We start from the raw sequence: 72089 nt of genomic DNA, 5'->3' as shown, positions 1-72089 counted from the left end.
TGTTCACAACTCACTGCTCTCCTGCACCTGACCTCGCCACCAGTACACACATGACACATGCTCTTCAACCGATTGCTTCCCGCATCCGCCCGCCTAGCATCACTACTCTGGACGGTTCGGACTTAGAATACGTGGACAACTATAAATACCTAGATGTCTGGTTGGACCGTAAACTCTCCTTCCAGACTTCTATTAAGCATCTCCAATCCAAAATTAAATCTAGAATCGGCTTCCTATTTCGCAACAAAGTCTCTCACTCATGCTGCTAAACATACCCTCGTAAAACTGACTATCCTGCCAATCCTTGACTTCGGCGAGGTCGTTTACAAAATAGCTTCCAACACTCTTCTCAGCAAATTGGATGCAGTCTATCACAGTGCCATGTGTTTTGTCACCAAAGCCCCATACACTACCCACAAATGCAACCTGTATGCTCTCGTTGGCTGGTCCTTCCTACATATTTGCCGCCAAACCCACTGGCTCCAGGTCATCTATAAGTCTTTGCTAGATAAAGCTCCGACTTATCTCAGCTCACTGGTCACCATAGCAACATCCACCCGTAACACGCGCTCCAGCAGGTATATCTCACAAGTCACCCCCAAAGCCAATTGCTCCTTTGGCTGCCTTTCCTTCCATTTCTCTGCTGCCAATGACTGCAACGAATTGCAAAAATCACTCAAGTTGGAGACTTATATCTCCCTCACTAACTTCAAGCATCGGCTGTCAGAGCAGCTTATCGATTGCTGCAGCTGTACACAGCCCATCTGTAAATAGCCCATCCAACCTACTACCTCATCCCCATATTTGTTTTTTTGTATTTTCTGCTCTTTTGCACACCAGTATTTCTACTTGCACATCCTCATCTACACACCTATCACTCCAGTGTTAATTGCTAAATTGTAATTACTTCAGCACTATGGCCTATTTATTGCCTTACCTCCTTACTTAATTTGCACACACTGTATACAGATTTTCTATTGTGAAATTGACTGTACGTTTGTTTATCCCATGTGTAACTCTGTGTTGTTGTTTTTGTCGCACTGCTTTGCTTTATCTTGGCCACGTCCCAGTTGTAAATGTGAACTTGTTCTCAACTGGCCTGCCTGGTTAAATAAAGGTGAAAAAAACCATCTATACAGACATGAGATTCGCCAAACCTGTCACACCCTGATCTGTTTCATCTGTCTTGTGCTTGTCTCCAACCACCTCCAGGTGGGTGGAGATATTTTCCTATTATCCCCTGTGCATTTATACCTGTGTTTTCTGTTGTCTGTTGCCAGTTAGTTCGTCTTGTCTCGTCAAGCCTACCAGCGTGTTTTTCCCGTATTCCTGTTTCTCTCTAGCCCTTGTTTTTCAAGTTTTGCCAGTGTTACCTACTCCAAGGAGATAAGGATATGAATGAGGTTATAAGTTAGTACATATTTTAAAAACGGTTGAGGTTTTCACTCAGTCGGACAACTCTGAGGCACACAGCGGTCCTTTTAATTTGAGTTCTTCACTAGACTATTACTTTCATTTCGGAAGAGTCTCTCAGTTTTGCTGGGGAAAAACATTTGCTCTGTGTACTAGAAATATCAGGAGACCATCCTGATGTTAGTGTGCTATATGACCCCAGCCATTATCACCATGGCTGCTGTAGGTCAATTCACCTCAGTCGATCTACAAGCACATAGCCTATTAGCTATTCAATTGCAACGTTGTAGGCTACCCCTGAAAGGGGGGGATACGAGAAATGATTCAGACCGAATGTAACATCAGCGACGAAACAAAAACATATGACGTTTTTAGAATTGTATTGTTTGCATTTTGATTGCATATTGAAACATATCTTGAAACATTGCCTTTTGTCCAGCATCTCGCAAACACACCGTCAGCAGCGCGTCTAGACTAGTTGCCGACTGCGAGCTGGGGTAGTTAGAGCTGGGGTAGTTAGTTTCATGTCGAGATGGAGGAGTTAGTCGTTTGAGAGAGTGGTGAATGTGCTGCTAAAATGGAAAATCCGGGGAAGCAAATCCGGGGGACGCAGGCAAACATAACGAACAAACCACTGTTCATTATTCCACTCCTTTGCAAAGAGGCAGGCGTTATTAGAACTCAGTCAGATCAAGAATATAAGCATTCTGAGCTTTGATCAAAGCTGGGAGCAATATTTAGATGTTGACCATTAACAGTTTTTTTCTTTATTGTATACGTATATACACTACCATTCAAAAGTTTGTGGTCAGATAGTAATTTTCCTTGTTTTTGAAAGAAAAGCTCATTTTGTTGTCCATTAAAATAACATAAAATAGATGACATTTCTAAGTGAACCCAAACTTTTGAAAGGTGGTGTACAGCACCAGTCAAAGGTTTGGACACACTTACTCATTCAAGGGTTTTTCTTTGTGTTTACTATTTTCTACATTGTAGAATAATAGTGAAGACGTCAAAACTATGAAACAACACATATGGAATCATGTGGTAACCAAAAAAAAGTGTTAAACAAATCAAAATATATTTTTTGGAGATATTATATAAATATATTATATTATATATATTAATATATTATATTATACAAATATATTTTTCGATATATTTGAGATTCTTCAAAGTAGCCACCCTTTTCCTTGATGACAGCTGTGCACACTCTTGGCATTCTCCCACATATGCTGAGCACTTATTGGCTGCTTTTCCTTCACTCTGCGGTCCAACTCATCCAAAACCATCTCAATTGGGGAGAGGTAGGGTGATTGTGGAGGCCAGGTCATCCGATGCAGCACTCCATCACTCTCCTTCTTGGTCAAATAGCCCTTACACAGCCTGGAGGGTCATTGTCCTGTTGGGTCATTGTCCTGTTGAAAATCAAATGATAGTCCCACCAAGCTCAAACCAGATGGGATGGCGTATCGCTGCAGAATGCTGTGGTAGCCATGCTGGTTAAGTGTGCCTTGAATTTAAATAAATCACATAACGTGTCACCAGCAAAGCACCCCCATACCATCACACTTCCTCCTCCAAGCTTCATGGTGGGAACCACACATGCGGAGATCATCCATTTACCTACTCTGCGTCTCACAAAGATGGTTTGAAGCAAAAATCTCAAATTTGCACTCATCAGACCAAAGGCCAGATTTCCACCTGTCTAATGTACATTGCTTGTGTTTCTTGGCCCAAGTAAGTATCTTATTATTATTGGTGTCCTTTAGTAGTGGTTTCTTTGCAGCAATTCGACCATGAAGGCCTCATTCATGCAGTATCCTCTGAACAGTTGATGTTGAGATGTCTGTTACTTGAACTCTGTGAAGCATTTATTTGGGCTGCAATCTGAGGCTGGTAACTCTAATGAATATTCTCTGCAACAGAGGTAACTCTGGGTCTTCTTATCCTGTGGCGGTCCTCATGAATGCCAGTTTCATCATAGCGCTTGATGGTTTTTGCGACTGCACTTGAAGAAACGTTCAAAGTTCTTGACATTTTCCAGATTGACTGACCTTCATGTCTTAAAGTAATGCTGTACTGTCATTTCTCTTTGCTTATATGAGCTGTTCTTGCCATAATATGGACTTGGTCTTTTACCAAATAGGGCTATCTTCTGTATACCACCCCTACCTTGTTACAACACAACTGATTGGCTCAAATGCATTAAGAAGGAAAGAAATGACACAAATGAACGTTTAACAAGGCACACCTGTTAATTGAAATGCATTCCAGGTGAATGCCAAGAGTGTGTAAAGCTGTCATCAAGGCAAAGGGTGGCTACATTGAAGAATCTCAAATATAAAACATATTTTGATTATTTGAACACTTTTTTGGTTACCACATGATTCCATATGTGTTATTTCATTGTTTTGATGTCTTATTCCACAGTGTAGAAAATAGTGAAAAATAAAGAAAACCCTTGAACGGGTAGGTGTGTCCTAACTATTGACTGGTACTGTATATATGCTGTATATCAGGACCTCGGAGTCCTCATTATGTAGTTACGGCCATGATAGAGAATTAAAAATAAATGTATTGTCATACCCGTGGTATACGGTCTGATATACCAAAGCTGTCAGCCAAACAGCATTCAGGGCTCGAACCACCCAGTTTATAATGCAGTACACAGCAGGATCATGGAGTTAGATAGCTAACTTGCCTTTTTATTTTGTAGAAAGATAAGCTTGAAATAGGCATGGTCTAATTGATTTAACAAATGAAAAGACATATGCAAGCTTTTTTATCCATATCAGTCCCGAGGTCCAAGCAAAAATCGACTTTTCATTTAATTTATCTGCATGACCAGCCCTTGTATTTAGTCGCACAATGAAGTGTTTCAGCATGTTCTTTTCGGGACAACCAGGCTACAAGTACAACACAAAACAGCTTGACATAAACAGTTGCTTGCATGAGTGTTAATTGACAAATGTCAATAAAAGAAGGTTTGCCAAAGCAAAAGCCAGGTAAAAATGAATTTATATGAATGTCTTTTTTTAATAATATTAAAAAATTTTTTTTTACACCAGATACAAACATACACGTACAAACATCAACTTACGGACGTACACAAACAACGACTACATCTCATCTGCCCCAGACATGCTCATTCTGTACCCCCATCCCTAGTTGCAACATAGTTTTTTTGTCACATCGCCTTAAATTGTACCAATTCGTTTTTCTCTGTCGCCCATGCGATTTCAATAGTTCAATAATATTTATAAGAACGCTGTAAGTACAGAAAATGTTTGCTCAGTGGGAAAGTAATGTCCAACTCGTCAGTGACAACTCTGTGGCGATTGGCGTTTGTGACAGCAACATTTTGAGGGTATTACAATATTATAGACACTATGTCCTGGGATTTCCTATGATCTTCTATGTAGACGGCTCTTGTGTAGCTTGTGAGTGTCATAGAGCAAAACAGGCGTTTTTGGAAGAAAAAAAAGACCCGGCCCCGGTCCCCTTCCAGACCGCCCTTATCTCACAAGCACCGCTAAATCTCGGCCCCCTCTAATCACGCTAAAACACACCATGTTTAAAAGAGGTTAGAAGTCCTAAATCACACCGGCTTGGGTTAATGAACCATAAAATCAATAGTTATTTCTGGTTGCTTATCAAAGTTAGCTGGCTATCTCATTGATCCTGCTTTGTGGTACTGTATACCCCTCTGATGTGTCAGGTACGAATTGACTTAGACAGGTTACGTAAAAGTCTGGGTGTGTTCCGTCCTGTGTGTGAGTTTGTGTGTGTTTCGGTTTGTGTGTTTATACAAGCGTGTGTGCGTTAATACGAGCGCGTGCTGTGTGTGAACTGTGAGCTGTGTGTTTAAGATACAGTATCAGTCCCGAGTCTGTACATATTGTGGTTATAACCACCACAACCTCTCCCAATAACTTACCAGAACGACACCAACATGCAGGCTCACACTAGCCAGGCAGACACCAAATACAACATTTTCTTTCACTAAATAAAAACCTGAATTGTTGCCAGTTGTGGTCAATTACCAAAGACACACCCCACGGGGTGTGTCACGCAGTCTCCAGAAGTGGAAACAAAAGCATGACGTTTACATTGATGCTGGTTTGTGTTTGTAGAACTGGTAACCCAGCAGTATTGTTGGCTAGAGGCCAAATATGACAAAGGAAGTTACAATAAATGTTGACCCTACCAGTTAGAGCTTTGTCTCTACTCTCTTCAATTGTTCCTCCATTTTGACTGCACCTACACTTGAAGTGGCGATATGACCAGGAAAAACTCAGGGCCCTACTTACAACCTGTAATATAAACTAAAATAGTTATAAAAAATTTCCCTGGAGTGGAAAAACTCAGGGCTCAAGCTACTATTACTCTAAAATTGGGCAATCGCACATAGACCAGGTTGAAATTACTCCAGTCATTGGCATGGCACTTTCTTTAAGAGTGAGTGGGTATGTCAGACTAGTCTAGCCAAATTCTTTACACGTTAGGCTCTGTCGGCCAGCCGCACTTATCAGTGTCAAAACAATGCCTTCCCTCCTCTGTATCACCATTGTTTGTGTCCCAAATGACACCCTATTCCCTATATAGGGCACTGGGTCCTGGTCAAAAGTAGAGCACTATATAGGGAAAAGGGTCCCATTTGGGAAGTAGCCATTGATCAGAAAATCTTCCACTTTTCCATTCAAAACCCAAGCACTTTCCCTTCCAGTAGGGCTGACACATCATTTCTTGGAATCTTCAACAGACAACGGTGTCCAACTGGAGAATTTGACCGCTCATACTTTGTTGACCCTCCAGTAGAATTCCACTAATTTCTAGCTATCTAGAAATGTGTGAGGACGTGTGTGCATTGCCATTTCATGCTCTTCCTTGTGTGTGTGTGCATGCATGTCCTTATTACTAACCACTGACAGCATAGCTATTCTCTCTCTGGGGAGGGTTCAGGAAATGTTATTTTCCCCATGACAATTTCACCTCCTTATTCACTTCCTGTTGTTGAGTCTGGTTTGCTGGGCAAGCAACCACCGTTATCAGACAAAAATGAATACTAACGTCAGAAAAACGTGAATATTCCTGTAAGGGTCATCGGGCAATGTCATTATTACAAAGCAGAATTACTGTAGGAAAAGTTTTTTGTTCAAACAGCAATTTCACAACTTTCATTGAAAAGTCCTGTTTTTCACAATAATTTGTAACATACTTCGTAGCTAACTCTTAGTCACTTTCAATTTTCACATTTTTCATTGGGTAATTCATTTTCATTGGGTAATTCACTTTCATTGGGTAATTCATTGTAATCTTTATTTCTAAGTATGCCTGCTTGAACATTATTAGTGAATACTATGATATTACTGATTACTACTACTGCAACTTTCTGTCACATCTTCGCTGCTTATGGATATCTGTTACTCAACGAGAGTCAGAGGATGAGTAGGAGTCAGGGAGACAGGGTCAGCATTTCTGACAGGATTGGCCTTTTTGAGGGAATACCCATTCCTCCTGTTCGTCATGTGTCTCCCTCTAATCACCCTTTCCTCTAACTTCCCCTCCTTTCATTGTTCATCTAGTCATTCCTCCCCCGCACATCACATCCCTCCATTTCCCCGTCCCCCATCCCTCGCTCCCAGACCATCTGTCCTTAGACCTATGCCCACGATCTCTCTCTTCCTCGCTTCTTTTCTCAGTTGTTTATTTATTTGCCATCACGACCACAACAATAATAATATCCAGATTTCCTCTTGGTTACATAACAGTGTAGGCTACTTTATGTGTAATCTTGACAACTAGCCAAAATAAGCACAGACCAATAGATAAGTCTATTTTAGTCTTCATTTGGATGAACTATTGTCTAGTCATTGTCGTTTTCTTCTATGCTTTTAGAAAAAAGGGTTCTGAAAGGGTTCTCCGGCTGTCCCCATAGGAGAACCCTTTTTGGGTTCTATGTAAAACCGTCAATAGAAAGGGTTCTACATGGAACCCAAAAGGGTTCTACCTGCAACCAAAAATGGTTCTTCAAAGGGTCTCCTATGGGGACAGCCGTAGAACCCTTTAAGGTTCTAGATAGCACCTTTTTTTCCTAAGAGTATACTACACCCATAAAGTAAGAGTTCAGGAAAGGGATTTAACAGTGAATTATGATAGAAGAACAAATAAAGAAATAACTTTTTTCAATTTTCATTCAGAATAGGTTGGCCTGTTGCGCAATATATTTTTTGGGCCTTGCCCAAGCTGTTCTCTTCGTTCTTGAGTCATTGTGTTTTTCTCATACCACTGTCATTGCTTAATTTATCCTTCTTTACTTATTTAAGAGATCATATTGTTAGAGTTCAGAAGCTGATTTATTGAAATACATTAAATAGCTGTTCCATTGTAGTAGCAAAGTCAAGTGGATTGATTGGAAAAGGTTGAGCATAGAAGTTCTTAAGAATAGTAGCCTTTGCCTTAAACACAATGATATGCCTGACAAGCAATCGTAGCAGATGTCTAGGAGTTGTTATACAGTACAATGTACTTATGGAATTTGATAGTGACTGCGCTCTTCAAGTCATTCCACAGGTTCTCGATGGGATTTTAGTCGGGGCTCTGACTAGGCCACTCAAGGACATTCACCTTCTTGTCCTTCAGCCACTGTTCGGTTGTTTTTGGTCATTGTCATGTTGAAATGTGAACCATCTTCCCATTTTCAACTTCTTGGCAGAGGGCTGCAGGTTCTCCTCAAGAAAATGTTGGTATTTTGCACTGTCCATTTTCCCTTCTTTCCTGACAAGTGCTCCTGTCCCTGCTGAAGAAAAACACCCCCACAACAGGATGCTGCCACCGCCGTTGTCACGACTTCCGCCGAAGTCGGGTCCTCTCCTTGTTCGGGCGGCACTCTGCGGTCGGCGTCGCCGGTCTTCTAGCCATCATCGATCCACTTTTCATTATCCATTTGTTTTGTCTTGTGTTTCCACACACCTGGTTTCAATTCCCTCATTTACTTGTTGCGTATTTAACCCTCTGTTCCCCCCATGTCTTTGTGTGGGATTGTTTATTGTATTGCTTGTGCATGTTCCCTGTGAGTGCACAACAGGTTATTTTGTGCCCATTTATCTTGTTGTTCTGGATGCCGTTGGTTTTGCTTAATACGTCTCTGGTTATTACCCAGTTCTGCTCTCCTGCTCCTGACTTCTCTGCCGCCAATTACGCACCCCGCTACAGCCGTGCTTTACTGTAGACATGGTGTTCTTTGGGTGGAAGATGTATTCAGTTTTTGCCAGACATATCGTTTTGCGTTCAGCCCAAAAAGTTCCATTTTGGTCTCATCTGACCACAGCACCCTTTGCCACTTGGTCTCAGAATCTACAATGTGCTTTTTGGCAAAGCTCAAATGAGACTTGATGTGACTTTTTTTGAGGAGTGTTTTTTTTCTTGCCACCCTCCCATAGAGGCCAGATTTGTGGAGCGCTTCTGATATTGTGGTCACATGCACACATTGACCAGTCTTTGCCATAAAGACCCGAAGCTCCTTCAAAGTTGCCATTGGCTTCTTGGTAGCCTCTCTGATCAGTCTCCTCCTTACCCGGTCATCCAGTTTGGAGGGAGGCCTGATCTATGCAGGGTTTGGGTGGAGGCATACGCCTTCCACTTCTTAATAATGGTCTTAATTGTGCTCAGAGGGATAGACGAAGCCTTTGAAATCTTTTTACATCCATCCCCTGACTTGTGCCTTTCCACAACTGTTTCTCATAGAGATTTTGAAAGTACCTTTCCGCACATAGTGGATTTTTTGCTTTGAATTACACTACTAAGCAGTGGAGTCCTCTATGAACAACTGCTTTTATTCTAATCAAAGTCACTATAATTGATCACAGATGGAAGCCAATTAGCTTGATTTGTGATCTGGAAGGTAATTGGTTATACCACAGCAAGTTTGCAATTGCAATTCTAAAGGGGAGGGGGGATGTTCACATGTCCAAATAGGATATTTGTTTTATTTTTTTGAATTTGACCCCTTTTTTCCCCCAATTTCGTGGTTTCCAATTGTTTTAGTAGCTACTATCTTGTCTCATCTCTACAACTCCCGTACAGGCTCGGGAGAGACAAAGGTTGAAAGTCATGCGTCCTCCGATACACTACCCAACCAAGCCACACTGCTTCTTAACACAGCGCCATCCAACCCGGAAGCCAGCCGCACCAATGTGTCGGAGGAAACACCGTGCACCTGGCAACCTTGGTTAGCGCGCACCGTGCCCGGCCTGCCACAGAAGTCGCTGGTGCACGATGAGACAAGGATGGCCAAACCCTCCCTAACCCCGGCCGGTTACAACCGAGCCTGGGCGCGAACCCTTAACCACTGCGCCACCCGGGAGGTCCAAATAGAATATTTTACTGTTTTAATCTTAATACATTTTCAGATCATCTTTTATATATTTTTTACTTTGATATTGTCGGTTACGGTGTATAAATAAAGCCTGAAAAAGTCACATTTTATGTGTTTTCATTTCAGGCTGTAAGGCAACAAAAGGTGAACATTTTAAAAGGGTTTGGTGACTTTCTATGCTTGTCATAATGTGTGAGTGTATTTTGTACTGACGCTTAATGATTTTTCTATGCAATTTACAGCATATCATGACAACTTTTTTTTCTCTTTCCACATTACTCTATGACTATCCCTAAAACTTTTCCTTAAAACCACAGAAGCTTAGCAGTTTCTCTTTCTCTGTGTTATAGTAGAAACAAAACACATTTTCACAGATTCTTTCTCAATGCATATTTCAAATGTAGGACGGTTTTAGATCTATTTTCTTACTACATAACTCTATGACTAAAACTTTCCTTCAAACTGCAGCTTTTTGGTTTCACTTTAGATCTGAGTAGCCTTGGGCCTGAACAGCCTGAGTGGAAATGTTGAATTAATTTATCTGAGAAAGTGGAAGGGAAGTTTTAATATTGCATAAAAGCTGTTTGTCTTTCATCCAAAATGTATTTTGGGTTCATTCCTTTTCCAGTGTACCCCTAGTCTGTTTCCCGTAGTAACAGAACAGTGAGTTCCCATTCCCATGCTCATTTTATCTCACCTCAGAGAAAATGGAGTGGGCAGGTCAAACCAGATTTCCATTGACAAACTAATAAGGAATGTACCAAAAGAAGGGGTCTGGGGGTTTGTGGGTGGGATGATATTTTTAGATTTTTTAAAATGTTTACATTTGATTAATTTAGCAGATGCACTTATCCAGAACATTTTATAGGAGCAATTAGGGTTAAGTGCTTTGCTCAAGGGCACATCGACAGATGTTTAACCTAGACGGCTCAGGGATTTGAACCAGCAAGCTTTCAGCCCAACACTCTTAAACACTAGGCAACCTGCCGCCACTTAGCGTCATTATACAAACAAATATGACAGTAGCTAGGTTTCCATCCAATTGCCAACAGATTTTCGTTCAAATACTCTGAAATCCGCATGAAGAAAATGCGAATTTCCCCACCAGTGGTGTGTTTCCACCAAAGAGACTTGTTGCCAATCAAAATAAGTGAATTCATCAGTTATTCTGCGCTCTGTCACACTCAGAGAGAGTGCTCTGAAATCGGAGAAGGTAGCCAGAGATACATTTGCCAACGCCAGAGATATGCTAACAAGTCGTTCAAAATCTTGCTAGCTAACCAAGTGACACCCGCATCTCTAGCTGTGTTGACAACCGAAAAATGATATGAGGGGGAAAAAGTAAATAATTCACCTCATCCAATGACGTCAGTTTACTAGCGGCTACCTAGCTAGTTAACGGTAGGCTCCGTGCTTTTAGCTTGCCACATAAATAGATGCGCTAGCCTATTAGCCACGTTATGGCTGACTTGTGATCATTGCCCTTGCTAGTTTGAGTGTAATGACATTCCCAGCCTTATTTACATTTGTCTGTTTTTGTCATTGAAACTGAACCGGTGCATCCCGAAATAAGGCATCAAACAATGTACCAGGCCAGATGTGATTTACAACCTGATAGCAATATTTTTTGGACATCCACTGAAGTAGATAGCAAGTTTACAAGAGAGCTACAGCAGTTGCTATGGTAACCAAACAAACATATTTGCTTGTTTAGCTAACCAAACCATCAGTCATAGCTTGCTATTATGAAAATCGAATTCAACAATTGCAATACTGTTTTCAAAAGCAGCTCAAAGAAAATTTCTAAAAATAAACTATAGCAATGGAATTTTCCAGTGCAAATATATCGTGCCTTATAGGGAAGTAATGCACGCTCTAGAATGCCCTTCAAGACAATCAGAAAGGAGTATTAAAAAATGCCATGGTATAAATCTACAATACACTATCAACATGCTGTGTGCAACTAGGCAGTTAAGCTCATGTGAACAAGCAGCAACAGCAACTATAACACATGTAGGTTCAAAAACAACAATAAAACGTTAACAGCCTATGACATCACAGAGTCAAAGGGACCCCAAATTTACTACCATGTTGCCTCAAGTTCAACCCCCCTCCTTCTCAGTTACCGTGGAAACCATGGAGTTACAGTAAGATGCTTGAGGGAGAGTGGAAAGGAACAAGAATTCTGGGAGACCATCCAGCTTGACCAAACCAGTTTTCCGTTTTGTTATGTTTTGGCCTCAAAGGCTTCAATTGCAGTGGCGGTTCATTTCAGTTTTCACACCTCTTAAACACACATAGCTGTTGGAGAAAAGGAAATACATACAGTGCCTCTCAGCAAAATGAATACGCACACATGCATGCACACACCTTAATCTATAGGATGGGTGTCCCTATTCCCGGGACGGTTGAGCTAACGTGCACTAATGTGATTAGCATGACAGCTTTAAGTAACAGCAAACTTTCCAGGACATAGACATATGGGCAGAAAGCTTAAATTTGTGTTAATCTAACTGCACTGTCCAATTTACAGTAGCTATTACAGTGAAATAATACCATGCTATTGCTTGAGGGGAGTGCACAGCAACAAAACCCTTTTATCATGGCAACTGGTTTGATACATTCACCTCTGAAGGTAAATAATGTAAGCACAAGGACTATAGACAGCAGGTGCGATGGGGTAATGGTGTGTGTGTGTGAACATTTTGTGAATACGCGGCCATGGAATACTGGCAGCTACAGAACCAAATGTGGAATTCTGATGTGTCAGATCTGTGTTTATGTGTCACCCCTCTCTGACAGGAGAGTGAGAGAGAGGAAGGGAGAGAAAGAGGAATAGAGAGAGAACTACATGGGAAGAGTGGGGATGGACGAGTAGGCACAGAGACAGGTAGAATTGGAACCACCTGACCTTTGCCAGACAATGGGAGCTACAAACTCCCCTGAGTAAACAGCATGACTGAACCTACCCCCCCCTCTCTCTCTCCCCAAGTGCAAAAAGAAACAAAGAGAAAAATGTGCCTGAGTCTCTGTGTGAGGTAGAGAGTGATAAAGAGGACATAAGTGAGTGTGTGTGTGCCAGAGTGAGAAAGAGAGCGAAAGCATGTGTTTGTGTGTGTGTGTGTGTGTGTGTGTGTGTGTGTGTGTAACAGCCTCGCTAGGGAGTAGAAGCCTGTCTAGGCAGTAAGGGATGTCGACCTCATAGTCACAAGTAACTTCCTCTCTGCACATGTCTACTGGAATGGGGCCTAGAGGGAAGAGGGAGGGGCCTAGGGAGCCATGCCGCTAGTCTACGCTATATAAAGCAGTAGAACTCTTACACACACACTCACACTCAAATGATGCTTCTCTAATAACTCACAGGGAAAACACTGAAAGACTGAGCTATTACTATTCCAGCAACTCTCAAGCAACTCAAGAGCTACATCAAGCTAATCTTCATCAAGTTCGTCTACATCTTTCAACACTTCAACTTCAAGGTAAGAGTGCATTTATGATTATATTCTTTAGAGCAAATGTTAAAGTTCTTGGAAATATGCTCATAAGGCAAACTTAGTCTTGTTTTCCATTTGTTGTTATTATTATGAAACAAATCATCAAATGGATACATAATATTGTCTGTGTGCATCACTAAACAAACTCAGAGGTTGTAACAATTGCACTGCAAGTTGCATACAGACAACATGTTGTATGAGTCAATATTTGAACCCTGAACTTCTGGGGGAAATAACACTGTATATTTTCAAATTCTACAACAGAAATGTGTGTTTAAAGATGTATGAACTCAAATGACCACCGCTGCACTAAAAGCCTTGAGGGCAAAATTAACCATTCTGTTTCAAATATGTTTTATTATGAAGCATTATGGTCCAAGTATACAATTAAACAGTCTGATGAAAAAATTAAGATGCATATTTTTTTTTACATATATGAAAACAAATATAGGACAACAACAAATGACAATAGCATGCAAAGTTGCACCCCAATAAACACTTGTTCAATTCTGTTTTTATTTCTCTCCCACACACTCACTTTCTGTCTGTCTCTCTCACTATCTCTTTCTGTCTCTCTGTGTGTGTGTGTGTGTGTGTTACGCCAACATGTCCAAGGTTGGCACCTGGGTCTTGTCTCTTGTTTTGTCTCACCCATGTCTGTACCACAGTAAACCAATGCCAGGGTCACTTGTTTTCCATTGAGAACCAGGGTCATATTCATTAGTAGACACCATAGCTAAATGTTTTGCTACAGAAAACAAAGATGTTTCTTATTGGTCAATTTGCTGCATAGAACCTCCCTGTTTGAGTCAGTTTTCTTCCATTTGCTGCCTGGTGAATATAACCATATAAACTATTTTGATTTACTATCCTCCATCCAGAAGTGTGGTTACATACCTCTGTCTGTGATGTCTATACTGGTCCGGTGGAATAGAAAATATCTTTGAAGGTTGCCCAACAAGAAACAGATTTATAAACACACTGTGGAATGCTTTTTAAAATGAATCTAAATTAGAATGGCTAGTAAGCAGAAACTGTGCCAAATAATTTATGCAACTGAGACCGAAACGGACCTGTGTATTTGTAGAGAACATACGATTTTAACAACTATGGTTTTAAGTAACCCCTCAAGTAACACTCTTGTATGTACCGCAGCAATGCATCTGAAGGATCTTTTCATCTTTCATCTTCTTGTTCAGTCTTTCTTTGATCCTTCTATCATTTGACTCATCTTTCTCCCCTGTCCTCTCCCGATTTTTGAATATTGTTGAATCTCTATAATTTCACAAATCTCTCTCTCCTCGCTTCCCTCTCTCCTAGGATTCTTTATCTTTATTCTTGTTCAATCTTCCCCATCTCCCTAGAATGCTTTACCTGTATACAATGTTGTTAGATTCCTTTAACCCTCTCTCCTCCTCCTTTGCCCAGGCTGCTTTGCCATTAGATAATGTTGTTAGAGGTGTCTACCATTCCACTCATCCCTCCTTCCTCTCCCCAGGATGCTGTGCCTGTACGTGTGCTTCCTCCTCAGCCTCTCTGGAGCGGCCCTCTCTAACCTCCAGGAGAAACAGACAGACTTTGGGATGCGGGTCTTCTGTCATGTGGCCCAGACCTCCAGGGGCTCTAACTTGGCCTTCTCACCCTACGGCGTGGCCACCATCCTGGGCATGGCTCAGCTGGGCGCTGGGGGCAACACCCGGAAGACACTCAACGCCAAATTGGGCTTCTCTCTACAAGGTAAGGGTGGGCTGTTTTGTAGCCTCTTACCACAGCTGTGATGTATAATGACATCAAATCAAACTTAATTTGCCACGTGACAAAAACAACAAGTGTAGACTTTACTGTGGAAATGCTTACTTACAAGCCCTTAACTAACAGTGCAGTTCAAAAAGAAGAAAATATTTACCAAGTATGCTATATAAAATTTTACAATAAAATGTAACACAATAAGAATAACAATAACGAGGATATATACAGGGTGCACTGGTACCGAATGAGTGTGCAGGGGTACAGGCTAGTTGAGGGGGGAGGGGGTCAATGTAAATTGTCCGGTGGTGAATTTTATGAATTGTTCAGCAGTCTAATGGCTTGGGGGTAGAAGCTGTTGAGGAGCCTTTTGGTCCTAGACATGGCACTCTGGTACCGCTTGCCGTGTGTTGGCAGAGAAAACAGTCTATCACTTGGGTGACTGGAGTCTCTGACAATTTTATGGGCTTTCCTCTGACACCACCTATTATATAGGTCCTGGATGGCAAGCAGCTTGGCCGCAGTGATGTACTGGGACATTCACACTACCCTCTGTAGCGCCTTACGGTCAGATGCCGAGCAGTTGCCATACCAGGCGGTGATGCAACCAGTCAGGATGCTCTCGATGGTGCAGCTGTAGAACCTTTTGAGGTTCTGGGGGATCATGCTAAATCTTTTCAGTCTCCTGAGGGGGAAAAGGTTTTGTTGTGCCCTCTTCACGACTTTCTTGATATGTTTGGACCATGATAGTTCGTTGGTGATGTGGACACCAAGGAACTTGAAACTCTCGACCCGCTCCACTACAGCCCCATCAATGTTAATGGGGGCCTGTTCGGCCCGCCTTTTTCTGTAGTCCACGATCAGCTCCTTTGTCTTGCTCACATTGAGGGAGAGGTTGTTGTCCTGGCACCACACTGCCAGTTCTCTGACCTCCTCCCTATCGTTGTTGGTGATCAGGCCTACCACTGTTGTGTCATCAGTAAACTTAATGATGGTGTTGGAGTCGTGTTTGGCCACACAGTCATGGATGAACAGGGAATACAGGAGGGGACTAAGTACACACCCCTGAGGGGCCCCTGTGTTAAGGATCAGCGTGGCAGACATGTTGTTGCCTACTCTTACCACCTGGGGGCGGCCTGTCAGGAAGTCCAGGATCCAGTTGCAGAGGGCGGTGTTTAGTCCCAGAGTCCTTAGCTTAGTGGTGAGCTTCGTAGGCACTATGGTGTTGAACACTGAGCTGTAGTCGATTAACAGCATTCTCACATAGGTGTTCCTTTTGTCCAGGTGAGAAAGGGCAGTGTGGAGTGCGATTGAGATTGCATCATCTGTGGATCTGTTGGTGACGAGTGTCAGAGCCGGTGTAGTAGGAGTCAATCTTAATCCTGTATTGATGCTTTTCTTGTTTGATGGTTTGTCTGAGGGCATAATGGGATTTCTTATAGGTGTCCGGATTAGTGTCCCGCTCCTTGAAACTGTCAGCTCTAGCCTTTATCTCAATGTGGATGTTGCCTTTAATCCATGGCTTCTGGTTGGGATATGTACGTACGGTCACTGTGGGGACGACGTCGTCGATGCACTTATTGATGAAGCCGATGACTGAGGTCATATACGCCTCAATGACATTGGATGAATCCCGGAACATATTCCAGTCTGTGCTAGCAAAACAGTCCTTTGGTGTAGCATCTGCGTCATCTCATGCAACTACATAGGGTAGTTGAATGAGTTTTGCAAAGTGAGACAGATGGTAGACTTGGTTTTGTCTACACAATGAGGCCTTGACAATAACATAACTCCAGGCTGACATAATCAAAACAAAAAGAGCCATCCTAGCCGGTGACGAGCAACATCCACACTTTCTCACCATCTCTATATGCAATCGTGACTCATTCATTCTCTCATTCTTTCCATTCCACTTCTCCTCCTGCTCTTCCTCTCCAGCCTTTTTGTACTTTTAATCATAAATTAAAATCAATGATTCCTCTCCTCCAGAGCGAGGGATGTCACGTCAGCAGCGTCTGCTACAGCAGAACCTCTCCAGTGAGGAGGGAGTGGAGCTGGCCAGTGGCATCATGGTAGAGAAGAAGATGGCTCTGGAGAAAGGCTTCAGGAGGGGGCTGGTGAAAGCCTTCCAGGTCTCCCCTCACCAATTGGACTTCTCCAGGCCAGACCAGGCCCTGGAATTCATCAATGCCTGGGTCTCTGACCACACCGCAGGTGAGATACAGTAGTGTAGTATTGGCTCATACCTTCAATGTCATGCACATCACCACATATTGCAAGTGTGCACTTTGTTAAAATCGATGAAGTTGTAGTAGCTATAGCAACAACAATGCATACAACACAACCAGTGACAGACAGAGAGGATACAACTTGCTTGTTTTCTCCAGAAAATCTAATTCTTTGTGGGATGAGACAGATTTATAATCAAAACAAACCTCCCCAAACACTCTCTTTCCTCTCTTCTCTCTGCTCCAGGTACCATCCCTTCATTCCTGTCGTCCGGTGCTCTGACTGACGAGACTCGCATAGTCCTACTGAACGCTCTGCACTTCCAGGGGTTATGGAAGGTGCCCTTTGACCCCAAGATGACCGAGGAGAGGCTGTTCCATTGTGCCAATGGCAGCTCTGTGCCCGTACCTATGATGAGGCTCACACACCACTTCAACTACGGTGGGTACCTCAGGATGTTTTTCAAGTGTAGAATTTTCCCATGAGACATTTTTACATCCCCTTGACATGAGTACATCCTCTCTTCTTTTTAAATACTTTAGAAGTTAACTTAGAATACCTCATTTTGGCAGAATCCTAACATGTGATCTGTAAATGTAACTCAAGTTTTCGTGTCTTCCATCGATATTATTTACACACATGTAGTTAGGACTTGGTCCTTAAGGCATGCATTCTTCAAAAGTGATTCAAACGAGTCCGCCGCAGCCCAGCAGCCAGCAGCCAAAACAGACATGACTACAAGTACTACCTCCACCAATCAAACTGAAACTAATCCAACCTCTCCTCTCTTCTCCTCTACAGGTGAGTTCGTGACCCCCGATGGTGTGGACTATGATGTCATCGAGGTTCCGTACGAGGGAGAATCCCTGAGCATGCTGCTGGTCACCCCCTTCGAGTCCGAGAGGCCAGTGAGCGTGCTCAGTAGCGAGCTGACCACCAGACGCCTGCAACAGTGGAGAGAGGAGCTGAGGAGCGTCAAGCGTCAACTGGCTCTGCCCAAGTTTACCCTGGACACTGAGGTGGATCTGAAGTCTACACTGACCAGCATGGGGTTGGGGGACATGTTCAACCTGGCCAAAGCAGACTTCACTCGCATCACCAGTGAGTACCCTACCATTCATCACTTAGGAACTGGTGTCTGAAGTGGCACCCTATTCTTTATTTAGTGCACTACCTTTGACCAGGGCCCAGGCCTCTGGTCAAATGTAGGGCACTATGTAGGGGATAGGATTGGCTCTGTTGCAATATCCACACTACTAGCATTTCACTTTAGAATGAAGGAATGTATTGGGCATACATTCTGTGGTATGAAAGTGTGGACATTGGAAAGTGACAGACTTGGTATGATCAGTTTGTGTGTTTAGCAAATACAGAATACTGCATGCTTCTCATTCTTTTTAGACAGCTAATTTAAACTCCCTCTCTTTATTTCTCTGCCAGCTGAGGAAAGGCTGTGTGTGTCCAAGGTTCTGCAGAAAGTCAAGATTGAGGTGAACGAGAAGGGAACCAAGGGATCATCTGCCACAGGTACATTACAAGACCAATACTTATTCCTGATGATTTAACCAATAGTATAAAGAAGTGTTTTGACTTGTCTTTTATACAGATGTACATAAAGACAATACATTTATGATGAATTGATGATAGCATAGGCTACAGAGTTGTGTTTTGACAGTGCTTGTTATACGGATGTACATAACAATAATTAATTGATGTTAAAGTGATGTTACTGTACAGAGTTGTGCTTTGACTGTATTGTCTCCTCTCTTTGCCCCTTACAGCTGCCATTATGTTCTCTCGTATGGCTATAGAGGAGATCACCCTGGACAGGCCCTTCCTTTTCCTCATCCAACACAAGTCCACAGGTGAGTTTCCTCTAATGTGCCTACACCACCATCTATGTTAAAAACTACATAATGTTAGCCTTGGTTATCCAATGTCTCAAATCACCACAAGTCTAGCTAGCTGTGTCCTTTTTATATAAGTGCATACACTTTCAAGTAGGTTCAGGGGAAGTCCTGCTATTTTATCCCTGCATATACTGTATGATCTTGTATGGAATTCTCTTTGTCCCTCAGACACTTTGACATACTTCCTACCTTGTTCGTCCTCTAATATAAAATATGTTTGTTTTCCCCTCCCAGGTGCTGTACTGTTCATGGGTCAAGTCAACCAACCCTAGCAACACTAACAGACCAATACACCAGAGAGGAAGAAGCGAAGCGAGAGGAATAACGGCCCAAAATCTGTCTTCTCCAGCGAGGAGTTTTTGTATGGAGGTCAATGAGAGTGTCAAATTTGGTGAACAAAAAAAATGAATGGCTTATCTTCTACATGTGGCTTATTTTATCTAATACATGTTTCTTGATGCTTAGGTTGTTACGAGTGTATTGATATAAATATGACAGATGACATCCCGGCAACTTTGAGAAAAAACACTTTATATCGGAGTTGTGACTGTTTTTCACACGCATATCTGCCCTCCCATTGGCTAGCTAGAATGGTCCCACCTGATCTTGCCTCCTCCCGACTGCCTTCCATTTTTGAAGAGATTGACTTGAGTATCTGTTCAATATCATGGATTATCTGTGCTGATATACAACAACCATGAACATTCCTTTCGTTCCATTGACAGGGACACCTGTCAATCAACTTGCTACTGAAACTGACCATAGTTAAATCTATGACCTGGACAATAACTGTAACTTAAATGATCCTTAATCTGTATATTACCAAATTGGCAAAATGCATATATTTTGATAAGTGAAAGTTTATATATCTATTATTTGCGCTGATGGGATATGTTTTTTTTTTTTTGTGAGCAATGGGTATGGTTGTTAATGCCTGATACTGATATGAAGGGAAAATTATTGAATGGGTAAGAAATATTTTTATTTTGCTGTTGAATTTTATTGTCTGTAATGCTCTGTTTGTTCCGACAAGTCTTATTTTTGCAGTATTTATATATTTATTAAAATGAAAACCTTTTTAAAAACCTTACATGTTGTGGACTACAATTTATTAGTTTTGACCTCTGGTGTTCATAACATGAATAGTGACTTAGAAAAACAATAATTTAGTGGTTGGACTAGTTGGATCCAGAAATATAGGTTTTAATTCAGATAAATATACAATAAAATATGCCCCACTAGGTGACATAAGCTGTCTGTAACCTACCTGTTGTGGTTGCAGTCACTTTAGGCAACAGAGTAGGCTTAAATGTAATATTTCAAGCAATTATTTGTAGAGCCTATGATAAAACTGGCATGCTAAATTGTGTAGAAATCTCTAAAATCTCTATCTATTGCTGACTGAACGCACACTTTTTGGCCATCACCTCGTAAGAACTCAGTTTCCATGGAAACCACATCGACCGTCTTGTCATGGCAACAACATCCGAACATACTGTACTGATACGAGAGACACATGCCCCCCCACCCCACCCCCCATCCTCCAAGAATCTTAGAGCACCACGAATCAGATTTCAAATGTAATATAATCAACTCCTAAACTCAAACGAAACAGCGTTGTGGCTACATACATGTTTAGTTTTAGTTATGAAATTGTTTGAAATAGACCTAGTAGATCTAGCGAGTTCGCCTCGGTTGGCTTGGTTACGAAACTGACTTGACCGGTTGCCTCAAAATGCGCAATGCGCATGTTCACTGAGGAGGGGAACAGCTGACGTCTGTCACCGGAATCGCTCCTACTAGCTAGCTGGTTGAATGAGTTGCTCGCTCGAGCCGTAGTATTCTGAAACAGACATGGAATGTTGACGTTTGCTGTGTTTAAAACGAAAAGAAAAATCAAGTAATTCATATACGAAGATCCAAGTTAATATTTGCGTTGTGAGCCTGATAAAATGGTAAGTAATTTCGCCATAAAAAGAGCTGAATAGCTCAAACCAGCCGGTTAGCTCATTACCTTAGCTGCAAGCAAGGTGTATGGTTTCAGGAAGCAGAGTGAAGCAAGCTGGTTGGCCACCTGTGTTGGCTAGCAAGGTACAGTGGCTAATGCTAACATAGCTACAGGTACAGTAGCCAACTTGTTTGCTAGTGGACAGGCCGCACATTAGAGTTTTGCCTAGTCTAAATTCTAACTTCGCTAGGAAGATGTATGTTGAGCTCACTGGCTAACAAGTTATCTTCGAAGGTAACCTTACATAACTAAGCCTTTTGACACTTGTTTAGCTAGCCAGATGTCGTGATTAGCCAAATAGCTGGCTTGCTAGCTGGTTTTGTTTGCTTTCAACGAAATGTACACTTGAACTAGGTAGTTTGACATGTTCCTCTGGTTACTGTCATTGTTAGTGTGTGTACATAGTTGGTGTTAACAGCTGTAAAGTTGGCTGTTGACTGCCTACACGTTGCAGATACTCTGTGACCCTCAACACTGACCCTGCACTAGCTACAATGATCGATGTGTATTGATAAAATGGTGTTAAACTATTCAGACACCCCTTTCTCTTTTGCTGATCTGGTTGTCAGTTAGGCTGCCTCTAGTATTGCTGCCTGTTTACTGCACCTTTACTGTGGGCAAAATGATAAACCGTTGACTATTAGACAATTGCCACCTTTGTCAACTTGAAGGGTGTCCAATCAAAACGCATATTTTGACCAATGGGTAAAATAATATTTTAAGTGTGTGGATAATCCTTTAAGAAAACCATTGGTCCAAAACTCATGTCTCGATCACAATATGTTAAAAAGCTATTGATTGGCGTTTTTGCTGTCCTACAAGGGTCAGAATTAGGGTGACTAAATCAATGGAGGTGACTAAAAGTGTTCAAATATCAGAAAAATTGCATCGAGTCAACTGGGCTGGATTCTGGGCAAGAATTAAGGCTACTGGTTACCCGACAGGCTAACTTTACCATTGAACTCATCTTTCTTCTCGAATCTGCAGTTAAGATGGATATCAATTTTGATACGACATGCAGTATGATTTTAATACGAAATTCCTCTTTTTCAAGATTTCTCACATAAACAAGCGTATCTCTTGTGAAATGTCAACGAAGCACTGAGCGTATACCAAGCTTTTTATTTTCTTAGCCTATTACATTTAATTCCGTTTGTCATGCAAATGTTTTTTTTTTTTGACCCGCAGTAACAACTTGGAAGACCACAAAATGTAAAATCCTCAGAAGTTGTTACAAGAAACCTGACCGCTATGTCAACAGAGCGCGGTGCTAATTATCAGATGTATTAAGTTACGAAATCCAACTTTTTGCAGATAGTGTTAATGATATGTTAGAGAAAGACCTCACTGAACAATTCAGAACACAAATCTTCATATTTATCTTGGTAAAATGTATTTTAGAACATAAGGATCTGAAATGTCATCACCAAATCACTTTTCACTCTGGACAATGTTTGGACACCCTGCAACTTGGTAAATACTACCTACACTCCCTTCCTTCACCACTACTCTCCATTATAGGGTATTGCTGTCCTCACCAGTGTCCTTCTACAGAACATAAAACCCCTTCCATGTCTTCTCCTCTCTGTCAGATTAACACTAGAGAGAAAGCACTGAGCGGGTTCGACTGTAAGTAAAGTGGAACTAGCAAAGCAGTTGACTGTAAATTGATTGGTGTCAGTAGAGTTTGTACGGTCTGTCCAGTTCTGTGTTTTTAACCTAAAATAATGTGTAGCTCATCTTTGCATCTATGTTTCGTGGTCACCAACTAACTAGCTAACTAGCCTGGAGTGACAATCTGTTTGTACTATCATGTCAACTTCTTGTTTGGCATGACAAGGAGTTGGCATGATTACACAAATAGACTCCCACTTGCTGTCAGTCATATTTGATTACCAGTACTATACTAATATTTGTGGTTGGCTGGCCATTGCTTCTTGAAGAGGGATGGTTTGTACCAATATTTGTGTTTTAGATATAATGTACATAGTCCTGTATACTGTGTTGGCTAAGTTGAATAGTGTTAGCCTGGTCTCAGATCTGTTTGTGCAGTGTGACAATGACCATAGGAGTTGGCAAGACAGCACAAACAGAGCTTGGCCCAGGCTAGAATATGGTGGGTCCTTTGACCATAGGAGTGAGGCAAGACTGCACAAACGGATTCTAGCACAGGCTAGAATATGGTTGGTCTTTTGACTGCTTTATAACTAAGTAGGACTGCTGCTGCTAAATCACATCACATTGTAGGATCTGACACAGATGAGCTTAAGCATAATCTCCCAAAAGGAAGCTAGTCTATTCTTATGCACATCATGGCCTTCTTTACTTCACACTCCCTTGTCACATGTCCCCCTCTCCTCTCTTCTCTCAATTCCAGTTCAGAGGGGCTTTATTGGCATGGGAAACATGTTTACATTGCCAATTCAAGTTAAATAGATAATAAAAAATGTACAGTAAACATTACACTTACAAAAGTTCCAAAATAATAAAGACATTTAAAATGTCATTATGTATATATACAGTGTTGTAATGATGTGCAAATGAACATAAATATAGGTTGTATTTACAGTGGTGTTTTTTCTTCCTTGGTTGCCCTTTTCTTATGGCAACAGGTCACAAATCTTGCTGCTGTGATTGCACACTAGTATTTCACCCAGTAGATATGTGACTTTATCAAAATTGGATCTGTTTTCAAAGTCTTTGTGGGTCTGTGTAATTTGAGGGAAAGGTGTCTAATATGGTCATACATTTGACAGGAGGTTAGGAAGTGCAGCTCAGTTTCCACCTCATTTTGTGTTCAGTGTGCGCATAGCCTATCTTCTCTTGAGAGCCAGGTCTGCCCACGGCGGCCTTTCTCAATGGCAAGGCTATGCTCACTGAGTCTGTACATAGTTGAAGATGTCCTTCATTTTGTATCAGTCACAGTTAGGTTTGCATAGTGTCGGAAACTTTCCGGTAAATTTCTGGTAATTTTCCATGGGAAGTTAAGCCCGGATATTTTGGGAATTTTGCTTAAATTCATCAAAAAAGTTAGCTTATAACAGTGAACCTTTTTTTGTGGGATACACAAGGCATTTCTAGGTCTTGTGGCATATTTTGGTTAAACTATCCCCAATTCAATGGAATTGCAGCCCTTTGCATGCGCAGTGCATTCTTCCATCACATGTACAGCTGATTCTCAAGATCTTGCACACTAATGAGATGCTATTGAGCCCACGCTACTACACTGTCTGAGCTAAGGACTACATGCTTTCTGGTAAGCTTTGATTACAATACTGGGTGGGGTGAATATATTTTATATGACTTACATGATTTTGTGTTAACTAGTAAATGGTAGCCTACAGCAAAGTGTGTTTAAATAATTTCTAACTTGTTAACAATTTCTGCTAGTTAGTTTTTGCTACCATATGGGATTTAGCTTGCTTGAGCCTGCTAACTTTGGAGTGTTAATTCACCTGTTCCCATACATGTTTCATTTTAAAACATTTATCTTGCAAAGGAGTTGTTTAATCTAACTGCTTAACTATTTGTCTGTACATGGAATTGTATACTTTTTTAAAACTCATTTTTGTTCTAATCCTTCTCAGGAAAATTCCACAGGCACTAGCTGATGTGTGGAGACATTTCACTGCACCTAATGTAGAAGGAAAAGCTGTGTACATTTGCAAATACTGTGCCAAATCATATGTGAAAAGTGCAGCAAAGATGCAGAATCATCTGGCCAAGTGCATAAAGTTCCCTCAGCGCTCACAACAAGCAACCTCTGACAAAAGCCCCTGTACTTCTATTCGAGTGGAAAATTAGGAATCTGACACCTTATCGATAGCAATAGCTCATGGTCCTCCTGGAATCAGAAGGTTTTTTTCACTCAATGAAGGAATGTAGTCAGAGAAATGCGGATGAATGTCTTGCTTGAGCTGTGTATGCAACTGGTTCACCTCTGATGCTCACAGGCAATGTGTATTGGAAGAGATTTCTGGATGTTCTTCGCAAAGCATACACCCCTCCAACTAGACATGCTTTATCTACTAATTTGCTGGATGCAGAGTTCAACAGAGTTCAAGTGAAGGTCAAGCAAATCATAGAGAAAGCAGACTGTATTTCAATCATCTCTGATGGGTGGTGGAATGTTCGTAAGCAAGGAATAATTAACTACATCTCCACCCCTCAACCAGTATTCTACAAGAGCACAGGACACACTGGTCTCTACATTGCAGATGAGCTGAAGGCAGTCATCAATGGCCTTGGACCACAGAAGGTATTTGCACTGGTGACAGACAATGCTGTGAACACGAAGGCTGCTTGGTCTAAAGTGGAGGAGTCCTGCCCTCACATCACACCTTTGGCTGTGCTGCTCATGCATTGAATCTGCTCTTCAAGGACATCATGGCATTGAAAACAATCGATACACTCTACAAGAGAGCCAAGGAAATGATTAGGTATGTGAAGGGTCATCAAGTTATAGCAGCAATCTACCTCACCAAGCAAAGAATAAGATCACCACATTGAAGCTGCCCAGCAACACCTGTTGGGGTGGTGTTGTTATCATGTTTGTCAGTCCCCTGGAGGGGAAGGAGCCTCTCCAAGAAATTGCCTTATCATTGCCTTATTGCCGATATGGACATCTCCCCTCAAGGGGATCCTCCTGGATGATGTATTTTGGGAGACTGCTATGCAGCGTGAAACTCCTGAAACCTGTAGCAGTAGTCATTGCACGGATCGAGGGAGACAATGCCAGTCTGGCTTTGGGGTGGAGATGCAATATGGCAGTCGTGCCAACATATCTCATCAGCCACCCGATGGAAGGAACTTTGTGGATCTGAGGCTCTTTCCATTGTTGCCTCCATCATCCTCCAAATCCCCCCAACATCAGCCGCCTCAGAGCGCAACTGGTTCTTGTTTGGGAAAACACACACCAAAGCTCGTAACAGACTGACCAATACAAGGGTTGAAAAATTGGTGGTCATCCGGGCAAATTTGAGGCTTTTTGAGCCTGACAATGAGCCATCCTGAACAAGGTTGGAAAGTGACAGTGAAGATGAGGCCTCAGAGTCAATGTTCAAGAGGTGGACATTTGAGGAGGTCCAGGGAGAAGACATGGAAGCCTGAGAGGAAGAAAGTCTAGAAAGTAAAGCTTTGGTTATCATTGTACAGATGTATGTTGAAAATGGTTTTGGGAGATGCAATGGATCATTGGGGATCATTCAATATTCCCTTTTGTTGTTCAGTGAAATCATCCCATGTGAAGAGTCAACTCATTTCATTAAAGTTCAATTTGTAACTAAATTGTTTTTTACATTTCTTTTGGAAGGATTTCATCATTTGTAATTATGTCTACTTATGATAAGGTAAAAGGTTTAAGTTTCTGTCTCCATATGATATGGTAAATATATCCAATGTAAAAAACATCTACATTTAAATGGCATTAATATTAATTTGCATATATTCCCGTTAATTCCCACGGAAAGTTTCCACCTCTGGATATTCCCCAAAATGTGCAACCCTAGTCACAGTGGTCAGGTATTCTGCCACTGTGTACTCTGTTTAGGGCCAAATAGCATTCTAGTTTGGTCTGTTTTTTTGTCAATTCCTTGACACATTGGAAAGAATTATCATTTTGTTTTTTCATGATTTGGCTGGGTCTAATTGTGTTGCTGTCCTGGGTCTCTGTTGGGGTCTGTTTGTGTTTGTGAAGAGCTCTAGGACCAGCTTGCTTAGGGGGCTCTTCTCCAGGTTAATTTCTCTGTAGGTGGTTTTGTTATGGAATGTTTGAGAATCACTTCCTTTTAGGTGGTTGTATATTTGACGTCTCTTTTCTGGATTTTGATAATTAGCGGGTTTCGGCCTAATTCTGCTATGCATGCATTATTTGGTGTTTTACATTGCACACTGAGGATATTTTTGCAGAGTCTCAAATTGTTTATTGTCCCAATTTGTGAATTCTTGGTTGGTGAGCGGACCTCAAACATAAAGGGCAAAGGGTTCTATAACTGATTCAAGTATTTTTACCCAGATCCTAATTGGTATGTTGAATTTTATGTTCCTTTTGATGGCATAGAAGGCCCTTCTTGCCTTGTCTCAGATCGTTCACAGCTTTTTTTTTACCTGTGGAGCTGATGTTTAGGCCAAGGTATGTATAGCTTTTTGTGTGCTCTAGGACAACGATGTCAAGATGGAATCTGTATTCGTTGTCCTGGCAACTGGACCTTTTTTGGAACAGTTATTTTTGTCTTACTGAGATTTACAGTCAGAGCCCAGGTCTGACAGAATCCGTGCAGAAGATCTAGGTGTTTCTGTAGGCCCTCCTTGGTTAGGGACAGAAGAACCAGATAATCAGTAGATATTTGACTTCAGATTCTAGTAGGGTGAGGTGCTGCAGACTGTTCTAGTGCCCATGCCAATTCGTTGATATACACTGCTCAAAAAAATAAAGGGAACACTTAAACAACACAATGTAACTCCAAGTCCAATCACACTTCTGTGAAATCAAACTGTCCACTTAGGAAGCAACACTGATTGACAATAAATTTCACATGCTGTTGTGCAAATGGAATAGACAACAGGTGGAAATTATAGGCAATTAGCAAGACACCCCCAATAAAGGAGTGGTTCTGCAGGCAGTGACCACGGACCACTTTTCAGTTCCTATGCTTCCTGGCTGATGATTTGGTCACTTTTGAATGCTGGCAGTGCTTTCACTCTAGTGGTAGCACAAGACGGAGTCTACAACCCACACAAGTGGCTCAGGTAGTGCCGCTCATCCAGGATGGAACACCAATGCGAGCTGTGGCAAGAAGGTTTGCTGTGTCTGTCAGCGTAGTGTCCAGAGCATGGAGGCGCTACCAGGAGACAGGCCAGTACATCAGGAGACGTGGAGGAGGCCGTAGGAGGGCAACAACCCAGCAGCACGACCGCTACCTCCGCCTTTGTGCAAGGAGGAGCAGGAGGAGCACTGCCCAGAGCCCTGCAAAATGACCTCCAGCAGGCCACAAATGTGCATATGTCTGCTCAAACGGTCAGAAAGAGACTCCATGAGGGTGGTATGAGGGCCCAACGTCCTCAGGTGGGGGTTGTGCTTACAGCCCAACACCGTGCAGGACGTTTGGCATTTGCCAGAGAACACCAAGATTGGCAAATTCGCCACTGGCGCCCTGTGCTCTTCACAGATGAAAGCAGGTTCACACTGAGCACATGTGACAGAGTCTGGAGATGCCGTGGAGAATGTTCTGCTGCCTGCAACATCCTCCAGCATGACCGGTTTGGCGGTGGGTCAGTCATGGCGTGGGGTGGCATTTCTTTGGGGGGCTGCACAGCCCTCCATGTGCTCGCCAGAGGTAGCCTGACTGCCATTAGGTACCGAGATGAGATCCTCATACCCCTTGTGAGACCATATGCTGGTGCGGTTGGCCCTGGGTTCCTCCTAATGCAAGACAATGCTAGACCTCATGTGGCTGGAGTGTGTCAGCAGTTCCTGCAAGAGGAAGGCATTGATGCTATGGACTGGCCCGCCCGTTCCCCAGACCTGAATCCAATTGAGCACATCTGGGACATCATGTCTCGCTCCATCCACCAACGCCACCTTGCACCACAGACTGTCCAGGAGTTGGCGGATGATTTAGTCCAGGTCTGGGAGGAGATCCCTCAGGAGACCATCCACCACCTCATCAGGAGCATGCCCAGGCGTTGTAAGGAGGTCATACAGGCACGTGGAGGCCACACACACTACTGAGCCTCATTTTGACTTGTTTTAAGGACATTACATCAAAGTTGGATCAGCCTGTAGTGTGGTTTTCCACTTTAATTTAGAGTGTGACTCCAAATCCAGACCTCCATGGGTTGATGAATTTGATTTCCATGGATCATTTTTGTGTGATTTTATGTGAAAGTATTTAATAAGAATATTTCATTCATTCAGTTCTAGGATGTGTTATTTTAGTGTTCCCTTTATTATTTTGAGCAGTGTATATGTTGAAGAGGGTGGGGCTTAACCTCTCTGGGATCATTCGGGACGCTAGCGTTCCACCTCGCCAACAGCCAGTGAAAGTGCAGGGCGCCAAATTCAAAACAACAAATCTCATAATTAAATTTCCTCAACCATACAAGTATTTTACACCATCTTAAAGATACACTTATCGTTAATCCAACCACAGTGTCCGATTTCAAAAAGGCTTTTCGGCCAAAGCAGAACATATCATTATGTTAGGTCAGCAACTAGTCACAGAAAGCATTCAGCCATTTTCCAACCAAAGAGAGGTGTCACAAAAAGCAGAAATATAGATAAAATTAATCACTAACCTTTGACGATGTTCATCAGATGACACTCCCAGGACTCAATGTTACACAATGCATGTATGTTTTGTTCGATCAAGTTCATATTTATATCCAAAAACCTCAGTTTACATTGGCGCCATGTTCAGAAATGCCTCCAAAACATCCGGAGAAATTGCAGAGAGCCACATCAAATAACAGAAATACTCATCATAAACTTTGATGAAAGATGCATGTTTTACATAGAATTAAAGATAAACTTGTTCTTAATGCAACCGCTGTGTCAGATTTCAAAAAAGCTTTACGGCAAAAGCACAATATTCAATCATCTGAGAACAGCGTTCAGCCACAAAAGCAAGCCATACAGTTACCCGCCAAATTGTGGAGTCTACAAAAGTCATAAATAGCATTATTAATCTTCACTTACCTTTGCTGATCTTCATCGGAATGCACTCCCAGGACTCCCACTTCCACAAGAAATGTTTGTTTTGTTTGATTACGTCCATATTTGTCGAAATACCTCCGTTTTGTTCGCGTTTAGTTCACTATTCCAAAGACACAATGCGCGAGTGCAAAATATAGACTAAATGTCAAGAGTTCCATTACAGTTTGTAGAAACATGTCAAACAATGTTTACAGTCAATCCTTAGGGTATTTTTATAATAAATCTTAAATAATATTCCAACTGGACAATAGCGTATTCATTACAGAGGAAAAAGAAGGAACGGCGTGACCGCGCAGTAAACAACTTATTGGCCACAACCTAGTCCACTTGTTGAAACGGCTCTTATTCGACCTCCTTCCACAATAGAAGCCTCAAACAACTTTCTAAAGACTGTTGACATCTGCTGGAAGCCTTGGGAAGTGCAATCTGGCCCCATAGACACAGCATATTGGATAGGCAATCACTTAAATGAAACTACAAACCTCAGATTTCCCACTACCTGGTTGGATTTGTCTCAGGTTTTCTCCTGCCATATTAGTTCTGTTATACTCAGACATCATTCAAGCAGTTTTAGAAACTTCAGTGTTTTCTATCCAATACTACTAATAACATGCATATATTAGCATCTGAGACAGAGTAGCAGGCAGTTTACTCTGGGCACCTTATTCATCCAAGCTACTCAATACTGCCCCCCAGTCCCAAAGAAGTTAAGGAGCTTTTTTTGTACTTATTCCATGCAGTGTTATTTTTTATATCCATGGGGTACTGTATTGTAATGACCTCTGCATAGGGATAAGCAATGGGGCTTCAATGGCCTCTGCATTTGGGTAGGGAATCTCTCCTGCCATTGTCAGGCTCAAGAGTTTTCAGACCTCTCACTTCACACTTAAGTGCTAATTGAAGTTGCAGCCAGGTCATTTCTGTCCTAGCAGCTTGGTAGCCTTATTTATTAAACTTTGTATAACAAAATTACCTAGAGATTCTTTTTTTTTGTAGGTTCAGACTCAACATTACTCACTCAGTTTTGTGTTGGATTGTATTTTTAGGTTGCGCCGTGTTTCTTCTGCAGGTTTTGGTTTGTTAGTTTTTTTTTCTTGATAGTCATTGGTAGTAATAGACCATTCAGGTAATTTTGTCCAAAATCAATGTTTTAGGTATGGAAATTGGATTCAAGGTTTTGATGTTGAGGTTAGTATACTGTATAAACTAGAATTTATACAGGTTTATCGGGCTTATCTACATTTATCCAACTCTAATTCTATATTTTTTTGCAGAAGAACCCAGGAGCCCATGAGCTCACTACCCCCTCTCGCCCTCTGAAGTGTTTTTGAGAACACACACACTGAATGCAAGTAGAATGGTACTCCTTTCAAAAGGTGACTTTCACAGATGATTTTGTAGGAGGGCACTGATGTTAGTAGTCTAGTTTAACATTAGAGTATGTGCTACATTCGTGGCCAGGCAGTCTCTAGGAGATTGACTCTCCACCACACCACGTGGTGCCAGGGAGTTTAAAAGCAGAGATTGGAGATTGTGTTCCAGGGAGGGTCTCGATAACTAGGACAAGTCCGGTGGGAGATGTAGTCTGTTACTGTACTTTTTCCACCATGTCAATATTAACACGGTTGATATGTAGATCTAGACACACATGTAGGCCCAACTAAACTTGTGACATAGAAAGTATGGTCTGTCTTGTCCTCCCCTCTCTCTCTCCCACTGACTCTCTCTCGCTCATAATCTTTCTCTCTCTTTATGCAGATCTGATGGTCGTTTTTTTTTTTTTTGTCTTTGTACATGGAGCAATATCTCTTTCCCCATCATACTTATAATCCCCCTTTTCCTGTTTTGTGACCCAGTCCAGGTTGCTAATATATGAGACTTGCTGCGTCGGCGCGAAAGCTCAAATCAAATCAAATCAAATCAAATTTTATTTGTCACATACACATGGTTAGCAGATGTTAATGCGAGTGTAGCGAAATGCTTGTGCTTCTAGTTCCGACAATGCAGTAATAACGAGCAAGTAATCTAACTAACAATTCCAAAAAAAAACTACTGTCTTATACACAGTGTAAGGGGATAAAGAATATGTACATAAGGATATATGAATGAGTGATGGTACAGAGCAGCATAGGCAAGATACAGTAGATGATATCGAGTACAGTATATACATATGAGATAAGTATGTAAACCAAGTGGCATAGTTAAAGTGGCTAGTGATACATGTATTACATAAGGATGCAGTCGATGATATAGAGTACAGTATCAACGTATGCATATGAGATGAACAATGTAGGGTAAGTAACATTATATAAGGTAGCATTGTTTAAAGTGGCTAGTGATATATTTACATAATTTCCCATCAATTCCCATGATTAAAGTGGCTGGAGTAGAGTCAGTGTCATTGACAGTGTGTTGGCAGTAGCCACTCAATGTTGGTGGTGGCTGTTTAACAGTCTGATGGCCTTGAGATAGAAGCTGTTTTTCAGTCTCTCGGTCCCAGCTTTGATGCACCTGTACTGACCTCGCCTTCTGGATGACAGCGGGGTGAACAGGCAGTGGCTCGGGTGGTTGATGTCCTTGATGATCTTTATGGCCTTCCTGTAGCATCGGGTTGTGTAGGTGTCCTGGAGGGCAGGTAGTTTGCCCCCGGTGATGCGTTGTGCAGACCTCACTACCCTCTGGAGAGCCTTACGGTTGAGGGCGGTGCAGTTGCCATACCAGGCGGTGATACAGCCCGCCAGGATGCTCTCGATTGTGCATCTGTAGAAGTTTGTGAGTGCTTTTGGTGACAAGCCGAATTTCTTCAGCCTCCTGAGGTTGAAGAGGCGCTGCTGCGCCTTCCTCACGATGCTGTCTGTGTGAGTGGACCAATTCAGTTTGTCTGTGATGTGTATGCCGAGGAACTTAAAACTTGCTACCCTCTCCACTACTGTTCCATCGATGTGGATGGGGCTTAACCCCGTGTGGCGTGTCCAGAATTAGGTCTTACTGCTTACTCTCTGTTAGCCTGTGCCTGCCTAATATGTGTAGGCCTACATATCACGACCTCTCTGCCCTGTCTGCTGTCCCACCTCCTCCTCTCTAGATGCGTTTCATGTTGCTGTTCAGTCGACAGGGGAAGCTGCGTCTCCAAAAGTCCTCCCGCTTTATGCCGAACTGTCTATTTCAGTCTCTTTGTTTTACCCTCTATGTTCTGTCTGTTGTACACACTAGTTCATCCTGAAGTTACCTGGTACTAACGTCTCCTTTCTGTATGCTATTGATCCTGTCTTTCTCCCCACCTGTTTCCTCCCCCTGTAAACTGACATTAACTCTCCCTGGTCTCCCTCCTTTCTAGATGCGTTTCATGTTGCTGTTCAGTCGGCAGGGGAAGCTGCGTCTCCAGAAGTGGTACACGGCCACGGCCGAGAGGGACAAGAAGAAGATGGTGAGGGAGCTCATGCAGGTGGTGCTGGCCCGCAAGCCCAAGATGTGCAGCTTCCTGGAGTGGAGGGACCTCAAGATTGTCTACAAGAGGTACTGGAATACACGCACACACCAGGGATTTTTCTGCCATTGAAATCCTTGAAAAGTGTTTTTTTTTTCATGGTTGTGTGAGACAGCATGTAGCTGCTACACACTCTGTTCACACAAACACACACTTGAAAAAGTGCAACAAAGGGTACTGCGTGCTTTACATAAGTGTCTGGAATTGTAGTCACACACACATACTCTCTCTCCCACTGTCTCTCACTCACACAATAATTGAATGACTTCTTTTTTTTCAGAAAGAACTTCAGTTGTGGCAGGTCGAATAAGATAAAGATGTATAGTAGACATATAAATGGCAACGTTCACACGTGACCTTACCAATGTTTACAAGGTTTAGGCCTATACAAGATACACGTAAACCACACAACTGTTTTCATTTAAAAGCCATACGGATGCCGGTACAAAGCTGTTAGTGGCTCTCTTGGTTTTAAGAGGTCCTGAGTCTGTTCCCTAATGGCAGAACTGGCTCTTCAGTGGCGGTGTAAGATCCAAAATGATTTATTTGCCCCTTATGTTTGCGCTCTTTGTAAATGTCTCGGACAGCCTTTTGCTTTCTCCATTCAACCTTACCACAGACCTGCACAACTCTCACAATGGTATTCAGACTTGCCCATGTGAGGGAGCCAAACCAGGCAACTACACTAAATGTTAAGATGCCCCCCTCCTTCCCTCTACTGGTAATAATTGTTCTTCAAAAGTGGCTCCAGGGGGCATTAAAAGAAACAGACCTGTCACACACACACACTTACTTGACATTACTGTGTGTGTGTGTCCTGACCTGTCTCCTGGCATTATCACCCAGGCTGTCTCTGAGGGGTGTTTGGTATTGTTTCCCCAAAACACAGATTTGACTTTCCATTCCCACTGATGCTCAGTGACTCACCATTTGAACACTCATTCCACCTCCCACATCTCATACAGAAGCCATCCACACACAGCACTCGGTGTAGAAGTTGCCCAGAGGATCCTACAGTAACCTACACCACAGTGAATCTGTGCAAGCTTATCATATGCTGCACTTCCACCTAAGACTGTGTGTCGCCACTGTTCTTATGTTAATTAGGCTCGGGCTGTATACCGGGGTATTTGGAAATATCACGGGATGGTTTTTAATACCTTTGAAACTATTTATTGAACGTTTTAAAAAGAAATATGTGAATATATATATATGTGAATATTTTTTGGTACTTTTAAAGTAAATACCTGCAGTCAACTTGTGCAATACGTTAGGGGATAAAGGAGATTGCATTCTTCATTTCAATATGACACTTACTGGTAGTCCCCTATCATGTTGTATTTGTTTACAAGCACACAACAACCAGAGAACGGAGCCTTGTGAGTCACTACTGTGCAGCATGTGCCAGGTGATTGAGTTACAGTATGGAATTCACAATGAAATGTTTGCCAGCTAGATATAATTTAACTGTCTAAAATCTGCTAAAGGCTCTGCAGTTGCACATTTGGTTTGCTAACTTAGTAGCTAGTTAGCTACCTAGCTAAGTGGTTACCTTCTTCCCAAGTCCAGCCTCGCTTTGTAACAGCAGAGAATCCCTTCCTGGATAAAGATCCTTGCTGTCTAACATTTTGTTTTGTGAGTAGCATTTTTTTAAAGTTACTTTGATCTGGGATGTCCGTCCTGAAAATGGTTTAGGTCAGAGCCTGTATAAAATGTTCGCAATGTTAGCATTCTCTATGGGATTTTACATGTACTTGTTAGCATTGCTAACCTTCATATTACAGAGGCGGTGGGGTTAGAAAATAGTACCCCTGGTGTTCTGTGTCGGTATTACAGAATATCCCAATATGGCACACGGTCTGTATGACAATATGGATACCGCCCAAGCCTAGAGCTAATGTTTTGCTCTAGTGTAATTGTTTCCACCAGGAGTGTGACACTAAAGACTTGGGGTGTGCCGAATCAACAACCTCTGTATCAAGTTGCTTTGTGAGAAGGTTTTAAAGTTCACAGTTAGCCATTCTTATGTAAATGCAAGCTGAAAAGTACCAGTGGCTTGGCCTTGGCCCCAAGTCAGAGCATGTTTGCAAAAAATGTGACAAAGCAATTAACTATTTGTCCTGAATGCAAATTATGTTTTTGTGCAAATCCAATACAACACCTTACTGAGTACCACTCTACATATTTTCAAGCATAGTGTTGGCTGCATCATGTTATGGGTACTGTATGCTTGCAATCATTAAGGCCTGGGGGGTTTTGAGGATAAAATAAACGGAATGGATCTAAGCACAGGCAAAATCCTAGTGTTGGTTCAGTCTGCTTTCCACTAGACACTGGGAGATGAATTAACCTTTCAGCAGGACAATAACCTAAAACACTAAGCCAAATCTACACTGGCATTGCTTAACAAGAAAACATTTAATGTTTCCGATTGGCCGAGTTAGTGTTGACTCAAATCTGCTTGGCAAGATTTATTGCAAGACTTGAATAAGCCAAGACTTGAAAATGGTTGTCTAGCAATGATCAACAATCAATTGGACAGAGCTTATTTAATAGAATTGAATAGAATAGTGGGCAAATATTGTACAGTCCAGGTGTGCAAAGCTCTTAGACTTACCCAGAAAGACTCACAGCAGTGAGCGCTGCAAAAAAGGTGATTCTAACATGTATTGACTCAGGATTGTGAATACATATGTAAATTAGATATGTATTTTATGTTCAAAACATTTGCTAAAATGTCTAAACAGGTTTTCAATTTGTCATTATGGGGTATTGAGTGTAGATGGGTGAGGAAAAACAATTTAATCCATTTTGAATTCAGGCTGTAGCACAAGAAAATGTGCATTAAGTCCAGGGCTATGAATACTTTCTGAAGGCAATGTAGATGGAAATAGGAAGAACTGAGGTAAATCTGATGGAAACTCAACAGTGCTCTCTGCGGTGTAGTGCAGTACCTGTTTCTGGCCAGGTGAGTGAGCCAAAGAGCTGACTTCGCTAATGCTCTAATACAGTGTTTCCCAACTCTGGTCCTCAAGTACCCTCGACAGCATACATTTTTGTTGTAGCCCCAGACAAAAAACACCTGATTCAACTTGTCAAGGGCTAGGTGACAAGTAGAATCAGGTGTGCTTGTCCAGGGCCACAGTTGGGAAACAACACACACAACCTTACACATGGTATAGTGCACAACCCTTGAGTTGCCAAGCACTCTGCATAGACTGGCATCATACACATCAGCATAACAAGCTTGTCTGTCAGTAGTTATTAGTTGTCTAAGGGTGCGTTCAGTAGGACGCAACGTTTTGGAACATTCAGATTGAAATATGCTTTGTAGAAGAAGCATGCCCTCTATTCGTGGCATTCTATCTACGTTTGGCTACAGAACATGGCCCTGGGTTACTGACTGGCAGGAGCTCCGTGGATTCCCCCTTTTTAGTTCTGAGCTGAACCTCAATGAAGAAGGTGTGGGTGTGTTGAACCTCAATAACCCAAAGACAGTGTGGGGGTTTTCTAGGTTCCTTCCTTCCATTCCGCCTCTGCATGCTGTTTGCACTAATAGTGTGTGTGTGTGTGTGTGTGTGTGTGTGTGTGTGTGTGTGTGTGTGTGTGTGTGTGTGCGCGCTATAGGTATGCCAGTCTGTATTTTTGCTGTGCGGTGGAGGAGCAGGACAACGAACTCATCACTCTAGAGGTCATCCACCGCTTCGTAGAGCTGCTGGATAAGTACTTCGGCAGCGTGAGTCTCTCGCGCTCTCTCTCTCATTCCGACTTCTCCAGCCAACTCTTTCATTATCTCTTCTTTAGCCAACTGCATTCTCTCTCTCCAACTGCTTATTTCTCACCTCCACTCGTTGGCTTATCATATATTTTCCATTTCATCCTCCCTGCCTCTCTTCCATTTCATCCTCCCTGCCTCTCTTCTATTTTACTACCGGACAATCAAAGGATTTTCATGTAAGTCGATGACTCGCATCATATGCTGTTTATTCTCCCTCACGGTCCCTCTATTGATCTATTGAACTCTCCATAGTCTTCTCTCCCTCCCCCAGTATTGTCCACTAGTGCTGTCTGCTGGCTTTGTAGACCATTTTGAGACACATTTTCAGCCGGCTACTTTTCCCACTTTAATTAACTAGGCTACTTTTCAATTCGTTAGTCAGAAAAAGTCTGCCGAGCCCTCTCCCATTAGAATGAACGACATGCATCTTCCAGCCATCTATTGATAGGACAGGCTCCTGTCAGTCACAAAGTGAGCGATGACAGGTAATTGTGTGTGTGTGTGTGTGTTGTGTGCGCTGTGGTTGCAGTCAAATGTATTTACACGGAGAAAGAGCGCATGAATTTGCACGTCCCATAATAATGTTATAACCATGACTCAAAATCCACTTAGCCTATTACACATACATTTTTTTTGGCGTGCAGGGCCCGAACATTAACCAATCAAGTCAATCACATGTATTTATAAAGCCATTTTTACATCAGCCGATGCCACCAAGTACTTCTACAGAAACCCAGCCTAAAACCCCAAACAGCAAGCAATGCAAATGTAGAAGCACGGTGGCTAGGGAAAACTCCCTAGAAAGGCAGGAACCTAGGAAGAAACCTTGAGGAACCAGGCTCTGAAGGGTGTCCAGTCCTCTTCAGGCTGTGCCGGGTGGAGATTATAACAGTACATGGCAATTAAGGACAGATAATTCGTTCAAGATGTTCAAACGTTCATTTTAATGAACAAAAATATAAACGCAACATGCAAAGTGTTGGTCTCATTTTTCATGAGCCGAAATAAAAGATCCCAAATATGTTCCATACGCACAAAAAGCTTATTTCTCTAATTTTGTTCACAAATTTGTTTATCCCTTTTAGTTAATATTTCTCTAGGTGTGGCATATCTATAAGCTGATTAAACAGGATGATCATTACACAGGTGCACCTGGTGCTGGGGACAATAAAAGGCCACTCAAATGTAAAGTTCTGTTACACAACACAATGCCGTAGATGTCTCAAGTTGAGGGTGCGTGCAGTTGACATGCTGTCTGCAGGAATGTCTACCAAAGCTGTTGCCAGATAATTGAATGTTAATTTTTCTACCGTAAGCCACCTCTGTTAATTTTTCTACCGTAAGCCACCTCCAACGTTGTTTTAGAGCCATTCAAACGGCCTCACAACCGCAGACCACGTGTAACCACACCAGCCCAGGACCTCCACATCCGGCTTCTTCACCTGCGGGATTATCTGAGACCAGCCACCCGGGAAAACAGAGTATTTATGTCTGTAATAAAGCCCTTTTGTGGGGAAATACTCATTCTGATTGGCTGGACCTGGCTCCCCAGTGGGGGGCGCCTGTGCCCTCCCAGGCGCACCCATGGCTGGGCCCCTGCCCAATCATGTGAAATCTGTAGATTAGGGCCTAATGAATTTATTTCAATTGACTGATTTCTTTATATGAACTGTAACTCAGTAAAATCGTTCATTGTTGCATTTTATATTTTTGTTCAGTAGGGATGACCATCAGGGTCAAATAATAATCACAGTGGTTATAGATGGTGCAACAGGTCAGCACCTCAGGAGTAGGGGCTCAGGGCTCAGGTAGTCCTGAGGCATGGTCCCAGGGCTCAGGTAGTCCTGAGGCATGGTCCCAGGGCTCAGGTAGTCCTGAGAGGGTGAGAAGATGGGAGAATTAGAGGGAGCATACTTAAGATCACACAGTACACCAGATAAGACTGGAGAATTACACCAGATAAGACTGGAGAATTACACCAGATATGACAGACTGGCCCTAGAGCCACTCACATAGACTATTAAAGCATAGATACTGGAGACTATTGTTGGGGACACTGTGGCCCCGTTCGACGATACCTCCGGACTGGATATAACCCCACCCACTTTGCCAAAGCACAGCCCCCAGATCACCAGAGGGAAATGAACAGACTACCAACTTACTACCCTGAGACAAAGCGGTGTATGTCCCACTAAGATCTCCCCCCACCGCATGAGCCCGAGGGGGCGCAAAACCAGACAGGAAAATCACATTAGTGACTCGACCCACTCAAGTCAAGTAGAACTATCCAGCTCCACTCTACATTTAATTCTAAATGCCTAATGCTTGCAAAATATAATAAAAAATATACATTTAAAAAACATTTCTTTGCAGGACAAGGATTGTCCTGAATGTCTGAATTTCTTCACCTTGCTTTTCTGGTTGGCTGGCAATTTTCACCATCCAATTATTTCAGATCTACAGGAGTGTACGTTTCATCATGGCACAGACCGTGGAGATATGTTGGCACATCAAATTATTAGAATATGGAAAATATTAGTCAATCATTGCATTTTATCCATGCTGGCTTTTGCAGGCTACCTGAGACAACTGATACCTGTCATACCTGTATTGTAGATAGCTGAGAAAATGCCTCTTAAAAGGAAGCTGAAAGCCTGTGAATGTCAGCGGACTCTTACAGGGTTCTTTAAAGGCCCAATGCAGTCAAAATGTTGTTTTCCTATGTTTTATATCATATTATACAACAGCTGATGAAACTAACACTGTAAAAGTGCAAATAAAATTAGATCAGTGTTATTACCTGATTGGTGCAGGTTGAAAATACAATCTAGCGTTAGAATGTACCAGAAGCCGCCAAAATAGGGCTTGTTCGGCAAAAATGTCTTAACCCGGGAGAACCCCCCCCCGGCCCAGGGGAACTTGGCTGGCTCCTTTGTCTATATGGCTGGCTCCTCCATGTACTTGTGGAAAACACTGCTCTCCTCTCGCTCAAGCTTCTCTCCTTGTATATCCTCAACTATAAATGTGCTTATACTCTTCTATCGTGTAATTGGTGTAGGCTCCCTGTATATACTGTACATAGACTGTGTCAATTCCTCTGTCTATTGCTGTTGGCACCGTTTCACCAAGTCACATTCCTGATATATGTCAATGTAATTGGCAAATAAAGGTGATTCTGATTGCTCCCTGTCTGTGTGCGTGTGTGTGTGTGTGTGTGCCCTGGCAGGTATGTGAGCTGGATATCATCTTTAACTTTGAGAAGGCCTACTTTATACTGGATGAGTTTCTGATGGGGGGGGAGATCCAAGACACGTCCAAGAAGAGTGTTCTCAAGGCCATCGAACAGGCCGACCTACTACAGGAGGTAGGATTCAGATTGAAAAAACATTGTCCTCAGTGAGGCAATTCATCTAGCAGCAAACATAATACATACAGACAAAAATCACATTTAAAAACGGATGGCAAAGGATAAGTACTGAATAGGTGGTTTAAAGTTTTTTTTTTTTTTTTAAATGTCAAAATTAGGCTGCATGTATATGATAGGAGTGATCTCTCTAATTAAAAAGGAAAATCTCCAGCACACCAGTCTGGCGACCTCCATCGGGTGTCTCTACCTCACTATGGGCCCTATTCAGGCTTGAGATAAATGTATTTAACACGGACTTAAGTAAAACCATTTTTTTAACTTAAGTCCATATTTTATTGACTTAAGTCCATGTTGAGTCTGTTATATAAAAGTCTGAATCGGGCCTTATGACTTAATACCTAACCATTATTAATGTAGTTTAATTTGTCACCATGTAGTCTGAGCCATCTGTTCCCCGTCTCCCCCTTACAGGAGGACGAGTCTCCGAGAAGTGTTCTAGAGGAGATGGGTCTGGCGTAGTGACAGCAGGGTACTGATCGCAGCACTTTTTAATCAGGCAACAGACAGACGAAGAGACGGAGGACTTTGGGTTCCATGTGCAACAGGGTGGAGGAAAGGGGGTTTGATGTGGAGGGGGTTTTGGGGGAGGCTGGGAAGGGGGTAAGGGCTGGGGTGGAATCTGTTATCTAAGGTGTGTCTCAAGTGGCACCCTATTCCCTACATAGTACTCTAGGGCACTGGCCAAAAGAAGTGCACCTTTTTTTAAGTAAAAATAGGGTGTCAATTGAAATTCACACATTGACGTTCGGGTACTGAATTCCAGACATTGCTGACATTGTTGTGTATTATGATGATGATGATCCACACCCTATTTATATTAGCTCTGTGAAAATGGTGCCACTTTTGGCCGAAGGATTTAGCTACTACTACTGTTGTATGACCCAGACTTGGGATCAAATACAATCTGAAATTGTTCAAGTACTTCTAGCGTTTTGCTTTAGCCTGCACGGAGGCCATTCTATTGGTTCCGTTCTACCAGGACGCTCAATCAAGCTCAGTTTGAAGTATTTGAAATAGTATTTGGTCCCCGCTCTGATTTGACCTTGGAACTTTATTTTTTTAGCAGGTGATGAAATAAAACAAACATTTTCCCCAACAGATGACGTTTTATCAGATTAGAATGTGTCCCAAATTGCACCCTATTCCCTATATAGTGCACTACTTTTGACCAGGACCCATAGTGCGTTAACTTTCACCAGAGCCTTATGTAGGGAATAGGGTGCAATTTGAAGGGGACAGGGATTTGCTTTTAAATTAATGGTCGTCCAATATTTTGTATATGTACCACACGTTATGAGAATAATATAATACGTTTGCTGTTTTTAAGGGACCACATTGATTGTCTGCATTGGTGAGTTCTGTTGAACCCGTAGGATATGTTGTAGGGGTACAAACAAAGAACACATTCTTGCCCTTCCCATTTATGTCAATCTGAAGAATGATTCTTTCCAAGTTCTGGTTCCATCCAGAATTCCATAGAATTTAGAATTCTATTTCTGTGTTCTATTCTGCAACTGTTTTTCTCTCTCTCTCGATTTCCTCCATCTCTCAACCCCCTCGCTCTCTCTCGCGTATCGAGCAAGTATGTTTGAGGGGAAGTTTGATGTGATCTTTTAGCCTGTGTGTGGCTGTGCTAGCATGAATGTGTTTTATGTGGAAAGGGCTCAATGTCATAGTATGCAATGTAGTGATGATGATTCAGATGAGACTAACCCAGGGCACAAAAATATAGGCAGAGAGGGAGAGTTGTTTTTGAGCAGCAGCGTAGAACAAAAGGCAAACCAACTACTTTGACATACACGTGACTTTTTAAATAATGGACCTAGCTACCTACCATTCCTATAACATCACACACATTAAATGTAGTACATTTTATGCCGATCAAATACCCACTTTCCAAAGAGTAATAATGTTTGTGTCTGCAACAAGAGGGAATAGACCAATAGGAATAAAGTGCAACTAGAAGAGAGTTTGGCTTCAGACTGTAGACATGCATTCTTATTACCTGACTTTAGCTTTTTGATTTAAATAAGATACGTTCCAACATTTATACTAGTGTACTACTTGCTAGTGTGCATTCCCAATACATTGCTTCACTCCAATTAGTATCAAAACATAGGCTACATTCCGATATCCACACTAGCAAACCACTTAGGGTGCCATTTGGGACACCAGCTATTTAGTGCAGTTCTTTTGACCAGAGGCCCTAAATATGGAACAGGGTGCCGTTTGGGATGAAGCCTTTGGATGCATGCCCAATATATTGCTCCATTCAAAGTGGTATACTAGCATGGTCAATGGGACAGAACTATTGCTTCATTATTAGTAGTGCGCTAGTGTGGATTATTGGAACTGCGCCGATATTTTGATTCACGTTTTTTCAGGGACTCCAAAAGGTGTGTGTGTAGGGTTTTATTCATTTGGGATCCAGCATGAGGGGTGGGTGGCATGTGATAAATGACTATTGAACTACGGTCCAGTCATGGCACCCTATTCCTTTTATAGTGTGCAATCTTTGCTTTGACCTGGGTTCTGGTCAAAAGTAATGCACTATAAAGAGAGAAGGGTACCATTTGGGACGCAGACATATTATTAAAGGGAATCGTGTGAATGTAATTTTATAATGAAAATAAAATGTCATTAGAAAGGACTTGTGTACTTGTGCCTTCTGGTTTGCTTATTGTCGTTTTTACCTCAGTTGAATGCACTGACAGTAACTTGGTCTGGATAAGAGCGTCTGTCCTCTCTTGAAAATGTCAATGTAGCAAGTTATTGTTTAAAAAGGTATGTTTGTTGTGTTAACTATGAATGCCCATGCATGTTTTAACCTGTGAATTTCCATAGTAGGAAATAGTAGTAGTCAGTCTATAGACAAGTTTGGACACACCAACTCATTCCAGGGTTTATCTTTATTTTTGTTATTTTCTATATTGTAGAATAATAGTGAAGACATTAAAACTATGAAATAACACACATGGAATCATGTAGTAAGCAAAAAAGTGTTAAACAAATCAAAATATAATTTATATATTAGAGGCTGGTAACTCTAATGAACTTATCCTCTGCAGCAGAGTCTTCCTTTCCTGTGGCGTTCCTCATGAGAGCCAGTTTCATCATAGCGCTTGATGGTTTTTGCGACTGCACTTGAAGAAACTTTTAAAGTTATTGACATTTTCCAGATTGACTAACCTTCATGTCTTAAGTAATGATGGACTGTCATTTCTCTTTGCTTATTTGAGCTGTTCTAATATGGACTTTTCCCAAATAGGGCTATCTTCTGTATACCACCCCTACAACACAACTGATTGGCTCAAATGCATTAAGAAGGAAATAAATTCCACAAATGAACCTTTTACAAGGCACACCTGTTAATTGAAATGCATTCCAGGTGACGACCTCATGAAGCTGGTTGAGAAAATGCCAAGAGCGTGCAAGGCTGTCATCAAGGCAAAGGGTGGCTACTTCGTAGAATCTCAAATATAAAATGTATTTTGATTAGTTGAACACTTTTTTTGGTTACTACATTATTCCATAAGTGTTATTTCATAGTTGATGCCTTCACTATTATTCTACAATGTAGAAAATAGTAAAAATAAAGAAAAGCACTGGAATGAGTAGATGTGTTAACTTTTGACTGTTAGTGTGTGTGATATACACAGTACCGTTCAAAAGTATGGGGTCACTTAGAAATGTCCTTGTTTTTCAAAGAAAAGCACTTATTTTTGCCCATTTTTAAAATAACGACATTGATAAGAAATGGTGTAGACATTGTTAATGTCGTAAATGACTATTGTAGCTGGAAACGGCAGATTTCTTTATGGAATATCTACATAGGTGTACAGAGGAACATTATCAGCAACCAAATGAATGCTATTCCATGTGAGAAATTGCCAAGAAACTAAAGAGCTCGTACAGCGCTGTGTACTACTTCCTTCACAGAACAGCACAAACTGGCTCTTAACTGGCTGAATGGAAGCAGCAATGTTCCAACATCTAGTGGAAAGCCTTCCCAGAAGAGTGGCGTATGTTATAACAGAAAATGGGGGACAACTCCATAGTAATGCCCACGAATTTGAGATGAGATGTTCGACGAGCTGATGTCCACATACTTTTGGTCATGTCGCGTAATGCACATCTACCAGTTGATGTAGCTACCATTTTGTAATTCCGATAGAATCCAAAGACCCAGTGTAGGAAGCTGTGTGTCAGAAAGAAGATTGTGTTGTCTTTTGTTGCATTAAAGAGGCAGTCTGTGATTGGTATATTAATGTTTTGTCTTTTAATATACACTCCCCTCCATATGTATTTGGACAGTGAAGCTAACATTTTAGTTCGTTAATACACACTTAGTGTGTTAAAGTAGTCAAGTTTTGGTTCCATATTCTTAGCACGCACTGAGTACATCAAGCTTGGCTTGTGACTACAAAACAGTTGCGTGTATTTTTTGGGGGTATGACCTCTGTGCGTCTAACTTTCTCACTCATCATTATTCAAAATGTATGAGTATCCACAATCATGGTAGAATCCACATTTATGTAGAAGTGGTGAGTGTACTCTATACCCATTGAGAGTATAAGAACCTCACTTTATAAATGCCTCATGAGCTTAGTTCAACTGTCATATCCCATCAGAACCCAAAACAATATTTTCTTACGCAATTGTTTGTAAACAATATCATTCTAAAAAACACTGTATAGCCTCAAAACATGGTTTAAAACTGTGATTTGATTTACCAAAACAGTGGCAGGTGACTGCCTGGTTGTTGTTTGAACTGCAGATTGCCCCTTTAACTGTGTCTTACCAGGACTTTATCATTTGTTGACAGTTGTTGTGTTCAAAAGTGGATGCATGTTTTAGTGGGAAATGTCAAGTCTATAGGTGTAAATACAAACCTGTTGATGTAGCCTCTGTTTGAAATTCAGAGAGAATCCTAATGCCAAAGCTGTTTGTGTGAGATAGGGGAGGGAGGAGCGAGGGAAAGGGGGAAAAAACAAGAAGAGAAGCAAGATGGAGCATTTAAGTGTATGAGTCACCGTTCCTTTGTGACAGTGTTGCAGTGATGCGTGGCCTTGCCATACAGCGGAGGGGGAGAGAGAGAGAGAGAGAAACGAGGGAGCGATGGAGGGATGAGATAAAGGAGGAGAGCTCAGTAAATAAGTGCAGAGAAAAATGGTAGTGACAAGGTGGAGAGAAGGATTATTCAGGCAATGAATAATCTACTACAAACTATTCAATGTTTTCAGAACTGCACAAAGTAGGTGAGATGAACTGGGCATTCAGGGCGGGCGCCATGTTGGCTGGCCCAGAGCTCCCGTTGGGATGTAGCAGTGGCCACCGCCAAACTAGCGGATGGAGATATGGGGCGGGTTCAGCAAGACACAACGTTCTGGAACTTTCAGATACAAATGTGTATTGTTCAACAAACATGCCTCTCTGACATGTAAAACAAGGAATCATGACGGCTCTATTCGTAGCATTTCTATCTGCAACGTTTGTCAACTTGAACATGGCCATGGTTTTATGCCAACAGTATCCTCTGCTGGACCCTCCTCCCCTCACATGGCCTATCCGGCTCCCTCACAACATCCACTGAAGATATCAACTTTGGTCTTTCAAGCATACTTAAATGAACACACTTCCCCTGCATACTAGATGCATACTTCCTACAACACTAGATATACCTTAAAGGCTTTATGCCACTCCCTTGCCTGTCCCCCTCCTACCCTCCGTTGCCCTCTTCCCATCACATGGTCCTACTTTGCTCCCTTACTGCCAGAGACCTCTATCTAACCCTCTGCATCACAAACAGACTGTTGTTCTTGCTGTTATGAAAGAACAGCCTTCCTGCCCTCACTTTCTCTTTCTCCTCTTCTGTCCCTCCCTCCTTTCATCCTTGCCTTACAAATCGCTGTGATTGGCCCATACCTTCTCGGAGAACGCTACCGTTGTTTGTCATATCACAATTTCCTGTGTTATTGTTTTTTTGGAGTCACGCATCACCCGCGATCAATAATGTTTGATACTGAGAAATAAAGTGCACTTAGAATGTTAGAATGCTGCTCCATTAGGTTTTCCATCTGTCTATATCCCAAATGGCATCCTATTCTCTATATACTGCACTACTTTTACCTATGGAGCCCTGGTCAAAAGTAGTGCACTATATAGGGAATTGGGTGCCATTTGGGATGCACTGCATCAATACTTTATCAGTACACAGATGGACAATTACTGGGAACATATCACAAATAATGATACAGGTCGTAGGTGCACACTGTGTGTGTGTGTGTGTGTGTGTGTGTGTGTGTGTGTGTGTGTGTGTGTGTGTGTGTGTGTGTGTGTGAGAGAGAGAGACTGTAAGAGAAAGAAATAGGGAGAGGTGTCTGTTTTTGATAATGTGGGTGTGTATTCCATTTCCTGATATGGCCTGGCTGTGTGCATAGGCTACAAACATGATGTGAGTTGATTTGACAGAGGTGATGCAGTAAGTGTGGGTGTTTAAGTGAATGTACATGTTTATACACGTAACTGCCAAAATAATGGAAACATGAGGGATACAAAGTATATTGAAAGCAGGTGCTTCCATACAGGTGTGGTTCCTGAGTGAATTAAGAAATTAACATCCCATCAGGCTTAGGGTCATAAAAATGCTGAACAGGCCATTATTTTGGCTACTATGGCTATGCCCCCATAGGATGGCAATGCCTGCCTCCACATAATATGAGTGGTCACTGAATGGTTTCATAAGCATGAAATAGATGTAAACCATATGCCATGGCTGCCTCAGTTCACCAGATCTCAACCCAGTTGAACACTTATGGGAGTGTTCTGGAGTGGCGCCTGAGACATCGTTTTCCACCACCGTCAACAAAACACAAAATGATGTTTATTTTGAAAGAACGGTGTCGCATGCCTCCAATAGATTTCCAGACAGCTGTGGAATCTATGACAAGGCGCATTGAAACTGTTCTGACTCGTGGCGGCCCAACGCCCAATTAAGACACTTCATGCTGGTGTTGCCTTGATTTTGGCAGTTACCTGTACATCTATCTCTGCATATGTTGACAGTATGTGCATGAGTGTGTAGTAGGCCCTCTCTGCAGTAGGTCCTGAGTGTGTGTGGCTGACTGTGCCCATGGTGTGTGTGTGTGTGTGTGTGTGTGTGTGTGTGTGTGTGTGTGTGTGTGTGTGTGTGTGTGTGTGTGTGTGTGTGTGTGTGTGCGAGTGAGGAAGCTGGGCTGACTGCCTAGGGGTTCTGCAGTGGCTCTGCATGGAGATGGTGGCGCGAAGGATGACTCACCCAGCAGAGGAGGGAGGGAAAGGAGGGAGTCACATGACCAATGAATCACTGCTCCTAACCCTCCGTGGGCTGGCTGAGCTACACTCATCAACCTCTCCTCTCCTCCTTTCTCCTCATCCCATCCCTTCCTCTCCTCTTCTCCTTCATCTTCTTCCCTCCTTATCCCATGCCTCCCTCCCTCCATCTTCCTTCCTTCCCTCTCTCCTCTCCTCTCCTCTCTTTTCTCCATATCTCCTCCCTCCATCACTCGCTTCCTTCACTCCTCCTCTCATCCCTCCTTCCCTCCCTCCATCCATCCACCCATCCCTCTCTCCTCTTTCCCTCCTCTCCTCCATCCATCCCTCCCACTCACCAACCTATCCTCTATTCCTCTCATTTATTTGCAATCTATCTCTTTATTTAGAGTGAGTGAGTGAGAGTGAGAGAGAGAATAACAATAATAATAATGATGAACTAGCTAACTAACATAAATTATTGTATCAGGAACACCAACAAATGGAACTCTGTATAAATACTCACTCCACTCACACTTCACCCATCAATTTACCCCATGCTTCCATAGCCATATGATTGAATAACCTTTGACAGTGTGAGTCTCCATTATATCTCTATCATTGCCAGCGGGCTCCAGAGGGGGCAGCCCACCTGTTCGACAAGGGGGAAACAGGCACTCCTTACTGAGATCAAAGCTTCCGGCCGACCCCTTGTGCTCTGGATCTCAGCGTGACAGTGATGCATGTTTGAATCTCCCCAGTAACAGTGGTAGGTCCCTGACACAGCGGCGCCATGGGACTTTGTTGGTACATATAGTCTGACATGACTTCCTTTCCTCTCTTCCCTCGTTCCCCCTCTTCCTTCTCTCCCTTCCTTCCCTCTCTTCTCTTCCTGTTCCGTTGCTGGATACATGGGGTGAATGGATGGGGTGTGTGTGTGTGTGTGTGTGTGTGTATCCATCCCTCCCAGAGATCAACCTCTCCTCTGATCACCCATTAAATCTCAAACAGCTCCCTGAACACACACACTCCAAACTTTCTTCTCCCCTCTTACCCCTTCCTTCCCTCCTCTGCTTTCTCCCCCTTCCTCCCCACTTCTCCCTCCTCTCCCCTTAGGTGCATGTGTTATCAAACCAACACAACCATTCTTCTGCCCTGTATCCCTCTTCTGCTTCCTCTCTCATCCCCCTCTTCTTTCCCACTCCCTAACATCCCCTCATCCTTCACTTCCTTCTTCTGCGCCACTCCACCTCTTCCCTCCCTCATCTCTTCAGTCAGTACAGAATTAACAAGGCGACGTGGTTTGAATTGAAGAGGGGAGTCCATGAGCGCAAACAAAGGATATCAAGGACCTGGAAGGATTCTGTATGGAGGAATGGTCTATGATCCCTCCCAATGTGTTCTCCAACTCATATGAAACTATTTAGAAAAAGGTGAGGTGAGGTATTGAAAACAGGGGTGTAAATAATAACCTTTTTGAGACTTGTTAAACAAAATCTATTTCTCTGAGCAATTGTATTAGTGTAAAATAATATAATTTCTAAATTTTGGGGAGCATTAAGAACAAATGCTCTTTCCGTGACAGACTGACCAGGTGAATCCATTATCTTTTATTGATGTCACTTTTTAAATCCACTTCAGTCAGCGTAGATGAAGGAGAGGAGACAGGTTAAAGAAGGATTTTTAAGCCTTGAGACAATTGAGACATGGATTGTGTTTATGGGCCATTCAGAGGGTGAATGGGCAAGACAAAAACTGTAAGTACTTTTTGAACAGGGTATGGTAGTAAGTGCCAGGTGCATCGGTTTGGGTTAAGAACTGCAATGCTGCTGGATTTTTTTAGGCTCAACAGTTTCCCGTGTGTATCAGAAATGGTCCACCAGCCAAAGGACATCCAGCATCCCTGTGGAACGCTTTCAACACCTTGTAGAGTCCATGCCCCGAAGAAATTGAGGCTCTTCTGAGGGCAAAAAAAGGTGGTAGTGCAACTCAATATTATTATACTCCGTGTAGCTTAGTATATGAATTATTTATTTTATACAGTAATTTTGGCTAATCTTTGTCAATGGTGTCAATAATTTCCGACCCCACTGTATGTACAAAACGTCATGACTGGAGACAAACAGGACAGGACATATGCTTGTTCAAGGTTTGTATTTCAGTTGATTACTATAGCGCCCCCTTGGGCCAATCAGTGTAATTTTGTAAATGCTGGATTTTTATTGCAAGATGCATCATTCACCCAAGTGGTGTCTGAAACATCACTTGTGACTAAAGTAGGTACGAACGGACAGAGACAGATCCATAGTTCCCATCTGATTTCGTTGCGGGGGACAATAGGTGGTGTGTTGGCATCGATTGGCTGTAAATCTCATTCCGGTTGTGCGCTAATCACTGTGTTAAAAAGGAATACATTGTAGCTGTATCAGATGTATCAGTTTTGTCTACGGTTGCAAAATTTGGGTAACTTTCCCAAAATGTTTCAGAAATCCTTGTTGGAAGATTCCCGGAATCAGAAGGGAATAAGCAAGAAATCCCTATCAAACATAGTGTGCTGTTTTCATGATGGTTTGTCCCATTGTTGCTGCGTGTGATAGGTGAGAAAAGGAGTCAAAGTCAAGAGCCAATAGAACTTCACAAAAAAAAAGGCATTTCACTTTCATAATAAAAAATAGTTTTATTTTATTTATTTCTCTCTGTGTAGCAAAACTAGTCATCATGGATACATGCGGTTATTTACAATCAGCAACACGCATGTTTATTACGACATAGGTACAAGGTACATCTAGAAATAGAGCACATAGATCAGAACATCCTCATACAAGACTTCAACAGGGTTTTTTTCCCGGGTACTTCATACTTCTATAAAGTCATCTTTTAGTTCTCCTTTGAGATTTTTTTTTTATACTTTTATTTAATGCTCGTTAAGTTTATCAAAAAGAAGCAACACATTTTAGATGCAGGCACACAGAAACGTGCAGCAGACTGTCTTCTATCTTGTCTTTCTTTCTCATCCCTGTAAATGTTCTCTTTCCCTCCCTCTCTTTTTAAAAAAGAAACAAAAAACAAACAAATCTGTTTCAAAGTGGAAGTAATGTTTAGGTATACCTTCCCCACTTTTCACGACCTTCCATATAATCTCTCTGTCTCTCTCTCTCTCTCTCTCTCTCCTACAGCAGATATCTTACACTTCAGTATTGAGTAGGAGGTTTGAAAGGCCAAATCTGTCCCCTTAGATCAGTGTTTCTAGTGGACCCACTCAAATGCCAAAATGCAATGAGTTCAGTTGAGTGAACTGAAACAGTCCTAAAGGTATGTCCCAAATGGCACCGATTCCCGATATAGTGAGCTCCTTTTGACCAGAGCCCTATGGTCTAAGTCTAAATCGCAGTTAAGCAGAACACACATGTCAAATCAAACACCACTCCCAATGTTTTCCCAGTGTTTCTCCCCTCGTCGCTTCTCTAAAAGAATGGATTTTTCATTGGTGTCTGTGGCGTCAGTCACATTGAAAATGGTTTCACTTTGAGATGGTCTCTGCTGTGTTTGATTGAGCTTTGATGCTAGCTATGCCAATGAGTGCATCCCAAATGGCACCATTTTCCCCATATGGTGCACATAGGGCTCTGTTCAAAAGTAGTGCACTATTAAAGGGAATAGGGTACAATTTGGGACACAAGCCCTGTCATCGGCTACAAGATTGCCACATGGTTATTTAAAGACATGAGGGTGGGTTCGCGCCCAGGCTCTGTCGTAACCGGCCGCGACCGGGAGGTCCGTGGGGCGACGCACAATTGGCCTAGCGTCATCCGGGTTAGGGAGGAGTTGGCCGGTAGGGATATCCTTGTCTCATCGCGCACCAGCGACTCCTGCGGCGGGCCGGGCGCAGCGCGCGCTAACCAAGGTTGCCAGGTGCACGGTGTTTCCTCCGACACATTGGTGCGGCGCTGTGTTAAGAAGCAGTGCGGTTTGGTTAGGTTGTGTATCGGAGGACGCATGACTTTCAACCTTTGTCTCTCCCGAGCCCGTACGGGAGTTGTAGCGATGAGACAAGATAGTAGCTACTAAAACAATTGGATACCACGAAATTGGGGAGAAAACGGGGTAAAAAAAACAAAACAAAAAAAATTGTTGGGGTTTCGTTTACAAGGAAATATTGAACGAGTAAAGGATTTGGAGATGATTAGATATTGATTTCCAATAACACAATGATTTTTTTTGTTTGTGGTGAGATACTGAATCACAGTCCTTTCCAGCATCTAAAGGCATAAACACAGAGACATATTGGTTTCTCTACAGTAGCACAGAGTGAAAATCCTGGACTGTTTTCAGTTTCTTTTCCCTTTTCTCATTTCATTTCACTCATTCAACGGGAGTATGTGAGGGACGCTTCCATTTCAAATCAGGTCCGTTTCATTGAAAAATTCCCAAAACATTTTTCAATTTGTGAATCGAATTTGAGATTGAATGGAATTGTGATCACAACCCCATTTCTCTACAAGGGCTTAACTCAATTCTACCCCCTTTACAAAGTCAACAGTCTTAGCAAAATGAGGGGGAAATCATAATAAGGCAATATAAAACTGTATTTCAGTATTTTTAGTTTCTTTCCTTTAGAATCACTTTGTCTTACAAATATCTGGAATGTATGAATGTGTAAATCTTAGCACTGCTTTGTAGAAAAAACACAAGTACATTACAAGTACATGAAATAAATCAAATCATATATTCATAAGTTAATCAAAAAGTGTGCAGACGGGGCAATTGACATAAGAATGTAACAGTTTTTGTTGTTGTTGGAACAACAAAACAGAAGTGATTAAAAACAGACAAGTAACAAATAATCAAAAAACAAACAATATATTTGATTAATAAATAGTGACTGCATTTGCGTACAGTATGGCACCATATCATCAAGCGTGTCGGTAACAATAACAATGACTTTCTCTGCCCTTGACGATAACTGTTATCTGTGAGTTCTTGAAAAGGACCAATTCTATATATTTTTTTTGCAAGCTTCATTTTCTGTAAACAATCAATGATGTGGAACTGAAATGGTGACAATGGAACCACTGATAACAATAAAACATAACAGATACACATTGGTAAGGCTTTATATCCATTGGGGCCTCTTCTCCAATAGCGATGGCTAGTCTTTTGGAATATAAACACACTTGACTGTGCATTTTGGCTCCAAACATTGACATGTGTGTATTTGTTAACAACTGTAAGTCTCTTGTATGAGTTTTGGATTACAGGCAACATGATAGTCAGGCTGAGTCCCAAATAGCACCCTATCCCATATATATAGTGCACTACTTTTGACCAGAGCCCCATGGACCCTGGTCAAAAGTATTGCGCAACATAGGGAATAGGGTGCCATTTGCAATTTCCCCTCAATGTTGGTCTTCTGAACGATGCCGACGCTCCCTCATATTTTCCAGAACCCCAGGATGTTGAGATGAGTCTATAGAGTCAGTGTTCTATGGTTCTGTATGTTCTATAGTTCTTTATGTGATTGGTTTAGTGCCCCTCTTTCAGTCATTTTGGACAACAGCTTCAGTTTCATCTTCCAAAGAAAAGAGCAAGAGAAATGAATGGATGTGTGTCATCCTGACTCCCTCACTTTTCTATCTGCAAGTTCATTTTTACTCTATACAAAAAAAAAGCTACATGTAATTTGTGTTGCTCTTTGACAAAAATCTAACAGTACATTAAAGAGACGAAACCAAGGCAAAACCTGAAATCAAAAGTAAGTGGTCTAAAAATAAAAAAAATCCATTGTTCTCTCTTCCTCCCCTTTTCCCCTCCCTCCTTCCCACCCCCTCTCGCTCTTTCCTCTCTTTTCACTGAAACATCCTAGGCCTGGGTTTCATAAAGACCTGTTGAATGTAGTTCTCCAGGTCTTCATTGCTATCTTGCTGCTGCGGCCCCATCCCTATCCCCTGCATCCCATAGTAATCTTGGTCCCGGGTCACCAAAGGTGCTGAGGGCGCTTGGTAATAGTAACCGTGCCGATGGCGAGGCTGAACCTGACCCCTGGGTGGGGACGAGCGAGGTTTAGGCATGGGGACGGGGACGGGTAGGGGGTTGTATGTCCTGGGGTGTGGGGGGAGGAGGTAGTTGGGATAGTTGGAGTAATTTGGGTAGTAGAGGTTCCGCCGGAGTGCAGCGGGGGGCTTCCTCGGGCGGGGCTGTACCCAGGGACGGTACCTCCTCTTGGGGGGGAAATCAAAGTCGTAGTCCAGAGAATTCGACAGGAGGTCGTTGAGCATGTAGGAAGGCTTGGCATAGAACAGGGGTTTGGGCTTGGGAGGGGGGAAGTAAATTGGGTAGTAGCCTCGATAGGGCTTCTGTTGGTAGAAGGGATACGTAGGATAGTTGGAGGAAGTCCGAAAGGACTTCTGTTGAGGTTTGATCCAGAGGTCTTGTTTTGAGGGTTTGATGGAAGATTTGTCCTTGAACCAGGACTTGAGGGGATTGATGGCCCTGAGAGGCTGCTTCAGGGTGGGGTATCGGGGGTGTGAAGGCTGGGCATCGACGGCTTTGGCTGCTGGGTAAACCAGGGGTCTTTGCTGGGGTCGTTGCCAGGGCAATGTCTCAGGAGCGTCTTTCTTCTTCTTCTTCTCAACGTCGCTGATGATGTCAACGACGTCGTCCGCGGGGAGGTGGAGCTTACTGGAGATCTCGATGAGCTTATCAATGGTCTGAGGATCAATATCATCGTCCTCGCTGACGACCTCCTCGTCAGAGCGCTTGTCCTCCGCTGCGTTGGACAGCAGAGTCTTCTTGTTCTGGTACTTTCCTTTGTCCTGTTTGACCATGTACTGCAGGAGCATGTCCGAGGCTATGTCCGCCAACTTCTCCTCCTCGGCTTTGGCCCTCTGAGCTTCCATCGCCTGCCTCCTGACCTCCTCCTGCTCCTCCTTTGCCCTCCTCTCTTCCTCCTCGGGGCTCAGCATTTCCTCATCATCCTCCTCAGCCGCCGGTCGAGCCAGATTGTCAAAGTCGTCCATGAAGTTGCCTCCTCTATAAGTGGGCATGTTCAGGGCTTTCTGCATCTCCTCTTGCCATTTGAGCTTCTTCGACATGGCTCGGGGGTATCCTTTAGCTTTGGGTTTTATCTGGTTGTGGATCAGGGCTTGGTCTGTGTCGTCTTGGCTGTAGGCCCTGCTCTCTCTCCCTCTCTGCTCCTGGGCCTCCCTCTCTCTCTTGTTAGCTGTGTTGTAGTTCTGCAGTTCCTCCAACATGCTCTGGAGGTTCTGCACTTCATCTGGACTTAGTTGCTCCTCTTCCTCCTCTTGCTGGGTCTCCTGTGAGGTGGGTGGTCCCTGCTGCGCATCTTCTCTGGCCCCCACTTCCTTCACTCCCACCTCCTCCCCTCTTTCTCCTTCTGCCAGAGGTTGTTTCTCCTTTCCAGGAATCGTCTGGCTGGTGGTGTGGCTAGTCACTTTCTCTGTTAGTCTTTCCTCCTCCTCCTGTGCTCTCTTCCTCTCCTCCTCCTCATTCCTCTCTCGCTCCTCCTTGCCCTGCGCCGCAGCGGCCGCCATCACCAGCTCAAGCTCCTCGCGACCGTCCCTGTCTCGGTCTGCTCCCTCCTCATCCAATGCGGCTCTCACCTCCTCTCCCTTCTCCTCCTCCTGCCTCTCTCTCTCATTCTCCTCTTTTCCTCTCTCCTTTTCCTTGCGCCCATCCTCCACACCGTTCCTCCTTTCCCCGTGTGGCTTATTCATTGCCTCCAGCAGAACGGCTGCTAATGTTTTGGGGTCCATGCCTCCAAAAAGCTCATCCTCCTCTTCTGCTCTCTCTCTCTGTGGAAGTCCGCCCTTCCTCCCTTCATTCTCTCCCTCGGTTGGCCTAAGTCCAAGAGGGGAAGGAGCATGGCTGTCGTCGGGGCTGTGTGTCTCGGTCGCCACGGAGGCGGTGAGCGGGAGAGTTAGGGTGAGTCTCAACAGGACAACCAGTAGGATAAGGGCACTTGTGGCGAAGTGGGACCACATCATGACCACACAGAAAGGACAAGAGGGGGGCGAGGGAAGGTGATGCTCCTGGTGAATGAGAGACAGAAAATATAGATTTGTTAGATAAGAAAAATGGGTGAACCCACGTAGAATTTTTATTCTATGGAACCCCCCTATACAATAGAAAAGCATTTTCTTTTTATATACCTATAATGAAAAGTTTTACAGGATGGTACAAAATGTTTAATGAGCATATATATATATATATATATTTTTTTTTAAATTCTTATTTACAATGACAGCCTACACCGACCAAACCCGGATGATGCTGGGCCAACTGTGTCCCTATGGGACTCCCGTTCATGGCCAGTTGTGATACAGCCTTGGATTCGAACAAGGGTTTCTGTAGTGACACCTCAAGCACTGAGATGCAGTGCCTTAAACCGCTGCACCACTCGGGAGCTGCATATACAGTTCAGTTAAAAGTATGTGGTGTCACTGCCAAGAAAACCATTAGCTCATAGCATTATTAAAGTGAAATGAATTAATGGACATGAGTCAGCCTGTAAAGGAATGAGGGATATGAACCAAATAATTAGCACAAATGGAGTAGATGATGTCATCACTCATCTGCATGTGAAAACAATTCTCAGCTAGGAATCATGATGAAACACTAGAGTAGGTTGCTTTGACAACAGATGTCATTTTCTCAGTACACACTCTCAGTTTCCCCCATACATATAACATACATAATAGACTAAATACTATATTCATTCACCTTAATCAATGTAGATCATGCACCTCTGTGCAGGTCACAAATAACATCAGTTGAGCATAGGGACCCACACAAAATGGCTGACCAGTATTAGGCCATTTCCATGGCTCATATTAATTGCTTTCAGAACAATGCCTTTAAATCCAGTTTGTCCAATTTGGACTTTTCCTCAATTGAATTGTTCTGCTCCACAGGCTAAACTAGAATACCTGTAGGCTATTTGCTGCAAGGTGTCAAGATAAATTAAACTCTTGTGCGTCGATTTGTGTTTAAACCGTTGGATTTGGCACATGCTATACAGTATTTAGTATTTTCTCGCGGCTCCATTGAGCTGATCTAACAAAAGGTTAATTGGCTCAGTGTCTCGAGTTAGTGCTGTTCCCTGCGTGTGTAATGCTCCCTTCGCATGTGAGCGCTCCAGGCACGTGGTTCAGGGCGGGTGGCTATTGGCAAGAAAGCGTTCCAATGCGCGTGCTACAGAGAAGAAGTAGGTGCTATTTGTAAGGTCATCTATATCAGTGGCCATGGCAACAACCGATTTCACATTGATCGCTACAGTATAATGCCTACCCGTAACTAACTCCACAATGATTTCGGATTTTTTTTCTCTCTCTTAAAAATTCAATAAGTAGCATGAATAGACTGATGAAATAATCAATAGCAATCGATCATCTCCTTCATTACAGCCACAACAATGTCAAACACAAACCCATTGGATTTAACCACTGACACAGGTCTGTACTCATTGCAGATATCATCCCAGAATGTAGATGAGAATGAAAATGGACATGAGATCAAAAGATCATAATACCGCATTGAGGCTGCATCCCAATTGGCAGGCTATTCCCTACCCAACACAGTGCACTACTTTTGACCAGACCCCTATGGGTCCTGGTCAAAATAGTAGGCCAACAGTTAATAAGCTGCCATTTGGGATGCATGATATAGGTTTGACCCCTGGATAATCATAACACAGATGGATCAGTGTAATCTACAGAGTGAGAGATTAGGAGACAACCTACCTGGCCTGGATGATGCACCCGTGTGTGTGTGCGTGGATGATGCACCCGTGTGTGTGTGTCTGTGTGTGTGTGTGTCTGTGTGTGTGTGTGTCTGTATGACACACCACAAATCTCACTTTCTCCCAATAGAGTGATCTTTCCTAACATGCCCAAGTCATGCGTAGGCAAACTGTATAGCAACAATCTATATCACCTTACAATTATTCCATCTCTTTGGTTGGCTTTATTGGTCCCACTTTTTCATACTTAATTCTTTAGCTGTATAATGTTTGGTAAACGTTGTACCTCGTGTGGTACAGGTATTAAAAAGCTTCTGGAACCACGTATGTCTGTCTCTCCCGTTCTCATAATTCTATCTGCATATGCCCATCCACGAGGGCAATATACGTAGGGTGCAGTCTCTCCACCAAAGCACATTTGCTTTTAAGAAGCCCTATCTAGCCATAATCTGCTCAGTCGAAACGCCACACGACCTGGGAGAAGCGCTCTGTTGCCTCAAGATTAAACGTGCAAGAACTCTATCACCACAGGAACTCTATCACCACAGGAACTCTATCACCACAGGAACTCTATCACCACAGGAACTCTATCACCACAGGAACTCTATCACCACAGGAACTCTATCACCACAGGAACTCTATCACCACAGGAACTCTATCACCACAGGAACTCTATCACCACAGGAACTCTATCACCACAGGAACTCTATCACCACAGGAACTCTATCACCACAGGAACTCTATCACCACAGGAACTCTATCACCACAGGAACTCTATCACCACAGGAACTCTATCACCACAGGAACTCTATCACCACAGGAACTCTAGTATGCATGAAAGTATCGAAGAAAGCAGAGCACTTATACACATAATTAATGCATGTACAGAAATGTCTCAACTGACTATTAAAAAGTAGCATCAAATTTGGTTTGACATGCAAAACCACTCTTTTACGCAGCCAGATGCAGCTGTTTTACGGTGTCCTTTTCACCCTTTGTCTTTATTTGGTCTCCCTGGGTTTATTCTTGGCAGTTAGTGACGCCATGGTGATGGCAAAGATGATGGAAGACTGGGAAGAGGCGTGGCTATGATGATGATGATGGCTATGATGATATGACAATTATCATGATCTCCGGTAATCCCTGTCAATATGATTACCACAATCATTAGCCAACCTCAGTCATTCTATAATTTGATTATTTCTCTTCTCATAATCCACATCCATTTTCTTGTAGGCTATTTATACTGAAAGATAGTAATCTCTTACAATTTACAATGATTAGTATTGAAAAATATGTTGAAACTTGTGAAAATACATTCCTTTATGTTGATCTTTTAAAACACTTGTGTTATATATATATATATATATATATATATATATATGTTATTTATTTTAGGGTGTAGATCATCTTTAATATTGCAGATAGATTGTGGCTTCTATCATTATATATATATATATTTTGGGGTGGCAGGTAGCCTAGTGGTTAGAGCATTGGACCAGTAATCGCAAGGTTGCTAGATCAAATCTCTGAGCTGACAAGGTAAAAATATGTTGTTCTGCCCATGAACAAGGCAGTTAACCCACTGTTCCTAGGCTGTCATTGAAAATTAGAATTTGTTCTTAACTGACTTGCCTAGTTCAATAAAACATTTAATATATATATATATATATATATATATATATGCCTTGGGAAAGTATTTTCCAAATTTTGTTAGCTTTATTCTAAAAATGATTCAATTGTTTATTTTGCTGAACAATCTACACATAATACACCATAAGGACAAAGCAAAAACATTTTTTTTGTGCAAATGTATACATTTAAAAAAAAAAATAATACATAAGTATTCAGACCCTTTTCTATGAGACCCGAAATTGAGCTCAGGTGCATCCTTTTTCCATTAAGCATCCTTGAGATGTTTCTACAAGTTGATTGGAGTCCACCTGTGGTAAATTCAATTGATTGGACATGATTTGGAAAAGGCACACACCTGTCTATATAAGGTCCCACAGTTGACAGTGCATGTCCGAGCAAAAACCAAGTCATGAGGTCGAAGGAATTGAAATTTGGAAGTACCAAGACTTTTCCTAGAGCTGGCCGCCCCGCGAAACTGAGCAATCGGGGGAGAAGAACCCGATAGTCACTCTGACAGAGCTACAGAATTGCTCTGGGGAGGTGGGAGAACCTTCCAGATGGACAACCACCTCTGCATCACTCCACCAATCATGCCTTTATGGTAGAGTGGCCAGACGGAAGCCACTCCTCAGTAAAAGACACATGACAACCTGCTTGGAGCTTGCCAAAAGGCACCTAAAGACTCTCAGACCATGAGAAACAAGATTCTCTGGTCTGATGAAACCAAGACTGAACTCTTTGGCCTGAATACCAAGCATAAAGTCTGGAGGAAACATAGCACCATCCCTACGGCGAAGCATGGTGGTGGCAGCATCATGCTTTGGGGATGTTTTTCAGCAGCAAGGACTGGGAGACTAGTCAGGATTGAGGCAACGATGAATGGAGCAAAATACAAAGATCCTTGATGAAAACCTGCTCAAGAGTGCTCAGGACCTCAAACTGGGGTGACAGTTCACCTTCCAACAGGACAACAACCCTAAGCACACAGCCAAGACAATGCAGGAGTGGCTTCGGGACAAGTCTCTGAATGTCCTTGAGTGGCCCAGCCAGAGCCCGGACTTGAACCAGATCAAACATCTCTGGAGAGACCTGAAAATAGCTGTGCAGCAACACTCACCATCCAACCTGGAGATCTGCAGAGGAGAATAAGAGAAGCTCCCCAAATACAGGTGTGCCAAGCTTGTAGCGTCATACTCAAGACTCGAGTCTATAATCACTGTCAAAGGTGCTTCAAACAAAGCACTGAGTAAAGGGTCTGAATACTTATGTAAATGTGATTTCATTTTTATTCCATTTGCTAAAATGTCTAAACATGCTTTTTCTTTGTTATTATGGGGTAGATTGATGAGGGGGAAAAACATTGAATCAATTTTAAAATATGGCTGTAATGTAACAATGTGGAAAAAGTGTAGGGGTCTGATCACTTTCTGAATGCACTTATATATATATATATATATATATATATATTGTATATGATTTTTCTCTCCCCCTTACACTATCACCTCTCCCCTAATTGGAGTAAACACATTCAATATATTTTCCTTTATTATTAAAACACTTTTGTTACTATTTCTTTTAACTACAGTCTGTCTAACCAAATGCAAGGTGGAATCCCATACAAACTCTCAAATACATTACCATAGCTTTAGTTTTCAATCGTTCATGCCACAGGATCAATCAGTTTGATCACTTTTTAAATAAGATATATTAAAGTAGTTAAGACTTACCTGGTGTCTCGCGGTGAAACCAGATAGGCTACTTTCTCCTCCTTGTCACTCCTCAAATCTCTCTAATTCAACGTGTTACTCTAACTCAACACACCAATGTCTACTTAACACAAATAAAGCTCGGTGTTGTTTGGAAGTGTATATAAAGTAGAAAGTTATTTCTCCCTTTTGGTTTCCCTACTGTTGCCTCATTCGCTGTGCGTCTGTTTCAGTGAGTATTATCACGGACAGCACCGCAGGTTTTCTTACTGTTGCCTCATTCGCTGTGCTTCTGTTTCAGTGAGTTATCACCGGCAGCACCGCTTCTTTATACGTCCCCCCCTCCCTGCCTACGTGACCCGACGTCAGAGTTTTCCCCTAGTGACGGAACCAAGCTTTCATTGATAAGAATTTTCGCTTCGCTCGAATGAACCACGAGCGTTCTGGCTCTGCCACACTGCAGTAGCCTGATGAATGAACGGAAACGGGGTGAATTAGATAGTATTTCTCCCGCCAGGGGGGAGCATAGCCAAAAACACACCACAGGAGAGGGAGATAGGTGAACTAAGCCGCGGGATGTAGGTTGGGGGTGGGTGCTGCGTTAGTTTCCAGACAGGAGGGGGCAGATTTTTGTTTTTGTTGCCTGCACTGAAGACACTATAATCGCTAACTATTAAAGGGCCAGTACACTACTTTTGTGATAAAAAAAACTATATGTATTTGAGTCTTTACCAGCATTTGTAACTTGTGTCTGAGCATGATCTGTACAAAATAGTTCATCTGATCTATTCTGGTCTAACATTTTCAATTTTAGTAGATTTATCCTGAGCAATTTACAGAAGTGAGTGCATACATTTTCATACAGGTCTCCCGTGGTATTGAACCCATAACCCTACAGGTACAAACCTAGATGACCAGCCTTTGTACAATACAGTAATGTACATGAAGTGGTTTCTTGGGATAGTAAATTAATACTGCACAAAAAGTAGTGGTTGTTGTGTATTGATATTCTGCTTACCTATGTTGGAATGCTTGGAATGTTTTGTCCTGTGAAATGCATTAATGAGCCTATTATGTCAACAAAGCTTGTATCCATTAGTTTATATGATAGATTATCAACGTTAGACTAATTTACTATCTTATGCCTTCTCGGCCCTTTCTTCATTTGGAAACATGCATTTTCTCCAGCAAATGTGAAGGCGCACACTGCTATATGGAGAGTAGAGTCCAATCTAATTAAAGGATAATTGAATCTGATGGTGGGGCAGGCTACAATGAGCAGTGCTTGTCTGACTCATACAGTGATTGGACATGGAAGTGTTTGTGTGCAATACAGAGGCTGCGTATACACAGGCAGCCCAATTCTGATATTTTTTCCACTAATTGGTCTTTTGACCAGTCACATCAGATCTTTTTCAAAGCTGATCTGACTGGTCAAAAGACCCATTTGTGAAAAAAAAGATCAGAATTGGGCTGCCTGTGTAAACCCAGCAAGAGAGACAGAGAGAAATAGAGAGGAAGAGTGTGTGTGAGTGTGCGCGTGCATGTATATGCGTTTGTGTAGATCTGAGTGTGTTTCCAGCAGAGATAGATGACACAGGTAATCGGGTGCCAAGGGGGCAGATTCTCCTATAACAGTTTAATTTTACCGTCTGCCACTCAATATTAGAGCGGCGCGCGGTTTTGTTGTTTTGCAGCTTCCTCGTTTCCCCGCAGTGACTCACCTTCTCTAATGCTGCCCACATGGCCCCTTTGGGACGTGGGTTTGATATATGTATGAAAGTGATGTCAAAACTAATTTTCAATTATCTAAATAGTTGCCAACTCTGATAGCCTAAGATAAATCAAATTTGAACAACAAAAAAAAAGTATATATATAGTGGGGCAAAAAAGTATTTAGTCAGCCACCAATTGTGCAAGTTCTCCCACTTAAAAAGATGAGAGAGGCCTGTAATTTTCATCATAGGTACACTTCAACCATGACAGACAAAATGAGAAAAAAAATCCAGAAAATCACATTGTAGGATTTTTAATTAATTAATTTGCAAATTATGGTGGAAAATAAGTATTTGGTCAATAACAAAAGTTTATCTCAATACTTTGTTAAATACCCTTTGTTGGCAATGACAGAGGTCAAACGTTTTCTGTAAGTCTTCACAAGGTTTTCACACACTGTTGCTGGTATTTTGGCCCATTCCTCCATGCAGATCTCCTCTAGAGCAGTGATGTTTTGGGGCTGTTGCTGGGCAACACAGACTTTCAACTCCCTCCAAAGATTTTCTATGGGGTTGAGATCTGGAGACTGGTTAGGCCACTCCAGGACCTTGAAATGCTTCTGTGTGTTTGGGATCATTGTCATGCTGAAAGACCCAGGCACGTTTAATCTTCAATGCCCTTGCTGATGGAAGGAGGTTTTCACTCACAATCTCACGATACATGGCCCCATTCATTCTTTCCTTTACACAGATCAGTCGTCCTGGTCCCTTTGCAGAAAAAACGCCCCAAAGCATGATGTTTCCACCCCCATGCTTCACAGTAGGTATGGTGTTCTTTGGATGCAACTCAGCATTCTTTGTCCTCCAAACACGACGAGTTGAGTTTTTACCAAAAAGTTATATTTTGGGTTCATCTGACCATATGACATTCTCCCAATCTTCTTCTGGATCATCCAAATTCTCTCTAGCAAACTTCAGACGGGCCTGGACATGTACTGGCTTAAGCAGGGGGACACGTCTGGCACTGCAGGATTTGAGTCCCTGGCGGCGTAATGTGTTACTGATGGTAGGCTTTGTCCCAGCTCTCTGCAGGTCATTCACTAGGTCCCCCCATGTGGTTCTGGGATTTTTGTTCACCGTTCTTGTGATCATTTTGACACCTCGGGGTGAGATCTTGCATGGAGCCCCAGATCGAGGGAGATTATCAGTGGTCTTGTATGTCTTGCATTTCCTAATAATTGCTCCCACAGTTGATTTCTTCAAACCAAGCTGCTTACCTATTGCAGATGCAGTCTTCCCAGCCTGGTGCAGGTCTACAATTTTGTTTCTGGTGTCCTTTGACAGCTCTTTGGTCTTGGAATAGTGGAGTTTGGAGTGTGACTGTTTGAGGTTGTGGACAGGTGTCTTTTATACTAATAACAAGTTCAAACAGGTGCCATTAATACAGGTAACGAGTGGAGGACAGAGGAGCCTCTTAAAGAAGAAGTTACAGGTCTGTGAGAGCCAGAAATCTTGCTTGTTTGTAGGTGGCCAAATACTTATTTTCCACCATCATTTGCAAATAAATTCATTAAAAATCCTACAATGTGATTTTCTGTCATAGTTGAAGTGGACCTATGATGAAAATTACATGTCTCTCTCATCTTTTTAAGTGGGAGAACTTGCACAATTGGGCTGACTAAATACTTTTTTGCCCCACTAAATACGCTATGATCACATAGCTACATATACGCTATGATCACAAGACGCAGGCCTCCTTATTTTCCCTAGAATTTCTAAGCAAAAATCTGGAGGCAGGGCTTTCTCCTATAGAGCTCCATTTTAATGGAATGGTCTGCCTATCCGTGTGAGAGATGCAGACTCGGTCTCGACCATCAAGTCTTTATTGAAGACTCATCTCTTCAGTAGGTCTTATGATTCAGTGTAGTCTGGCCCAGAGGTGAACAGAAATGCACTGGAGCAACGAACCGCCCTTGCTGTCTCTGCCTGGCCGGTTCCCCTCTCTCCACTGGGATGTTCTGCCTCTAACCCTATTACAGGAGCTGAGACACTGGCTTACTAGTGCTCTTCCATTCCGTCCCTAGGAGGGGTGTGTCACTTGAGTGAGTGGAGTCACTTACATGATCTTCCTGTCCGGGTTGGCGCCCCCCTCGGGTTCGTGCCGTGGGGGAGATCTTCGTGGGCTATACTCGGCCTTGTCTCAGGATAGTAAGTTGGTGGTTTGAAGATATCCCTCTAGTGGTGTGGGGGCTGTGCTTTGGCACTGCCTGCTAGTTCAGGTCTCTCCTGGGAGACGGGGGCACGCAGGAGATTATCCAGGTGGATGGCTATGAGCAGGTCCAACGTAAGGTCCTCAATGCGACAGGCCAGGACGTCGGTCTGGACGTCCGCTTGTTGCCCGCTGTGGAAAACCGTCAACAGGGCCTGGTCGTTCCAGCCAGTGGATGCAGCCACCATCCGGAAATCCAGAGCGTACTCATACGCTGTCCTAGACCCCTGGCGTAGACAGAGGAGACGCTCACCTCCCTCTTGGCCCTCTGTAGGGTGGTCGAAAACGGCACTGAAGAGCTGGTTGAATCGCTCATAGGACTGCACTTCTGGACCGTCCCTCTCCCAGACGGCGCACCCACTCCAGTGCCCAGCCTGTCATCACTGAGATCACCAAGGCTGTCCCGGCATGACGGGCAAAGTGGAGGTCACACTGCAGGAGAAACCCCCTACAGTGATAGCTGGGGTGCCGTCAAACCGCTCCGGGAGGGGCAGGACCGGGTGATGTAGTTGGTGGTGGGGTGGCTGGAACGACCGCTGGAAGCTGGGAAGGTGGTGGTGTAGTCTGCTTCTGGTGTACGGTCTGGAACACTTCGTCCATGGCAGTCCCGAGGTGCTCCAGGCAAGAGCCGTGGTATAGGAGCCTCGCTCCTATAGCGGAGAGGTCTGGATGTCCTGCTGCTTCCTGTTCTCTTGGGTCAGTCATACTGTCACAAGGGTAGAGAGGAGTAGGCAGGAAGCAGTCGCAGGTTTAGAATTACTGAATGTGTTAAAGCACCATATATAAAAGCGGGACGAAACCCAAAGTGCAAAATAATAAAGTACTCAGGAAAACAAGCTACATTGACAATGACCAACAAAGATAAATGACAGTGTAACGATTTCCGTTGGTGGAAGAAGGAGTAGACCAAAGCGCAGCGTGGTACTTGTTCATGATACCTTTAATAAACTGAACACTGAAATACAAACAAACAAGAGAATAAAGGAAAACCGAAACAGTCCCGTATGGTGAAAACACTGAAACGGAAAATAACCACCCACAAACAAAAGTGGGAAAACAGGCTACCTAAGTATGGTTCTCAATCAGAGACAACGATTGACAGCTGCCTCTGATTGGGAACCATACCAGGCCAAACATATAGAAATATAAACACAAGAACAAAACATAAATGCCCACCCCAACTCACGCCCTGACCAAACTAAAATAGAGACATAGAAAAGGAACTAAGGTCAGGACGGGACAGACCGAGGGAGTATATATACAGTGATAGAGTGGGGATTAGAACCAGGTGTGTGTAATGATGACGAGACAAGTCCAGGGTTGATGAGTGAAGGGCGTTTGCCAGCAGCAGATTCGGTAGCAGCTAGAAGGCCGGCGATGCCGAACGAGGGTGAGCCAAAGCGAAAGCTGGTGTGACAGTTGCTGACCTTTATTTTTTTTTAAGTCAATGAAGCTGTTACACTGCTCTTCTGTTGTCTCCATGGGGGGACTGGGATTGGAGTTTTCAAAAGATGGTTTATAGTGGAAAACAGGTGCTTTGAGTTTACAGGATTTCTATTGATAAGGCTTGAGTAGAATGTTGACCATGCCTCTTTCAGGGCCTTGGAATAGTTTCTGAGATGCCGCTCCAGGTTGAGTCCAGTGGATTTCATGTTTCCCAGAGAGCTGAGCGAGCGAATGCGATATCCCATGTTTTTATGGGGGCATGGAGGTCAAGCACACTGCTCAGGGATTGGTTGTAAAACTCCACAATTTTATCCACTGACAAAAAAGCTGGAGGAGACAGACGGGTTCAAGATGTTCTCTCTAACTGGCTGGTTCCGGAAAAACATGCAACGTTTTGACTTGGTTAGAGGGGGAAGAAATGTCAAGTCCAGTGTGACAACCTTGTGGTCAGACACATCAAGGTCATAGACCTGCATGTTTTTGATGGAGTCAGTGATGACCAGGTCAGGTACAGTGCCTTGTGAAAGTATTCGGCCCCCTTGAACTTTGCGACCTTTTGCCACATTTCAGGCTTCAAACATAAAGATATAAAACTGTATTTTTTTGTGAAGAATCAACAACAAGTGGGACACAATCATGAAGTGGAACGACATTTATTGGATATTTCAAACTTTTTTAACAAATCAAAAACTGAAAAATTGGGCTTGCAAAATTATTCAGCCCCCTTAAGTTAATAATTTGTAGCGCCACCTTTTGCTGCGATTACAGCTGTAAGTCGCTTGGGGTATGTCTCTATCAGTTTTGCACATCAAGAGACTGAAATTTTTCCCATTCCTCCTTGCAAAACAGCTCGAGCTCAGTGAGGTTGGATGGAGAGCATTTGTGAACAGCAGTTTTCAGTTCTTTCCACAGATTCTCGATTGGATTCAGGTCTGGACTTTGACTTGGCCATTCTAACACCTGGATATGTTTATTTTTGAACCATTCCATTGTAGATTTTGCTTTATGTTTTGGATCATTGTCTTGTTGGAAGACAAATCTCCCAGTCTCAGGTCTTTTGCAGACTCCATCAGGTTTTCTTCCAGAATGGTCCTGTATTTGGCTCCATACATCTTCCCATCAATTTGAACCATCTCCCTGTCCGTGCTGAAGAAAAGCAGGCCCAAACCATGATGCTGCCACCACCATGTTTGACAGTGGGGATGGTGCGTTCAGGGTGATGAGCTGTGTTGCTTTTACGCCAAACATAACGTTTTGCATTGTTGCCAAAAAGTTCAATTTTGGTTTCATCTGACCAGAGCACCTTCTTCCACATGTTTGGTGTGTCTCCCAGGTGGCTTGTGGCACTTTTTATGGATATCTTTAAGAAATGGCTTTCTTCTTGCCACTCTTCCATAAAGGCCAGATTTGTGCAATATACGACTGATTGTTGTCCTATGGACAGAGTCTCCCACCTCAGCTGTAGATCTCTGCAGTTCATCCAGAGTGATCATGGGCCTCTTGGCTGCATCTCTGATCAGTCTTCTCCTTGTATGAGCTGAAAGTTTAGAGGGACGGCCAGGTCTTGGTAGATTTGCAATGGTCTGATACTCCTTCCATTTCAATATTATTGCTTGCACAGTGCTCCTTGGGATGTTTAAAGCTTGGGAAATCTTTTTGTATCCAAATCCGGCTTTAAACTTCTTCACAACAGTATCTCGGACCTGCCTGGTGTGTTCCTTGTTCTTCATGATGCTCTCTGCGCTTTTAACGGACCTCTGAGACTATCACAGTGCAGGTGCATTTATACGGAGACTTGATTACACACAGGTGGATTGTATTTATCATCATTAGTCATTTAGGTCAACATTGGATCATTCAGAGATTCTCACTGAACTTCTGGAGAGAGTTTGCTGCACTGAAAGTAAAGGGGCTGAATAATTTTGCACGCCCAATTTTTCAGTTTTTGATTTGTTAAAAAAGTTTGAAATATCCAATAAATGTCGTTCCACTTCATGATTGTGTCCCACTTGTTGTTGATTCTTCACAAAAAAATACAGTTTTATATCTTTATGTTTGAAGCCTGAAATGTGGTAAAAGGTCGCAAAGTTCAAGGGGGCCGAATACTTTCACAAGGCACTGTATGTGCCCATGGGTGTGCGTGGGGGCGTCAACAACTTGATTCAGGTCAAGACAGTCAATCAAACTCAGAAACACAGCAGCAGAGTGACATGAAGGAGAGTCAACAGGGATATTGAAAACTCCTAGAATTACAAGGTTGGTTGAGGTGGAACAGAGTGATGTGAGCAGATCAGTGATTTTAGGGATAAAGGATGGGTTAGGTTGAGGAGGCTGATAAACTAGAACCACAGTCGTGGAGTAGGAGGGTTTTGGATTTTACGGCAAGACATTCAAAAGAGCACAGTACAGGCAAGGGCAGTGGGGACAGTTTCAGTTCTGCTTGATGTATGATGGGTAAGCCACCACCACGGCCAATGTTGTAGGTTTTTTCCATGTTTGTGTAACCAGGTGGGCAGGCCTCATTTAGGGCTGAGTAGAGTTCAGTTAGGCACATGATGTCAAGCTTCTTGTCCACTATACTCACTCTATAAATTACATAGAGCATATGCATTATTATAAGCCTATTATTTAGCTAGTAAATGTAGGCTATATTATCATGATATTTTGTTGGAAGTCTTTTGACTAAGAACTACCAATTTCAGCTTTACTTTTTGCATTGTCAGCTCCGTGGATCAGTATATAGAGATGCTGCCATAATCTGCACCCACGGATTCTCCATCTGTATCCGGTTGGTGCTGGAGAGAAGCCCACAAACACTGAACTGGGATAGATCTTCTTCCAGGCTTAGTCCGCATTGATTAGCTAATCTGGCAGTGAGGGGCCCTGGGGAGGCGGGTGGACATTCCTCCGCTTGGCTGCGGAGATGTGGGAGGCTGGGGAGCAGTGTTGTAGAGTCTGTCTGTCACAGCCACAGACAACAAAACACTGCAACTGCCAGTGTTGCGTCACTCTGTCATTTCTGTCTGGCTGGCATTTCGGGCGAAGTCAGTAGCTATGTTTCCATTAACTTGCCCAGTGATTTTTTTGTTGTTGTCAACATTTAGAACGTTTGCATCGAAAATGTATGTGACAATTCAAATCAAATCAAATCAAATGTATTTATATAGCCCTTCGTACATCAGCTGATATCTCAAAGTGCTGTACAGAAACCCAGCCTAAAACCCCAAACAGCAAGCAATGCAGGTGTAGAAGCACGGTGGCTAGGAAAAACTCCCTAGAAAGGCCAAAACCTAGGAAGAAACCTAGAGAGGAACCAGGCTATGTGGGGTGGCCAGTCCTCTTCTGGCTGTGCCAGGTGGAGATTATAACAGATTATAACAATTGCCTGCTAGGGTGTGTTTCCATTGTAAATATCTTGTGTTGATAAAAACAGCTGGACACAATAGCGTCACACTGACAGACAAATTTGGCATTAATAAATTGGCGACAGCCTAGATGCCCTCCCACATTGCATGGATAAAATGCAATTACTGACTATTATAAACTGGGTGGTTTGAGCCTTGAATGCTGATTGGCTGAATGCTGCGGTATATCAGACCTTATAAACATTATTTTTTACTCTATTTACATTGATAGCCAGTTTATAATAGCAATAAGGCACCTCTGTGGTTTGTGGTATATGGCCAATACACCATGGCTAATGGCTGTATCCAGGCACTCCGCGTTTTGTTCAAAAAATGTGGCAAAGCAATTAGCTTTTTGTCCTGAATACAAAGTGTTATGTTTGGGGCAAATCCAAAACAACACATTACTGAGTACCACTCCATATTTTCAAGCATAGTGGTGGCATCATGTTATGGTTAATCTTGTAATCGTTAAGGACTCAGGAGTTTCTCCAGGATAAAAAATAAACAGAATGGAGCTAAGCACAGGCAAAATCCTACAGGTAAACCTGGTTCAGTTTGCTTTCCACCAGACACTGGGAGATGAATTCACCTTTCAGCAGGACAATAACCTAACATATAAGGCCAAATCTAGAATGGAGTGGCATACCTAGAAGACGGTGAATGTTTCAGAGTTGCCGAGTTAAAGTTTTGACTTAAATCTACTTGGAAATCTATGGCAAGACATGAAAATGGTTGTTCAACAATGATCAACAACCAATTTGACAGAGCTTGAATTTTTTTTAAAAGAATAATGGGCAAATGTTGCGCAATCCAGGTGTGAAAAGAATTCACTCAGGGGTGTGAATTGGATCTTTCTGTATATAATATTAATATATTTTCTAACATTTCAAAAAATATATTTTCACTTTATCATTATGGGGTATTGTGTGTAGATGGGTGAGAAAAAAACATATTTGTCCATTTTTAATTCAAGCTGTAACACATACAACATGTGGATTAAGTCAAGGGGTATGAATACTTTGTGAAGGCAGTATAAATGATGACATCACGTGCCCCGCATAACTTCAAAATTATTCTGCAATCATAATTTGAAAACTAAAAATGGCGCCGGAGAGAATGGCTTATGTTTTGCATACTCCTAACCAACTGTGCAACTTTGTTCGTTTTTTTTGCATTGTTTGTAACTAATTTTGTTACTTATTTTGTACATATTGTTGCTGCTACCATCTCTTATGAGAACAGCGATTACTCACCTCGAACTGGAAGAAGCTTCTTCCTTTAACGAATCCGACGAGAAGGATACACTGCTTTCCCGGAAGTCTTGAGGTATTGCATGCCTGAGGTAGAGTACCTTGCCTGAGGTACAGAATATGTTCTGAGATTCATCTAATGGCATTGAGGAGTATACCACCTCAGCCATCGGCTTCATCAATAAGTGCATCAACGATGTTGTCCCCACAGTGACCGTACGTACATAGCCCAACCAGAAGCCATGGATTACAGGCAACATCCGCATCAAGCTAAAGGCTAAAGCTGCCGCTAACAAGGAACGGGACATTAATCTGGACGCTTGTAATAAATTCTGCTATGCCCTCAAACAAACCATCAAAGAAGCATAGCGTCAATACAGGATTAAGATTGAATCCTACTACACCGGCTCTGACGCTCGTCAGATGTGGCAAGGGCTTGAAAACTATTACGGACTACAAAGGGAAACCCAAACGCGAGCTTCCCAGTGATTCAAGCCTACCAGACAAGCTAAATGCTTTTTTATGCTCGTTTTGAGGCAAGCAACACTGACGCATGCACAAGAGCACCAGCTGTTCTGGATGACTGTGTGATAACGCACTCGTTGCCGATGTGAGCAAGACATTTAAACATACACAAAGCCGCGGGGCCAGACAAATTATCAGGACGTATACTCAAACCATGCGCGGACCAACTGTCAAGTGTCTTCACTGACATACCTGAATGTTTCAAGCAGACCCCCATAGTCCCTGTGCCCAAGGAAGCGAACCTGCCTAAATTATTACCGCCCATAACACTCACGTCTGTAGCCATGAAGTGCTATGAAAGGCTGGTCATGGCTCACATCAACAGCATCCTCCCAGATATCCTAGACCCACTCCAATTTGCATACCTCACCAACAGATCCACAGATGACGCAATCTCAATCGTATTCTACACTGCTCTTTCCCACCTGGACAAAAGGAACACCTTTTGTGAGAATGCTGTTCATTGATTACAGCTCAGCATTCAACACCATAGTGCTCATGAAG

At 42.7% G+C, this 72089-nt stretch overlaps 3 protein-coding genes across 3 annotated transcripts; 2 read left to right on the top strand and 1 right to left on the bottom strand.

Annotated features, from left to right (window-relative positions):
* Positions 1–13106: 13106 nt before the first annotated feature.
* LOC112214536 (plasminogen activator inhibitor 1) lies at positions 13107–20262 on the top strand. The gene is made up of 8 exons (XM_024373349.2): positions 13107–13272; positions 14786–15024; positions 17023–17247; positions 17509–17703; positions 18064–18363; positions 18703–18789; positions 19044–19127; positions 19407–20262. The coding sequence occupies exons 2-8, from the start codon at positions 14787–14789 to the stop codon at positions 19442–19444; spliced, it is 1167 nt and encodes a 388-aa protein (XP_024229117.1). The 5' UTR covers positions 13107–13272; position 14786; the 3' UTR covers positions 19445–20262.
* A 676-nt stretch (positions 20263–20938) lies between these two features.
* On the top strand, positions 20939–43235 carry LOC112214535 (AP-1 complex subunit sigma-1A). The gene is made up of 5 exons (XM_024373348.2): positions 20939–21127; positions 33231–33409; positions 37008–37116; positions 40385–40522; positions 40997–43235. Exons 1-5 carry the CDS (start codon positions 21125–21127, stop codon positions 41042–41044), a joined length of 477 nt encoding a protein of 158 aa, XP_024229116.1. The 5' UTR covers positions 20939–21124; the 3' UTR covers positions 41045–43235.
* Positions 43236–52500: 9265 nt separating this feature from the next.
* vgf (VGF nerve growth factor inducible) lies at positions 52501–61269 on the bottom strand. The gene is made up of 2 exons (XM_024373345.1): positions 60995–61269; positions 52501–55923 (listed from the first exon to the last, which is right to left on the bottom strand). Exon 2 carries the CDS (start codon positions 55876–55878, stop codon positions 53722–53724), a length of 2157 nt encoding a protein of 718 aa, XP_024229113.1. The 5' UTR covers positions 55879–55923; positions 60995–61269; the 3' UTR covers positions 52501–53721.
* Positions 61270–72089: the final 10820 nt, after the last annotated feature.

Source organism: Oncorhynchus tshawytscha, linkage group LG15, assembly GCF_018296145.1.
Source record: "Oncorhynchus tshawytscha isolate Ot180627B linkage group LG15, Otsh_v2.0, whole genome shotgun sequence".
In the NCBI taxonomy this organism is placed as follows: Eukaryota; Metazoa; Chordata; class Actinopteri; order Salmoniformes; family Salmonidae; genus Oncorhynchus; species Oncorhynchus tshawytscha.
The sequence above is the reverse complement of the archived record's forward strand: the minus strand, read 5'-3'. Positions and strand labels throughout refer to the sequence as shown.

Excerpts from the sequence above, each read along its gene's own strand:
- LOC112214535 (XM_024373348.2), top strand. Across the intron at positions 37,117-40,384 it reads TGGATAAGTACTTCGGCAGC|GTATGTGAGCTGGATATCAT; the intron begins GTGAGTCTCTCG and ends GTGCCCTGGCAG. Across the intron at positions 40,523-40,996 it reads AGGCCGACCTACTACAGGAG|GAGGACGAGTCTCCGAGAAG; the intron begins GTAGGATTCAGA and ends TCCCCCTTACAG.
- vgf (XM_024373345.1), bottom strand. The coding sequence starts at position 55,878 with ATGATGTGGTCCCACTTCGCCACAAGTGCCCTTATCCTACTGGTTGTC.
- LOC112214536 (XM_024373349.2), top strand. The coding sequence starts at position 14,787 with ATGCTGTGCCTGTACGTGTGCTTCCTCCTCAGCCTCTCTGGAGCGGCC. Across the intron at positions 17,248-17,508 it reads GGTCTCTGACCACACCGCAG|GTACCATCCCTTCATTCCTG; the intron begins GTGAGATACAGT and ends TCTCTGCTCCAG. Across the intron at positions 18,364-18,702 it reads AGACTTCACTCGCATCACCA|CTGAGGAAAGGCTGTGTGTG; the intron begins GTGAGTACCCTA and ends TTTCTCTGCCAG.